The sequence below is a fragment of the Rhinichthys klamathensis genome, unplaced genomic scaffold (genome assembly GCF_029890125.1).
Source record: "Rhinichthys klamathensis goyatoka isolate OS25496 unplaced genomic scaffold, OSU_Roscu_1.1 h1tg000036l_1, whole genome shotgun sequence".
Lineage (NCBI taxonomy): Eukaryota > Metazoa > Chordata > Actinopteri > Cypriniformes > Leuciscidae > Rhinichthys > Rhinichthys klamathensis.
In genome coordinates this window covers 8,278,752-8,350,840 of record NW_026606584.1, presented here as the reverse complement: position 1 = coordinate 8,350,840, position 72,089 = coordinate 8,278,752, and the positions used below count along the sequence as shown (strand labels likewise).

The window sequence follows — 72,089 nt, the reverse complement described above, 5'->3', positions numbered from 1 at the left end:
GGTTAAGGCTTTGTACAGATTTATAAAGATGAACACTTTCTATTCAAGGTTTGAATACATTTGTGGATATTAAGATGTCAGTTGTAGAGATTTACATAACATTGGTAGATATTTACATTAACATTACAATTTTAAAAGAGAGGACCTTGAAAATTAGTTAAAAGGGCACAGACGGCCCACAGTTGGTTAACGGAGCCCACCAGTGTCATGGGTAAGACTTTATCAAAAATATGGTACTCTTTAATCCGCCTAATAGCGCGCTCTACATGAATTCGCAGTCTTGCTATCGCTTGAGTCTTTCGTACTTCGTCTGCAGTGAAGTGTCCACTTGGGCCTAAAAAAGGAGGGACTACAAGGGAGACGTGTCTTTCAGAGAGAAGGTCCTTAATGAGAAAGCCTTTATCGGCCATTACCATATCTCCTTCTTCAAGAACAGAAAGAATACCTGATTTTTTGGTAATTTCTTTGTCAGATATTGAACCTGTATATAAATCACTGACAAAAGTCACTTCACCTGAGGGGGCAATACCTATTAAGCCCTTAAATGTGGTGTTCCCTTTGTAGTGTGAATAAATCGCTGAGTTAAGGACCTTGGAACTAGGTTTCTGTACATGAATTTCTGTGCAATCCAATACAACTCTAGTAGCTGGGAACGTGCATTTAAAACAATCTGGCATAAGTTCATCCACAGTTTTCCTTGAAGGCCACATTGGAAGTGATCCCAACATAAAATACAAAAAATTGGCCCAGGTCACACAGATCCTGCTTACTGTTGACTGTGATACATGGAAACGGGTTGCAAGATCCTGTTCAGGAAATCCCTGCCTCAACCTACAAAGAAAAAGAAAAAACTGGTCCATAGTGGACAATTTAGAGGCGCTAAAGCCTTGACGAAGTACCTCCCCACTTGTATGTTTAAGTCGCTGAGCCTGACTCCATCCCACCATATTTTCTGCAGTAGGTTGCAGGGCCATAAACACAGCTTTAAATGTATCATAATCTGGGAACCCTGTATAAAATGAAATCTGTTTATCGTCACCTTGAAAATTTGAAATCAAAAACCGTTCTTGTTGAAGCTCTAAAATTAAAAGTTCTTGATCACCGATGGTCTTGCGGGCTTCCTCAAGTTGATCTTGAAGTGAGGGAGGCAGTGCAGCATACTCATGGTCTGGGTGCGGAGGGGGCGTCTCTTCACTGGAAGTATAAGATAAACATATTGATGGACACATTAGGTGTTTTACAATGATACTCATGCTCAATTCATGTAACCAATTACATCTTTTACGTACCTCAACACATTCACACCATGTCGATCATCGAGATCCGTGGAAACATTACTGGAAATCATCAACAGAGAAATACGGTCACTACACAGTTAATAAATGCATTACAAACTAGTAACTTAATTCATCTTAATACTACCTTGCAGTTCTAACAACACTCCTCCTCTCTGGTCTGACAGAACTCCATGCAAACACAGTTGGCACAGCTCCCTGTTTCAACTTGGTGATGCCAGTCTTGCTCTTCACAATGCAGTCTGGGAGGAAATGCTCCGAGCACACTTTTGTGTATGCGTTTATCTGCATCAGCAAATAAAATACGATCATATAAACATTTTTACATGTATAATTTTATTGATCAGACTCAATCTGACTCCTGTACATCCTCCTCCTAGCTAGGAAAACTGATGTGATGTGATGTGTTTCCTAGGTTAGCTTGTGACTAGAAGCTAATACAAACAAGGTCACTCAGAATATGCTTATACTAGTAAATCTGTGGTGGTAGATTTTAATAACATACTACTAATTTTGGACTAGGCTGTATATTTCAACAACCTGGCTCTCTGCCTTAATCTATCTACTAAAACGTGCTAGTTCTAGCCTAGCTAACTTAGCTGCTAGTGATACAAGCTCGTTATGGAGACGGCTCAGCCTCACAGCACCAGACATAATCAAACTTACCTTAAAATTACGACCAGGATCCCTTCTGATGTTTATTATCCATTGTCGACGTAGTCCATGATCTTTGGGGAAACGGTGAAACGTTTGTCCTCTGTTTGATTTTTTCCTGTGTGATGAAGTGCATTGGGGAACACAGCAGTGAGGCGCCATTGCACAGAGAAATCGCGTTGTGAGAACAACCGGAAGTGGTAAGTGTACCCCTCAGGCTCGATGGAACGTTCGAGGTGAATAAGGCGAATAGCAATAGTTTGCGCGAGTTGCAGTCTGTATTACTATTTAATTAATTGGTCAAATGACATGACAGTGTATGAATATGTAATAATGCAATGTAAACTGTTAGGCAAGCAGACAAAATTGGCAAGCATACAAAATTGTAAATTCACACAAAATCACATAAAGCAAAAGGTTTCTGCTGCACTGCTCTGTTGAGGGTGAAACTATTATTGTTAATGATAATACTTATATTTTAACATATACTTGAAGAACTGTTATGAAAATCAGAAAAATCATTAAATGCTAATGAATTATCATAATAATATGTTAAAAGGCAGATATTTATGTATGTTGTTGAAAACATTACGTTGTTTCAACGTACAGATCTTGTAAAAAATTAAACGTTGATTTAGAAGTGTTTTTGTTAACCTTTTTCAACCATTTAGCATTAAACGTTGTTTCAACGACTGGCATTATTTCAATCATATTTCAACGTTGAAGGTCGGTCATGTGCCGGCTGGGTATATTAATCTACCTTTAGTGAAAGCTGAATGCCGATATCGTGGAAATGTTCCATACTTTATCCAGGCTCTCTACTGCTTCGCGCGAAGTTATGACGTATCCCCCTCCCAAAGTCAAACAATATCATTGGTCGAGATTGCCTCTGGCGTATGATTCGTCCAATGATTGTACAACATTCAATTATTTGAATCTGCGCGCACTTTCTTGATATCTAAAGCACAGAGACTAGAAAAACAATTAGGATGTTTGTCTACACGTTGTGTAATGTTTCAACCATTTTAATGTCTTCAATTCCTTCACCCGCAGTTTACCAAAGCTCAAGTTTATGCTACAAGAGCCTTGGTTGAACTCGAGCCCCAGAATAAATTCCTTGTCTTTCACACATTGCTCACCTATTGTAAATTAAAAATATATAGCACCCCATTGTAAAGCTTTATTCATAGTATGGCGGTTTGTTCCCATCAACCGAGAAAATTGTGGAGTGGCCTAATGATTTCACTGCAGTGAGGGCCTTAAATTTTGTTGAATATAGATTGACTTTGTGTCTTAATGCTTCAACGTTTTTAAAGTTGATTTACAGCCTTTACTTTTAAATTGAATCACATATTTTCTTCTCAAATAAGCATATGAGATACGTGTCAATATAGTATATGGTCAGAAAATCACTGTCAGGGCAGCATTTCAAACAGACAATGTCACCCTTAAAAGCCAAGCCAAAAGAGGACATATCAGCACACAAGATTCAAGAGTCCTTTCACACCAACAGGCAGACAGGCATTAGGAGGTTAGTGTCCAGCATTCTTGAGCCTGGTTGTCTTGCGGAACAACTGTCCCAAAGCATGATGATCCGAGACTTGAGGGTGCAGCAGACAGCAGCAGGCAGCAGTGCACGGGGTGGGGTCTGAAAATGTTGCCACTCAATTTTTTCTCTGCCACTTATGAAATTGTTACAGAACACTTCAGAATTGTAAACACTGAGTCAGTGGTACCTGACAGTAGAAACACTGGATATAGGATGCATAAACAATCACTGACTATTCTTGATTTAATTTTATATTAAACTTAAGCTCAATTATTTCATGTACAATAACTGTATATTTAGTTACACTGTGCAACAATATCTCCTACTGTATTCATCCATCTTTCGAGGCAATATTTTTAGATCTGTTTCTGTAACACACAGTAATTATTATGTTCAATTTTTATTTACAGCATATGCATGAAAGGTATAGCCTACATAGCTGTTTTTTTATTTTTATTTTATGTATATATTTTTTATCTATCACTCTTGTATCTGCACTTGTTGAATCTTAAGCTGATGTGGCCAGCAAAGTTTATCTTTGCTTCTGAAAAATATCTGCATTGGTGGCAGGGGACTTGGAAGTTTTACATTTACGCTGTATTTGATAGGTGAGGTGCTAACCTAACCCTAACCCTATACATTAATGGTAAAGTAATGTAGATATATTGGATAGTTGCTTTTATTTACTATAAAACAATGTTTATATAAAGTGAACTCCTTGAATTAAAAGTATGTAGATATATTGGATAGTTGCGTTTAATTACTATAAAAGTAAGTTTATTCAAAGTAAACCTATACATTAATGTGAAAAGTACGTGTTTTACATCTAAAAATCTGTACTTTGACGGGGAGTTCTTGTGGATGTAATTGATAATGTTATGAATTTACCAAAGAATACTGTGTAAAAACAGAAGACTTCTTTAATTGTATAATTGTAAGGTATTCCTGCAATAATTTCCAGTTTATATGCAGATTTATTAATTTGTTTAATGTTCTACAGACATTTTTTTAATGAGATTTTCTTTTCATTCTACAGCAGTGGAACTGTAAAAATACAGAAAATGTTTACAGTAAATATCTGTATTTAAAAAAACAGAATTATTCCGTAGAATAACTTAAGGTTTTTTACTGTAATTTGACGGTAAGTGTTTGGCAACTTTGCTGCCAGACTTTTTACCGTTTTTTTACGATTGTTTTTTTACATGTATTTACCTTAAATTTAAGGTTTCACAGTAAAAAAACACATAGTTGTCTTAATTTTAAATAAGCGATTTTTTTGTCTTTTTACATAGAATTTAATGTAATTTAACATTCAAGCCAATTAAACAAAAGAATAATCCTGTAAAAAAACTATAATTTCTCCTTATATGAATTTACAGATTATTACTTTTATTTTATGGTTAATGTTTTTAATAAAAGTTTTTTTCTGTATTTTAATGACATTTACACGTAATGTTAAAAAAACAGAAAATATCTGTAAAATAATACAGTATATTTCTGTGAAAAAACTTTTTTTTTTTACAGTGTGGTCGTGTTAAACTTGACGCACGCATACACCTATAAATACTCGCATATACATATAAACTTCCATGCACATACACCTATAAACACTCGCACATACATATGCACTCGCTGCACGCAGACACACCTATAAACACGCATATACATATAAACTTCCATGCATAAACACTCGCACATACATATAAACCCAATGCGTCAACACAGGGGGAGATATCACGGGTGCTTCTCAATATCCCTCCTCGTCTCCTCGATCCTCCGTCCTCCATCCTATGACCCGGAAACCGATCGAGCTCAGCCATCTTGAAGGACATCTCAATTCTCTAATTGCACCGCGAGGAGGCGAGGATCGAGGAGTGAGGAGGCTTCCAGAGGAGCTATGAGCGAGGATGCACGGGTGTACCCTTTGCGGAAGAGTTTTATCGACTAAACGTGGCGCACGTATCAATTCTCCTCCCCCTTCACATCTGTCACAATCATTTTAATTTATACTTTACCTTTGTAGTTTACATAAACCATATTTCCCATCTTGTTGAATATCTTACATATTTCAACAAAGTATCTTGCTTTATTATTATTTATTATGAATTTCTTAAATAAACAAACTTTAACAACATAAGGGCAGATCCTTTGAGCGCTGCTAATGACGCTGTGAAGTGACGCTCGAGTGATCAAGTATTCCAATGTATAAAAAAGCTTTCATTCGATTCCTCCGTCCTCATTTTTTTCCCTTGCAGCCTTTCCTCGTGTCCCACAGGAGGTGGAGCTGAGACGCGAGGAAAGGAAGCGAGGAAAGGAAATGAGGATGCACAAATAAGAAATGAGAAGCACCCCTGAAATAAAGCTTGCCACAAAGAACCTTTCTTTTACTGCAAAGAACCGGCGAAAGTAATGATTATGCATGAAACATTTGAATGGTTGATAAAGTTCATAAATTGATAAAGTTGACCATGCAGACTCGCCATCTTCGCTGTAGTGAACGTGCCTAGAGAGAAATGCACACTTCATATGAAGTATATTTGCTTCTTATTTATTAATCCAGGCAAATTTGTTGATGAAACATTGATTAAAATGAACATACAATTTATAAAAAAACGAAATAAACTTTAAAGAAAGGCTGTCTACAAAAGAAAACTTTAAGTAAGTGGTCAAAATCATGTCTGACCCATTCCAAATGTTTTCCGATAGCCCATATCTTATGATCATATCTTACTCATCTCATGCGGTTCCCTTTTCATATAATCAACATAGATGAAATAAATAAAAAAAACATTATATTATTTAAACATAAATATGAAACGTATGTTTAAGTTTTTTAACTTATAAGCGTCACACCACTCCGCTTTGCTCACATGCTCTGGTGTGTAGCCTATTAGTAGCCTATACATGCATGTGTGTGTGGTGGAGGGCTGCGATTTTCAAATAATAATCAAATAATACCCATCGATCTTCGAATATTAGCTGTGCTTGAAAATTTCGTTTTGTATAAATTGTATCTTCAATTTAATCAATGTTTCATAAACAAATTTGTCTGGATTAATAAATAAGAAGCAAATATAGTGGACAGTGATCAGGACACGGAGGTGCCGGCGCGTGAACTGGAGCGCGTAAATGAACCGAAACTCAGCGTAAAAACTACTTGCATCACAGACCTGTATATCTATAGAAAGCTTGAAATGTGTACTTTTAAACAAAACAATTAAAAACTAAAAGAAATTGGCTACTCTCTGCTTATGCATGTGGCTAATTCATATGAAGTGTGCATTTCTCTCTATAGGCGCGTTCACTACAGCGAAGATGGCGAGTCTGCATCAATTTATGAACTTTATCAACCATTCAAATGTTTCATGCATAATCATTACTTTCGCCGGTTCTTTGCATAGACAGTAAAAGAAAGGTTCTTTGTAGCAAGCTTTATTTCAGGTGTTGCGTGATATCTCTCCGCCCCCTGTGTTGACGCTTCACACTCCTGTCCAGTTGGTGGCGGTAAATGCACCTTTTAGCTGGTTTGCCAACATGCCATAAAACTCCAAAAGAAGAAGAAGAATAAATGACTTCCTTTTACACTGAAATGACTTCCTTTTACACTGAAAAGTTCACGCACATCCACATATGAAATCACTCGCATGTATATATACACAACTAAAGCATGCATCCACGTTTTTTTTTGTGTATGCGCGAGTGTTTTATGGATGTGTATGCGCGCATCGGGTTTGTATGTATGTGCGAGTGTTTATAGGTGTATATGCATGGAAGTTTATATGTATGTGCGAGTGTTTATAGGTGTGTCTACATGGAAGTTTATATGTATAGCCTATGCGAGTGTGTATAGGTGTGTCTGCATGGAAGTTTATATGTATATGCGAGTGTTTATAGGTGTGTCTGCATGGAAGTTTATATGTATATGCGAGTGTGTATAGGTGTGTCTGCGTGCAGTGTGCGAGTGTTTATAGGTGTATGTGCATGGAAGTTTATATGCGCATGCGAGTATTTATAGGTGTATGCATGCGTCAAGTTTATATGTATGTAACCGCTTAGCGGTCTTAGCACAGAATTAATTTCTATATCTCGGACCAGATTCAGAAGACTACTAAGTTCGAAAGCCTGTGTTGCAGCAAGACAGAGGGAAAGAACCACATGAAACAGATGTAGTATAAAATGGTAAGTATTTTTCCTTTCTTTCGTTTTTACTTTGAAATGATTAGTTCGGAATAAAGGGAAATTTGACAAAACAACAAAGAAACAACAAAAATAAAACAATAGTTTCAAGGTAAATTACACAGGAAAACCTTCAAAATAATTCCTGGAAATCAGTTTCACTCAAAACCAAATGAATACTTAACTTAACTCTTTTGACTCTTTCAAAGAAAATTTCAAAAACAAATAGAAAAAAAAAAAAAAAAAAAACAATAGACTTCAAAGCACAATACTCAATGACACGCTGAATAATATCAGGATTGACTCAAATGAATAGATTTCAACTCAATGTTCAGTTCACTCGTTCAGTGTCCTTTATGAACTGCAAGGCAATTCAAAGTGAACAAATGAAATGGGAAACTCCTTCACTGATGCAACGATGTCCTTGAGGAAAAACAAAACACAAAGGCATATACACGTGGGGTCCTACCACCTCGATGAATATGTATGGAAATGTCCAAGTTCAGAAAAATCAGGGCTGGCTCGCCAGTATCCACCAACACCGAGCTGACCTCGTTGACGGCAGAGACAGATTTCAGCTCAAACTTCTCGTTCAATTCCACAAGTCATCACAACAGGAACTCGACATAAGGGAAAAGCAAGACAACAAACAAAACAAAACAAACAAAAAACCCAACCTTGCAACGCAAGGCAGTAAGATACAATTAGTCACAATCAATTCCCTTTTTCACACATTAACATTTCAACTTGACCAATTTCTCATTAACAAATCCTTTAAAAGGACTATATATACACATATCACTGCTTGTGGCTTCTTTACCCTTAAATAAATCCCACAAATGTGAAATAAAGTGGAGAAACGACATTTGAAAATGATGTGCACTAGGTTAGCTTATAGCTCGCACCACATGGCTAGCAAAACCTCCACGTGAGCTACATTACACTCATTACGTCAATGAAATGAAAAACCATAAATAGCCACTTTTAGCAGTAGATTAATTCTCAATAAATCACTTTAAATCACATTTCTTAAACACATTTCTCAAAACTACAACAGTATCATTTAAACCCATAAAACACAGAACAAATGTATATTATGGCTGATCAATAATTCACTCACCAAGAACGGGTATTAATCAATCGGAAACAAATCCTAGACAAGCTAGGAAACTAGGACAGATGCGATCCTCTGCTGAATCCGCAGGATTTCTTATCTAATATTGTCTTTTTATCAGAATCTACATGCATTTCACTCACGCAGCCATTTCACTCGCGGCTTTCTGCGACAACTTTCTTTCTCACTCTCCCTCGCGCTCGTCATGACGCGACAGCTGAGGGCGGGGCTAATCCGAGTTAATCGAATTAATTTATTTTTTAGTTTGTCACATTTACATGTTTTATTATTCACATTTAACCTCCTTTTCATTCAAATAAAAGTAATAATTTACTTATAAAAACCTAACTTCTGTCTTTTTCTTCCTCTTTCATAGGTTTGGTGTGCGCTCTAGTAACCTGGGTTACACCCTCCCCTCTGGAATATATGCAAGTCCCGTTGCATCTAGACGTGGATTACAGGGGCGACAACTGACTCTTCTAAGGAAGAACTAAAAGCCTCATTTAGGCCCTGCAACAAAGACTGGATTATTAGGGTGAGTGGATTCCCTAACTGGGGATATTCAAACTTTTTAGGGGGACGTCGCTCTCTCTGTGAGCGTCTGAGGGTAGATGTGTCTTCAGGTTCAGCACTCCTTTCTTCAGCTTTAGTGTCTTCAACACAACTCTCTTCATTTGAGATCAGATTTCTTCCTACACTACCTAACTCAGAACTACTTGGCATTGTCTCAACCAATTGAGTAGGGTAGTCATCCAGAGATCCAGGGGATTGTTCTGGTTCTGGTCTCTGCTCCACTGAGACATCTGATTCACTACAACTTGATTCAATCTCATCTGCACATATTCCTCCTCCAACAGGTTCATCCGATTTTTCCTCCACAGGTTTCCATTCAGGTAAGTATTGTCTTGCAGGCTCTCCAGAGTTACTCTCCACAGAATCTTGAGCCGATAAGTTCTCCCTATCCGGATCAGGGACAGGCAAGTCAGATGCAACTTCTCGAACACAAGGTAAATGTTCAATGCCCGTAATAATTTGAGTTTCAGAGCCCAATGTTCTTCCAGGTACATAACAGGGAATTCGCTCATCCTCAGACTCTGAGCATTCAGAAGCAGACTCGGACTCCTTTGTCCCTTCATCAGGACAAGCTCTGGTTCTGGGCCTTCAAACTTTCTGCTTTGGTCGTTCTTCGGAATTGCTTGGCTGCAAAAACCCACAGGGCAGCAGTAAATCTCGATGCAACGTCCGGAGAGGACCATCTTTCCTTTCTGGTTGGACAGTATATACTGGTAGATCTCGAATCTTCCTGACAACCACATGAACATCGCGTTCCCATTTGTCAGCCAGCTTATGCTTCCCTCTCAATCGCACATTCCTTACAAGAACTCTGTCACCCTCCTCCAATGTTGAAGCAACCACACGCTTATCAAATCTCCTTTTGTTACGTTCAGCTACTTTCCCTGCATTTTTGGTAGCCATCTCGTAACTCTCTCTCAACCGACTCTTGAGATCTCTCACATATTGAGAGTGAGACTTGACGGGAGTATCTGCTGGCAATCCAAAAGCCAGATCGACAGGTAAGCGGGGTTGTCGTCCGAACATGAGTTCATAAGGAGTATACCCAGTGGTGTCATTGCGGGTACAATTTATAGGCATGCACTAAAGGCTTTACGAACTCCTTCCACCGAGACTTCTTTTCATTTTCCAGTGTCCCCAGCATCTGAAGAAGGGTACGATTAAATCGTTCCACAGGATTGCCCCTCGGGTGGTATGGGGTAGTTCTCACCTTGTGAATTCCTGCAACCTTGCACAACTCCTTTATTGTGTGGGACTCAAAGTCTGCCCCTTGGTCACTATGCAGTTTCTCCGGAAACCCATAGTGTACCAAGAAATTATCCCACAAGCTTTTTGCAACGGTTTGGGCAGTTTGGTTTCGCGTTGGTATTGCAACGGCATACTTAGTGAAGTGGTCCGTGATAACTAGAATGTTTTTGGTGTTGCTCTGGTCTGGCTCCAAGGACAGAAAATCTATGCACACCAGCTCTAAGGGCCTGCTAGTTTGGATGTTCACCAAAGGAACTGCTCTTTCTGGAGGTGTTTTTCTGCGGACACAACGCTCACAAGTTTTTATCCTTTGCTCCACTGCCTGCGACATTCTCGGCCAGAAGAACCTCGACCTGACGAGATCCAGGGTCCTGTCAATACCCAGGTGACCCATGTCATCGTGGAGGCTCCGTAACACCATGTCTCTCAATGTAATGGGCAATGCCAACTGATAAGAGGCTCCACATTCCTGTCTCCTCCTATACAGCACTTCACTTCTCAGCTCGAGACGGTTCCACTCTTTTAACCACAAACTCATGGTAGGGGGGTGATCTCTCAGATTGCGAGGTTTCACTCCACTCTCCAATCCTCTAATAATAATCCTCATTTCCGGATCTTTTCTCTGTAGTTCTGCCAAGGATGTTTCTGAGAGATGAGGAAGATCTGGAAGACCATGTTCCTCTTCATACTGGAATTCGTTTGGCAGAGCGTCCTCATGTTGAGCAATGGTTTCAACCAAGGCAAGAGAAGAGTGAGAGGAACTGGGACTTTTAGATGATCCGATCACCTGATGCCTTTCACAGATAGCTTTTATTGTGTCTGCCATGAAAACAGATGACTCAACTTCTGGCTTCATGAGATGATTCAATGTGAACTGCCTTATCCTTTCTCTCTCCTTTTGAGAAATCAGGTCATCCAGAAGTTCACCATGACATCGTCGGGATAAACCATCAGCATCCTGGTTTTGATTACCTGCTCTGTACTGCAACTTAAAGCTGTAGGTTGACAAGCTGGACAGCCAGCGGTAACTGGTGGCATCAAGCTTTGCTGAGGTTAGGATATACGTCAAGGGGTTGCTATCCGTTACCACAGTGAACTCTACACCATACAGGTAGTCGCTAAATTTGGAGGTGACAGCCCATTTTAGTGCCAGAAACTCTAGCTTGTGAGCAGGATACCTGCTTTCACCCTTGGTCAACCCTCTACTGGCATAAGCTATGACCCGCATCTGCCCTTCCTGCTCCTGATATAAAGCTGCACCGAGCCCGGTGGTACTGGCATCGGTATGAAGCACGTAGGGAAGCTTGGGGTTAGCAAAGCCCAACACAGGTGCAGACGTGAGTTTGTCGATTATGGAGTCAAAAGCACTCTGACAATCTGGAGTCCATCGTTCACCGAATCCTTCCTTGGGATTGAAGTAGCTTCCCTCCTTCGGTTTCTTAATACCGCTCTTCCTGAGTGGAGGATATCCCGCTGTAAGGTCGGTGAGGGGCTTAACGATCTTGGAGTACTCTCGCACAAACCTCCGATAATATCCAGCGAAACCTAGAAAGGACCTCAACTCTTTCAGGTTCGTTGGCTTCGGCCATGTCTTCAAGGCTTCGACTTTTGCCGGATCCGTTTCTACTCCATTTCGTGAGACTATGTGACCTAGATACTTTACTGACGTCTGGAAGAATCGACACTTCTCGGGTGACAATTTCAGACCATACTCTTTCAGTCGGTTTAGAACTTGCAACAACCGGGACTCATGTTCTTCCAGAGTTTTTGAAAAGACTATGAGGTCGTCGATGAAAACCAGCACTTGCTTCCTGTTCAGGTCTCCCATGCACCGTTCCATCAACCTCTGAAACGTGCTTGGTGTGTTGGTAATTCCCTGCGGCATCCGGTTGAATTCCCAGAATCCCAGTGGGCAGACAAAGGCGGTTTTACACTTATCAGTCTCTTCCATTCCGATTTGATAGAACCCGGATTTCAAGTCGAGCACAGAGAACCAATTTGAGCCGGTAAGTGTTGAAAAGACCTCCTCTAGGTTTGGTAAGGCGTATGCATCCTTAATCGTCTGTGAGTTAAGTTTTCGAAAGTCAATACATAGCCTTACTGTACCATCCTTCTTGCGGACTACCACTATGGGTGACGCAAATGGAGACTCAGACTCGCGGATCACCCCAGCCTCTAACAGTTCTTGAAGGTGCTTTCTCACGGCGTCAACATCTTGAGGATGTATGGGTCGAGCTCTGTGCTTGAACGGGGTGTTGTCATTCAACTTTATCTGATGTTTTACTTTTTCAGTGCTGCCATAATCAAGGTCGTGCAGAGAGAAGACTTCAGGCATGGAGTTCAACAACTTCGAGATCCTCTCTTTCCAGCTCGTAGGCAAGGGAGAATCACCAAATTCAAAGGTAAGGTTAGCACAGTTGGGCGACGGTTCCTCAGCTGTGAATTCTGAACTCTGGTGCTGCTGGTCTATGATCTTCTGAACTGCATGAACCTCTGCCAGCACAACTTTAGGAGGGACTTTTATGTCGGTTCGCGTTCCATTTCTCAGCAGAACTGACAATTTGGAGAGTCGTTTTCGAGGTAAGGTATGCAAACAGTTTGCAATCTGTAGACCACTTGGTAAAGGAATAGATGGAGGCTCAAGAGTCACCCACTTCTCTGTGTGGGGACCATATAGGTGAACAAAACCATCCAAGACTACTGTGCTTCCTGCAGGCACAACTTCAGGGGAATTTCCTTTCAACTTCACATAACCCAGAGTCTTACTACTGGCTTGTCTCCATCTAGCTTCTAGAACTTTGAGTACGGCTTGGTAACCATGGAAACTTGACTGAAAGCTAGCTGCATTCTCTTTAGCACATTTGCTGTAAAGCACATCTAGGGAATTGGTTCCAACTAGAATCTGGGAAAGGCTGGTTAAATCTGGAACCACCAGAGCCAGAGTGGGAACCTCAACTTCAGTACCAGTGAGCACTTTGGGAAATTTCAGTGTTAGCTCAATGTACCCCAGATATGGCACAGACTGTCCATTAGCTCCTTCTACCTCCAGCAAGTCTTCCAACGGCTTCAGGGGGTAGTCTGGCAAATTGGCTTCATAAATCGACTGTGGAATCGTGGTCACCTGTGACCCTGTGTCCAACAGGCAATCTACTTCTCTTCCTTCAATGGTGACCTTAGCTGTGCATTTTATTCCCACTAGTCCCTTTGGCAAGCGTTTCAATGGTGGTGCTTCACGGCTGCTCGTATCTATCAATTTGTAACATTCAGGGCGACAGTCTGAACATCTGGTCTCCATATGCCCCGCTACAGAGACCTCCTTCAGTTTAAAGGCTGGGCTGGCCTCCCATGCAGAGAGTCCCATTGGCTTTGTCGCTCTCTTAATTCAAGTCGCTTCTCTTCGACTTTGGCAGGATTTGGAGCGTTTTCGCAGTTGATAGCTAGGTGCCCATCTTCTCCGCACCGGAAACAGTACCAGGGTCGTGGTCTGTTAACTCTCAGCTGGCCCATCCTGGGACCTCTATCCGTTTCCGTGTCAAGCGGTCTCCGACTGTTAGGAGTTTGAGGCATCTTACGAGTGGCACTTTGCTCTTGTAGCTCTGCGATTTGACGCTGCAGCCTCGCAACTTCTGGTTCTTCTGCATTGTTCCGTTTCAGTCCCTGAGTAACCGACACTTTTACTGCTGCTACTTGAGTACACAATTCTCCCACCATCTTCTTCAGAGCGGTCAATTCTGCATTTTCGGAGTGACTCTTGGGATTTCCCCGATCAGGAGACTGCTTTAAGGCAATGACTTGGGCTTGGATTTCTGCGACTTGCTTCTTTAGAAGACTAGTTTCCGAGCCATCAGAACTGGGCACATCACATGAACAGGCTGATACTCGGTTGGAGAGTGCTCGTGACTTTGGGTAGGCATTAGGGGGTTTTGTCATCCCAAGATGCTTCCTCATCCGTTCCTCCTTAGAGGCGTGTTTGTCTTCGTGGGTTCGAATAAGCACTGCTAGTTCGAGGAGGGTCCAGCTGCGGCTTGGGCGTTCCCCTAATGACACAAGAAAGCCCATCGGGCGTTCCTGACAGCGTTTCATCGTCCAATCACGAAGAGTTTCGCAAGGCACACTGGGTATGATGTCATTTCCCTTTCTGTATGGGCAATTTTACCTCGTGGTAATTTTCCCGGGAGAAGTAGTAGTCAAGCGGTCATTCGATGAGAGATTATGTCTGTAAGTAGGCTATTGTTTATTTCTACAACATTGACTGGGAAGTATTCTCATTTATGTCACTGATATAGCTGTCGTGTCGTCTTAATCTTATATGGTATCCGAATCCGATATTAATAATCACGGCAATGGTTCGGTAGCCGCTAATGTCATGCTATCTCGTCTTAGCCATAGCTAATTGTAATATCTTGAGGGTTCGAATAAGGCACTGAAACCGGTGGTTGAAATAACTCAATAGCTTTTACTGGAAACTGCCAGAGAATAGCCGCATACACACACACACAACTCCGCAGCTCACGCAACGTATACTGTTTGTAGCTAGAAGCTAGAGTTTGCAGCGAAGACTAAGTTAACATTAGCACAGTAACGTTACATTGTTAAGTTGGATGTTAACGTGTTAGCTAGATACTAAGCATGTCTATAGATACTAAGAGGCATGAAGTAGCGGCCACCTACGCTGCTTCGTTATGGTGACACAGATAACTTTGGTGGGCGCGTTGCCTCGTTTTGGTGGTAGGTAACGTTATCTTTGTCTAAAATAGTCTTTTACAGATATAGCATAGAAACGGTGGTCAAACTGTACACAAAAAGCCTTTAAACACACTCAATCTCACCTGGCAAAACACCATTGATGTTATACAATGGGAAGAATAAACTTAGTGGTAATAGTAATGTTGTTGAGACAACAAAGTTTTATATTTTGAGTAAAGACCTTAATAAATCAATCCCAAAATTCGAATAGTGCGTTATGTTGTTAAAATAACTGCTTTCAGTTTGTTTAACTGTAAAAGTGATGCAAAACCAATGCTTATTCAGATGCGCAAATTTGTGTAAAATTTTTTTTTTTTCTGAATATAGAGTTGCTTGGACCTAAAAGATTTCCACGCAGGTATTTTTCACATTTGTAATCCAGGATAAATGCTAATCCAATTCAACCCTGATAATAAATTCATTTAAAATTCATAGTTTTTCATCTCAACTTCAAAGGGTGTGTGTTGTTACTGGATTCTAGAATATATTTTATGTGGGTATTGGTTTTAGTAACAGAATATATTCAGATGCAAAAGCTAAGTGCTATTTAAATTTTCTAATAGAATTATAATTTTTATCAAGCTTGTATACAAGTTCAGTAATTTCACTTAAATGGCAATTAATAATTTTCATTGCCATTTAAGTGAAATTACTGTATTTTATCAAATTTATTTCAATATATGAAATGTATTATCAGGTTTGAATTTAATATTGTTAACGTGTTAGCTAAGAGGCATGATGTAGCGGCCACGCTGCTTCTTTTTGGTGACGGATAACATTGGTGGGCACGCTTTGTTTTGGGAGCATTTTGGTGATGGTAAGTAACATTATTCTACAGGTACATATTTAATAAACGCACATTGTTTACTAACTTCGTTTTCACATAGTTTTTTAACAGAGTTTTAAGTTTCTCACCTGAAGATTTCTTGGATTCAATCAGGTAGTAGCTAGTGCTAGGAGGGGGAGAAAAGTAAGTTGAGCTTGGTTAATGTTCTCCATCTATATCTCTTATCTATAGCTACATCTGTCAATTCTGCAGAGCAGTCAGAAGCCCCAGCCCACAAGGTGTTCTGAGCAAGGATGCCAATTTCTCCACTGCCCCTTTTGCCCACTTTATAAGGGTGACTACTCAAAAGTGGAAACACATTTACAGTCCCATATGAAAACAGTGGTACAGCATGGAGGTATGTTTACTGATTCATTGGCTGATTCATTGGTTTAAATTAATAACCTTTGTTTTGATATGAAGAAGGTGAGGACACTAACCGTGGTCAAGAAGGCACTTGTGTTTGGACCAGTTATTAAAGCCTGCTTTGTTTTTTACCTTTCAGAGTTTGTGATGTATACCTGCAAATGGGGCTGCAGAAAGGAGTCCCACTACCACTGCTGTGCTTGTATTCAAATTTTTCAAAGAAAAAAAAAACTGCTTAGACACCTCAGCACATGCCACCGTCAGCCAGCAGAAGGCCAACCCCACCCTCAGCCAGCAGAAAGCCAACCCCACCCTCAGCCAGCAGAAGGCCAACCCCACCCTCAGCCAGCAGAAAGCCAACCCCATCCTCAGCCAGCAGAAAGCCAACCCCACCCTCAGCCAGCAGAAGGCCAACCCCACCCTCAGCCAGCAGAAGGCCAACCCCACCCTCAGCCAGCAGAAGGCCAACCCCACCCTCAGCCAGCAGAAGGCCAACCCCATCCTCAGCCAGCAGAAGGCCAACCCCATCCTCAGCCAGCAGAAAGCCAACCCCACCTTCAGCCAGCAGAAGGCCAACCACACCCTCAGCCAGCAGAAGGCCCACTGAACTCTATGGAGGCCATGGTAGAAGCCCGGCTTCACCCTGTGGAGGCCATGGTAGACCATCAACCAAAAAAAACAGTTGGCCTACGTTCGAGGGTCAGAAAGGTTAAGTGCACAAAGTGTGAATTAGTGCTAAATAAAAAAAATTTAAAGCAGCATATGAGACGACGCCACTCAACTGTCAAGGAGGACATTACAGCCGACCGTCATCTGGCATGTCAGCCAATAGAGATTGAAAGGGGAATATTTGCTGTTGTAAAGTCCTTCAGCAGCAATAGTGCACCCATCCATGTACAGAAGCAGACGTGGGGGACAAGCCATCAAATTCGTTGTGAGCTGGATGCCTGTGTGCGCAACACTGAGGTGATGCATAGGAGTGGGTTTATATCCTTTGATTGTGCCCATCTGCAGTCCCTGCAATACTGCCCACCACCCCTCAGCCCTCAGATAGAACTAAGGGAGGATGTTCTGAGGGACATTGTCAGTAGCAGGTGGTTCAGCGAGGAGCGGAAGAGGGCATGTCTTCTGAAAAAAACGGCGGCAAACACTGAAGGGATCCCCTTCAGTGTTGATGTTGAGGTGGGAAGCTCTTCCTCAAGAAAATATGTTTCCATTTATGAGGCAAATCTGTCTTACTATAACAAGTTTGGCAGAGTGATGGTCATGTTTGACACAGCAAATAACACGTGGCATTGCCATTGTGTTAAAGCCAAACAGGCCTGTGTCCACAAGGCCATTGCGAAATGGCACTTTTTCCAGACAAGAAAGGAGCTCTTCACGGGAGATGAGAGCGAGGATACTCAAGATAGTCAGGGCTCTGAAGACGAGGTGGAAACTGTCACCTCAAGCGATTTTCAGTATCCCCCTCGAGATCAGGATTTGGGGAGAATTGTTAGGTACATTCACAACAAGAAAAGGCTTCCTGCAGACTTGCCTGCAAATGTGTATGGGTTGACAAGTGAGTCAGACGTGCCTAAACATCTGATGCCCAAAGAGTGTGTTTGTCCTGAATGTCCTGGTGATCTTCCCCTCGGTGAACCCCTGATCATCAGCAAATCAGCAAAAATCATTACTGTCAAGGGAATCATCGAGGGTCTGTGTCACATTTGAACTAAAATTGACAGTTATTCTTCCTTTTCCAAGTTGTATATACCACTAAATGCTCTAATGATCTACTTATGCATTTCAGGTGTGACAACTTATGGGAAAAAATGCAGTAGATGTGGAATGATGGTGCGATACCAGGAATGGGAGGATGGCTTACATAACTTTAATGACAAAGTCATTCTAACCCTCCATTTTTGCCTGTATCTTCGGAACTGCCTCCAGGTCAAATGTTAAATTCAATACGTGAAATTTATGTGATTTATGAATATTATGTGACCATACTGCATGTTAAATGCGTAACTCTGATATTACATATCTTTATGCACAGTAGGCCATTAATTAAGCAATTAGAACTCAGGTGCAGGATGAGGCTTCTTAGCTGACAGTCATGACATTAGGCCATTAAATACATAATTGGAACTTTCCCAGTTGCACACTTGCATGGAATTACATTTTCTAATTTATTATTGTTTTATTCCAGACTCACACAGCTCTGGGTCGAGCCATCGAGACATGGGAGCTGACGTCGGGACAGCAGTACCCAAACAAAAATAGCCTAATACATGGATACCTACATTTTGAAGCACTGACAGACCACGATTATAACTTCTCCTGTGTCCGCTGTGGACATCACCCTCCTGTGGTGGTCATGGATCTCCACAAGAGCTGTGTCTTCAGCTTGGCAGGTACAATACAGGTTTTATTTGTATGGTGAACCCCTCCAGGTGGTCTAACTACAGTATATTGATATTTTTATTTTATTTTAGTCAGTGAACTAGAGGATCCACCAGATGGATTTGATGGGGAGGTGGACATTGATGAGTTCTGGGACTCTCTATGTTTAGAGAGGATTGCACGTGGTTTTGTTCCAAGTAAGTGACTTTTTAAATATATTGTTTGTTTATAATGTTTCCCAGAGAGATATAATTCCTTTGTTACCTTTTTTCCCCTGTCTTTCTCACTCCACTTTAAGAATTACAAAGTTAATTTCTAGCCATCAATGCAGACTATTTTTCTATCAGGTGATAAACAAAATCCTTTTGCCGTTAAACCTACGTACCACCACTGGGCCCCGTGGATTGGACCTCACACCCGCAAATCCAACAAGGTGCTCAATACAGAGCATGAAAAGGTCCACACAACAAGGCACCCAAAAGAACAGACAGAGATTGACGTAACAGAGGACAGGCTATTGGATGAAGTATCCAATTTGAAGGTAAACGGGTCTTTGTGTTTTTTTTGTTTTGTTTATTCTATAGAATCAATATAGCTAGTATAATTGTGTTTACAGTGTACACCTTTATTTTGGTAATCTATTACAGGTCCATGCCATCCGAAAGCTCTGCAGGGAGTGCGGAATTGATTCCCAAGGTTCCAAAATGGAATTAGTTCTAAGGCTGAGAGAAGAAATGAAAACCCGAAGCAAATTTGATAAAATCTTTCAAAAGGTTTGGGGAGCATCTGGTAAGTAAAAAAAATGTCCCAACAATGTGGATCTTTTCTCATTGGGTTTACTGGTGGCAATTTAGTTTGACTTCCTTGAACACTTGTTCTCCTCAGGTGGCTGGGCTGTTGTTATGTGCCCCTGTGGACAGGTTGTCTCGCTGAAATTTAACATTAGGGCAGAAAGTCCTAGGGACTTTACTGATTTATTGTTATCTTGGAAACACATGCCCAACATATGCATATATGACTTTGCAAGAGGTCTGGCAGTGCATGCTAACCTTAGAGAGCCTGAGACGATACCTTTCAGCCCTCATGAGGGTAGGTTGTTGGACCCCAGCCATGAAAACTTGCAGTACGCATCCAATGGTGGTATGGTTAATTTACCATGGCTTAACACTAGGAAAAATGTGCCGGACCCGGGAGGACATCCATTGACTGGGTCAGCAGACCACTATTGTCTCTATGACACATTCCATGAGGGAAACACTAAAGACCCGAAAGATATCCTCCGGAGGATAAAGATGGTACCTGAACTGGCAGGGAGAATTAACAGCCAGGTTGCAGAACAACTCTTCTCAACCATGAAAAAAAACAACTATTACATGAACATGCTCTCGCCATCTGCTCATGTTTTCATGATGCGTAATGTTATTCACAATTACAATCAGCGGAAGAACAAGAAGATCAAGGAGGAATTAAAGAAGCTTGTGACTCCTGAAATTCAGCTGTGTCTCAATGAGCATGGTCAGGCAGAATTCTGTGCCTCTCAGCCAACAGGGCTTAGCCCCGACCCAGTTGTTGCTGCCTACTCTCAACCAGTAGAGCTTAGCCCAGATCCAGTTGTTGCCGCCTCCTCTCAGCCAGCAGAAATGGGGTTTTGCTCAGACCCAGATCTTTCACCACCCTCTAAACGTAAGGAAATCTTCTATATTGTATGCATTGTATTAGTGATTGTGTATATTTATCCAATAACACATTTCCTCTCATTTTTGTCTCATCTCTTTATTTTGATTTAGGTTCAAGGTTACAGTCGCTCTCCTCAGCTGTTGACCGTACTACTCCCAACTTTACAGTTGCTGATTGGAAACGAGAACCAAACGCAAGACTCATTGAATTAGTAAGTTTGAGATTAGTTTTTGTGAATTAGACATTTTAAATATGCATGCATTCATAATGTTCTGTATATTTCCCCATAGCTGGACTATGTACTGGATATTAAGGGTGACCCTAAGGAGGAAATTGTTCAAGCCAACAACTCGATCCTCACAAGGTCTGACTTTTGGACTCTGGGCCTAGAACGAGATGTTGAAGCAACGGTAAATCTGAACCAAGTGTTTAACTGTATTTCCTATGGTGTGAGCTTATTAATTGTCTTACTAATTAATCATAGTTTTTTTTTAGATTGCAAATTGTTGTTTCAACATTATCGTCAAGGCTGCAAATGCACATGTAAGTTACATTTATTACATTTAACATAATCTGTGTATTCATGTTTCCTGACTGTATACTTTTGTTGCCTACACAAAGTGTTATGCATCTGTTTTCAAATAAAGGGCATTGCAACCGTGGCTGTGGATGCCTATGTGGTAGTCACCTGGCTTCCTCCATATGAGGCTTCTCCAATTGCTAAAATGATTGTGAGTAGTAATGTAACAGAACTTGTACCTCAGCTTTAACCTCATGTTCAAGTTCCTCTTTGAACTCTTTTTATTTTCCTCAGTGTGACTTTGCATCCAAAGACGTGGTGCTTCTCCCTGCCTGGCAGCCTGGGCACTGGACATTGTGTGTGAGTAAACCCACTCTGACTTGGCTTTTTTTCTATCTGAAATACTGTGCTGTTATTATTGAATCCTCATTCATGCTTTGTTGGTACATTTCATGCGGTACTCATACGGAGGCCCGGTCGCGCGGGCACTCTCTCTGCGGAGCCAGGCGAAAGTATACCATCTCAAAACTAAGTGCTGTCTTGCTCTCTCTTCCTCGCACATATTAATCAAAATAAATCGACACGATGGTTAGGTCGGAAGACTAAAGTGTCATGTGGAGCATTCAGAGATTACCCGCTGGGTGTGAATTGTGCTGAAATACGTTGCCTTATTTTCTCTGAAAAGCGTTCCGCACATTCAGCTGACATAAACCACACTTTAAATAAACGGAAAAAAAACTATCCAGTGATAAAATGTTTTGTGATGACACAAATCTTGTGGGATGTCCTAACCGCCGGGATAATCACACAAACGAGCACACGTCCGATAATGACACGTCCAATTCGCAAACTAATGACTCCCGTGAACCAATTTGTTTTAATGAATGGTTAAAACAACTGATCTTTCCAACACTGAACTCACAAAACGTCTGAATCGGAGTATAACTAATCGATAACCCTTTACAATAAGGTTTCATTTATTACATAAATTACATAAAGTACAGTTTTCTTACTCAAGTGTAAGCTTTAAAAAAAATAAAACCACTTGGGTTTTTTCCCCAAAAAAGCATATGACTACTTTTTTCCACACAGTGCTATCAGGAATCAATAAGAGAATCGTTAAAGAATCGGATCGATAAGTAGAATCGTCAGTGGCATTGATATTGATAAAATCTTATCAATTCCCATCCCTACTCACAACTCACCCCTGCTCAAGTTCAAACGCACAAATTACCAACGACTTCAACTCGTGCAACCAAAATAACCCACTCTGTTGTCTATTTCATTTCTAAAGACATGCGCCCGCTCAGTGTGGTTAAAAACAAAGGTTTCCGTTATATGGTGCAAATGCAAACAATGGAAATTTGCTCACTAAGAACCTGTGAAACACAATCCCAAACTGGCAGTTTGATTTGTGTACCGAATTGTTTACTTAAAGTAAACTTGTTTGACTTTTATGCACATTTCTTTTTTTTAAATATTACTTTTTCTAAAATGATAGTCCTACTTTAAAAAAAATCCAAATATATATATATCGCCTTATGCACAGTATCGAAATATATTGCAATATATTGTATCGTAATACGTATCATATCGCCAGATTCTTGCCAATACACAGCCCTAATATTTACTATAACTGTAATTTTGTTTGAAGTAAGATTTGGGTCTTTAACCAACCCTTATCTTGCCATTCCATGAAATAAAATTCTTAACAGGTTCTCAAACCAAGACTGAGGATTATGCAATATTTTGATTCAAGACACCCCAGTGGCTTTGGAGATGGCCGCTACCTAGAAATCTTCAGGTTTTTCATAGAAAGCTGACTACTGGTTCCTTATGTTCATATCTAACTCTGGGTCTTGCAGCAGTAACTATTTTTTCTATTCAAAGCAATTTCCATGTTTACACCCTTAAAGTGGTTATTCATTGGTTCACTAGAAACCTCATCTGCATCTTTACTTTAGGATTAGTTTATTTAGACCTCCCAAATACTGCTTTGAGAACCCAAGAACTTAGATACAGTATGATCATGTTTTATGTTTTTTGGAAGTATGGTAGTTCTGTTTTGGACTATACTTCCTTTTTGTTTCGTTCTGCATTTATTGTTCCTGTTCATATGTTCCAAGTCCCCACTAGGAATTGCTGCTACTCCCAGGTCACTTTTTAGCATGGGAAGGTGTAGTTCCATTTTTAAACTATGCTCTTAGAGCTCAAGGTGGGTATTAAGTCATGGTAGAGATTCAGCAATTCCTAAACGGGGTTCAATGTTACATTTGAAAGACATGAATTGCAACTAACACGTCTTCCAAAACTTTTCAGTAACCTGGCACATGCTGTGTCCAATGGACCATGGAAGTCATTTTACTTGGCTGACGAGGTAAAATTTGTGGCTGTAGCACGATTCACTGCATTTAGTAGAGTAGCGTACATAGGCAGGCCTTTTTTTATTATTATTATTATTATTTTTAATTATGATTTGATAAAGTGAAGCAGATGGACCCTAGTTGCTGCTAAATGGTGTCACACTTTTTGTATGATTAAAGCTACAAAATGAGTGTAGATATAAGTAGGCAGCATCATATAAAAGAATCATTGATAATAAATCACACACCCCTTTTACCATCACAGGGAGCATCTCCCCAGCATCAGAGCAACAGCTGTGGGGTGTTTATGCTGATGGTGAGATGCAATATTTTCAGAAGTGATAACTGATTACTAGTTTGCAGAACAACTAACACATTTGTATGTTCATTTCAGTATGCAATGTATTCTACCCTCCAAAAGCCATATGATTTCATTGAGGTGAGTTTGTTCAAATCTCAATCAGATTTGTAGTGTGAAATATAAGGCTTTTAATAATTTAGTCCAATCTGGAGGCTACAGTTAACATGCACCAATAGGCCATACACTTAACTTTGTCTGCAGGTACTGTACTCACTGGAGGAGATGGCTACATCTGTAAAAATGTACACTGCCATAGTTCCCATCAATGAGTAAACAATACTGTAACATGGATTTGTATCAGGCTATGAAGACATTTAAAGCATAACTTTACTTTCAGGTGGACATGCTCTCTATCAGGAGGTGGTGGTGTGGGCAACTGCTGGAGACCTTTACGCTTGAAAGGTGTTACATACTGCGTCCATATTTTGCTATTTAATTATATTTGGTGCTCATGAAGATGGAAGCCTATACTGATCTCATTTCTTTCTCTAGCCCTGCAAGACTAGCTGACACTAGCTGTTCATATATTGCTATTTCCTTTTATTTGGTGCTCATTAAGATGGTAGCCAATATACTGATCTCTCATTTCTTTCTCTAGCCCTGCAGGACCAGCTGACACACCCATCTCACCAGCTGACACACCCATCTCACCCTCTACATCTCCCCATGTCAGCCACCCCTTCCAATCCCTAAGCTGTCCATCAGGCACACCCATTTCAACAGAGGACAGTCCATTCCTACCACCTGTAGTCCTTCAGCGTATTATTGAAGAGACGCTGAGTTTAGACATGGCTATGCTTGGCGTGTTCAACAGAGTTTCTAAAACTTTCCAGGAACTCGCAAAGCCATTCCACCCCTCCGTTTATATTAATGAGAGTTTGGCAGGTGACCTCAAACTTAAAGACAGTCCGATGCATATAACCGTTAGAAAAATTTATAAGACTGCAGGTCGTGGCAGTGGCCTTGCACTACGCCTCAAAGGCTTTTCCAAAAGAAGGAATTGGCCGAGCGCACGCCTGGTGCTGAGGCACATGGCTTATGGCAGGTATCTGATTGAAGATGTCTGCCTACCATAGTGTTGTTCTCTGAGTCCGTGTGGTTAGAACAACGTCATCAACACTTTTATTACTCCTTTCTTTTGTTTTATTTGTGACATGTTTTATTGTGTAATCCCTTTCATTTTTGCATGCCAATAAATCTGTTTTATACTTTACGTACTACAATGTTCAAAAGTAAATTGTTCAAGAAAAATTACTGTATTTTGTGTCTTTTTTGAAAACATCTAAAGTGCCTGTGGGATGATTAAGTGAATCCTTGAGCCTTTAAAGTGCGTCTGGTAACTGGACTGGAACTGCACAATGCCCTAAGTGTTATTTTAATCTATTCATTAGCCTATTAAATTCAGACATATTCTTAGACAACTGTATTGGTTTCGGACTGGATCTCAAAGGGTTCCTTTATTTGAAGCAACTAACTTGTATCTAAGGGAGGGCCATAGAGAGAGCTGTGTCCTCAACTCGTATAAGATAATGAACATGTACTGCACAACATTCTCATTTAGCTACCATGGAGCCTCCCTAAAATGATTGTGTTGTAATAACAGTAAATTAAACCTAATCAAGCCGCTCAAAAGCTGGTTTAGTCATCTAGTTAGATGCTAGCTGACGTCTGCCTATGCTTAAAGTTAGGACTGAGATATGAACTTGTCCTACACGTAAATGTAATTTTATTAAGATGTAATTGGACTAACGTTCTGTAGATGGCTTAGCTCGCTAACGTTAGTTTTATGCTAACCGCAACATTACAGACTACTGATCTTATTTTGAAACTTCTGTTTGAGAAAAACTAACTAGCGAATGTTGTTATATTATCCCGAATAACTGGAGAATGTTGTAATATTAACCCGGATGTTGACAGTTTGCAGTTCAGCAGAAGAGGCGAAGAAGAAGGGGTGCAGTTCAGCAGAAGAGGCGAAGAAGAAGGGGGCGTTTCAGTCTGCGAAAACGGGAACCCCCACCAGCACGAGAACACCCATTTGTGGCCGCAGTTGGATGTTATTGGCTAGTTCAGCAAAAGTGGGTGGTTGGACTTCTCTTTTGTCAAGCTGAAGGTCGGCAATGAGACGATTGTCCCAACACCCTCTGCAGAATTGTTTCAGAAGGTAACGGTCATGTTCACTTTCTGCTATGCCACCTCGCCTGATTGCAGCACTCAGAATAACTTGCAAACGATGTAGGTAGTCTGACGGTTTCTCACTCTGATTTTGTAAAGTGCCCATGAGTTTGGCCAACAACTCGTCTCCGTCCTCGACAGAACCATAAACGGACTCTAAGAGCCTAAGATACACAGCAGGTAAGGCTGGAGGGCGCACATGTTTTACAATGTCGGCAGCTGGAGGTAAGAGACTGTCGAGGATTTTTCTTGTTCTGTGCAAGTCAGAAATGGAAGGATCATTTAGCAAGAAGTCAACGCTCGCACGCCAGGTGTCGAAATCGGGTTCGTTGGGAGGGCGAGGAGACCTCCCTGAGAAGACTCTCAGACGGATCGAGGTTTGCTGTGACAGGGTAGCTTCACTTGTTTTCACTATGTGTTCAACCACCATTCTCTGAACACTGGGTGGGTCCACAATGCTGGTGGGGAACACAGGGCAGGTTGTCACGGTAATACCTTCAGTGGTAGTTTCTGGAGAAGGGGGAGGAACAAACGTTGTTCTGTTCTTGGTTGGGTTTTTAGGTTCTGAGCTTTGAGTTGGTGTCACTTTCAAATTAGTCATGGGGCTACTTATTGACGATGGGGCGGTGGCCTCTGCACTCTGTGAGTCACTGCTAGAACCATGACAGCTCGCTTGCTGAGATTCTGCTGGAGCTTCATTTTCAGAATGGGTCTCTCTGAGTTTCTCCAATTCCTCTTGAAGCACACTTTGGAAGGACATTCCACTTTCTTTAGCAATGGCCTTCAATTCCTCAAGATATCCTTCAGTGGCAGTGCAGATAGAAGGTTGAGTGTAGACAGTGGCTAAGGCACGCACTCGGAAAGTAACGCCTGGGTCAGTGAGACTCCCCAAAGTCAAGGGTAGGAAGGAGAGCAAATTTTGGATTGCTGAGTTATGACTATACTCTATGATGGCATTTTGGTGAAACTCTGAAGCTGGGTCATCAATGATAATGTTACGGCTAATTGAACCAAATCTTTCTAGGTACATTTCTAACTCATTGTCTGTTTCAGTTAACGTAAGGCCTCCGACTATGAGCGCGTTTGCTACGTTAACGTTCTCCCGCTTCACAATATCCATTGTAACAGTCGAAGTTTTCGATAAGTGGTTTCTCTTGTTCTAATAATTTCCCCCTTTCTGTCTCTTTAACAGTTACCCTTGCTGCAAGACTGACTCCTGGCTGGCTCGCCAACTTCTATGTAACACGCGCGCTTAGCGGTCTTAGCACAGAATTAATTTCTATATCTCGGACCAGATTCAGAAGACTACTAAGTTCGAAAGCCTGTGTTGCAGCAAGACAGAGGGAAAGAACCACATGAAACAGATGTAGTATAAAATGGTAAGTATTTTTCTTTCTTTCGTTTTTACTTTGAAATGATTAGTTCGGAATAAAGGGAAATTTGACAAAACAACAAAGAAACAACAAAAATAAAACAATAGTTTCAAGGTAAATTACACAGGAAAACCTTCAAAATAATTCCTGGAAATCAGTTTCACTCAAAACCAAATGAATACTTAACTCTTTTGACTCTTTCAAAGAAAATTTCAAAAACAAATAGAAAATAACAAAAAAACAAAACAATAGACTTCAAAGCACAATACTCAATGACACGCTGAATAATATCAGGATTGACTCAAATGAATAGATTTCAACTCAATGTTCAGTTCACTCGTTCAGTGTCCTTTATGAACTGCAAGGCAATTCAAAGTGAACAAATGAAATGGGGAAACTCCTTCACTGATGCAACGATGTCCTTGAGGAAAAACAAAACACGAAGGCATATACACGTGGGGTCCTACCACCTCGATGAATGTGTATGGAAATGTCCAAGTTCAGAAAAATCAGGGCTGGCTCGCCAGTATCCACCAACACCGAGCTGACCTCGTTGACGGCAGAGACAGATTTCAGCTCAAACTTCTCGTTCAATTCCACAAGTCATCACAACAGGAACTCGACATAAGGGAAAAGCAAGACAACAAACAAAACAAAACAAACAAAAAACCCAACCTTGCAACGCAAGGAAGTAAGATACAATTAGTCACAATCAATTCCCTTTTTCACACATTAACATTTCAACTTGACCAATTTCTCATTAACAAATCCTTTAAAAGGACTATATATACACATATCACTGTTTGTGGCTTCTTTACCCTTAAATAAATCCCACAAATGTGAAATAAAGTGGAGAAACGACATTTGAAAATGATGTGCACTAGGTTAGCTTATAGCTCGCACCACATGGCTAGCAAAACCTCCACGTGAGCTACATTACACTCATTACGTCAATGAAATGAAAAACCATAAATAGCCACTTTTAGCAGTAGATTAATTCTCAATAAATCACTTTAAATCACATTTCTTTAACACATTTCTCAAAACTACAACAGTATCATTTAAACCCGTAAAACACAGAACAAATGTATATTATGGCTGATCAATAATTCACTCACCAAGAACGGGTATTAATCAATCGGAAACAAATCCTAGACAAGCTAGGAAACTAGGACAGATGCGATCCTCTGCTGAATCCGCAGGATTTCTTATCTAATATTGTCTTTTTATCAGAATCTACATGCATTTCACTCACGCAGCCATTTCACTCGCGGCTTTCTGCGACAACTTTCTTTCTCACTCTCCCTCGCGCTCGTCATGACGCGACAGCTGAGGGCGGGGCTAATCCGAGTTAATCGAATTAATTTATTTTTTAGTTTGTCACATTTACATGTTTTATTATTCACATTTAACCTCCTTTTCATTCAAATAAAAGTAATAATTTACTTATAAAAACCTAACTTCTGTCTTTTTCTTCCTCTTTCATAGGTTTGGTGTGCGCTCTAGTAACCTGGGTTACATGTATATGCAAGTTATTCACAAGTTTAAATGCATTCATTACTAACATAATATGTATTGGTATGAATTTCATATTAGTGTGCACGTGTATTTCATATATGTATTTTGAACATACAATAGTATACATGTATATGCGAGTAATTTATAGGTGTAGCCTATATGCACGTGTGTTATGCATTTATTGATAAGCGAAGTTTGATTTAAATCCTACGTGGCGCCTCATATGTTCTCTGTGTACTCTTACATTGTGTTCCAAATTTTAGGTTGATATCTCAAAAAATTTGCTTTTAGGAAGATCTCAGGTTTCTACCAATATTTTATGATTTTTTTTCATATGCATTGCTATTTTAAAATAAAGTTCTGTCTTTGTTATTGAAAATCAGACTAGGGGAAAAAGATTTAAGTGCACAGTGCACTACTGATCCACTACATACTGTTAATAAAAATGTAAGGTTTAGGGTAGGTTATATTATTTGTAAGCTGTATATAAAAACCATGTAAGTCTATGGAATAGCTAAATATAAGTAAATGTGTGTATTTTTTTCACTTAGGCCTATGTCAAATGTTTAGTATAGAATACATCTTCCCATTTTTGTGCAATCTTTGTGATTTCAGTATTGGGAAGTAGAGTTTAAACCTTCCCCAGGCATGAAAATATATTTTAGAACATGTAGGTGAACGATTTGGGTCATGTCATCAAATTTAAGAAAAACCTGCTTTCAGGTGTTACATATTCCGTCAATTTACATCATAATTGCAAATCATAATATAAGCAGTAAAATTATTAATTAGTATAAAAAACGTAAAATTTAGAATTTTCAACCGTTACATTTTTTTTTTCATCCTGTAAATCCTTTATATCACCTTGGGATGATTTCATAGTGTGTTACAAGCATCCCCAGTCTCCAAATGCTCTGGCAGAAATAGTAATCATATTGTGTATGGTTTATAATCTGAAATTGTGAAATGGTGGCAGGCATAATCATAGTCAGTAATGTCCCTTCTTCTGCCTGGCCTCTTGTCTTGTGATCTCTTGTAATCTTTAGTTTGATTTGATATGGAATACCATGTCTGCACAGGCACATAAAACAGCCAGCCACACTAAAGGAACCTGCTGCCTGCCCTTGTTACCCATTCCCACTCTCTAAAGGCTGAGACACTGCCTTCATACTCTGCTCTGCCATTTTGGTTGGCCATTTAGCATTCTGCTACATCGCTGACAGAACAGACCAGTCACTTTCACTGATGTCTTTTGGTAGATCTCTCTCTCTCTCTCTCACTCTTGTGCCTCGTGCCAAACACAACATTCCAACTCCTTTAGTTCCTATAAACCACATCGAACAAACATCTGATTTTGTTGATTTGTCCCCTCATTCTGTCCAGATATCTCTTTGTCCTTTTATATTTCTTTTGTTCTGTAATGAAGACTTGCAAAGGAAGGGAAAATCTCAGTTGCACGCAGAAATCCAATCTGTTGATTAATGCTCCAGCTTTACAGCCTTACGCATCAGTGCACCGTCAGTGGGAAAGCTTTTTTCATGGTTTATTTAACAGAGAGTCATTTTGATTAGAGGGGAGGAAAGATACTTTAAGAGGTACAATGACTAGATGGGACTTGTCAGCAGGTTGGCCTTCTTAAGGGACAGTTTCAAGACACAGGGAGGGAAAGAAAGTGAAGAATTGTGGCTAAATGAAGGTGGCTGCTCCTAGAAGACTCCCTGGCACATTAACACTTCACTTTCAAAGCGATACCACATTGGCATGTGTCTCTCTTGCAATATAAAAGCATTCTGAATCTGTATTTGACAAGTTCTCACTGATTCCATTGGGTCAAAACAGATGAAAAAAAAAATTTATGTATCAAGGAATTATTTTTGATTTATCAATCCAACATTTTCAGAGCTATGATACTCTTTGATTACATATTGGGCAATGCATCAAATATATATATATATATATATATATATATATATATATATATATAGGCCTATCCCATATATATAAACAACACACTAAAGATACAATCTATATTTTTCAGAAATCAATAATACAGAAAATAAAGGCACAATTTATTTTAGTAAAAATATGTAGGAGAATGTAAAGAATGTAAAAAATAATACCAGCCACTGTGATTTTGTTGAACTAACTCAGAGCATATGACATATGGAAAGATGACCTTCAGGATGAAATATAAGTTTGATTTTGCCTATTTGTTTTAAATGTTTAAATACATTTCTGACAGCGTGGACAAACTGTAAGGAAGCAGCTATGAATTTAATAATATATATATATATATATATATATATACTGTATATATATATATATATATATATCCTTCTGTCAGAACATAGTAATAATACTTTTTTAAATTAAACATATTTACATTTCTGTTTTTTCTTAATTTGAATATATATTGTAATCTGTATGTTGCAAATTGGTTTTAGGAATAGTGCATAATAATATAATGTTGTATTGAGGAAATCAACTTAAATGGCACAATTGTAATAAAATCACTCTACTGCCCATCTCTGATTAATTTCAAAGTGAAATTGTTGCTATTTTAAAAATAATGGCAAGTAAAGTTGACGTTTTTTCCCCTTTCCAAGTGTAACAGAAGATAGCCAGACAAGATGGAGCCTCATGAAGTTCTTCAAACATTAGTTACTAGCTAGGTAGCTTTTCTCTAAAACTTTAGAAGGAAAGATTCATCATTGCACTCTTGTCGAATATATTTTTATCGCTCCTTGCATCACACTAATTACTATCATTCTGCTCATGACACTGCTCTGACAGGGGTGAACGCACCATCATCACCACCTGTCTTTGTTTTAATAGGAGCCTGTGCCATCATGGGCACATTCTCACTGGTGAAAGCGCATTAAAATTTAATGCCATTCAACCACTTTCAATGCTACTAATTGCATAAAACTACCACAGAGGAACCAAAGACATTGTGATAAGCTGGTGAAAGAAAGACCCAGACCCAGACTCACCCCTCCTCCTGTTATAATTGCTCATGGGAGCATAAATAAACACAGATTGACACCCATCTCCAATAAATGTCATCCCCTCAATCAATTAATTTCACCTTCAGAGCTGACGTTAAGCGCAGTTAGCTCAGTCAGACTCAAACAGCTGCCATCGATTCCGGCCCGAGTCCTGAAACATCAATAAGATTCTCGTATGGAGTCCACTGAAAGCTCCCTGTTCATTGATCACCTTGTTCACAAGCAGGTGGCTCTTCCTCAAAATGCCTCTGAAACATAGGTCCGTGCAGGGCCCAAAATGTTAAGACAGGCAATTCATGACCTGCTACATCACCTGTCAGACGCAGACAACACCTTACGGGAGATACATCATCGCTGACCTGCAACAACTTCAGTTACTCACCTTCTCCTCACATCCTGCCCTGGCCAGTGCTAAAATGAAAATTTCACACTTCCCCAGCCTCTCAGACTGACTTGATGGTCGCTGATCATGATTGTGGTGGAGATTGTGATGAGATTTGATAAAGTCATACTGTACTAGAATCATCCACTGGAAATCTATTTTTCTTTATTTTTGGAGACGGTTCATCTGGCAACACTGTTCTAATTTCACCCCTAAACATTAAGCTTTGTAGTCAGACTGCAGCAAATTCCCTACTGTAATAGAAAACTCATTAGGATTCAGTTTGGGTTTGGTGCAGCTTGAGGCTGGAGAAGAAATTGGAATGGCTTTTCTACATTTAGCACTTAATGAAACATTCATGTCACATGAAAACAACTGCAAACTATGTCTCATATTTGTTTTCGGAGCCGTCTGTCTTTTGAATATTTATTAGATGATGAAAGCATTGTATTGTAAGAAGGAGCGCTCCTCTAATTTAATAAGCATTTTACAGGCCGGGTACATTATTCTGGAGCAAACTCACTGAGGCATTTCTGGATCAAGTGGACACATTTATCTCTGTTTATTTTCCTGCTTATGAGTGTAAATGCTGAATGTTTAAACTTACATTGGGCAAATACCACTTAATGTAATTATTGAAGTAGAACTACATGTGAAAAATGCATCTTTAAGGTTGCTGTACTGTTCAATATGAAGAAAAGCCTTGACCCTGATGGTACATTTAGTGCCTAATAATTCCTCATTTATGTAAGCCTTTAGTGCGCTGGAGCGCTCATCTATTTAAGCCTATTCCAAATTCCATGAACTCAGCATGGTCCGGCCCTACAACAAAGAAACTGTCAGCTTGATGCTGATCAATTCAAACCCTCTCCTTCACAGGTTTTAAGAAGAGATATCAGGAATGAAATGCACACACATTCTGATGAGCAATGGCCCTGTTCTCTTCGCATTATGTTTTATTAAAGTTTGGAAGGAACACGTTCAAATGATTTAGCCAATCAGCATGAGAGTAGGCCACTATATATATATATCGGGGTAGTACTCTGGGTTCGGGCCAAAATAGTTTGAACTCGTCAGCTGTGAGGTATAGTTCACTACAGAGGGTTTAACTGCATTGGCCTTGTTGGTCGGTGATAGACACTTGTGTGATGGGGAGTAGTTGCCCTGTAGATTGCGAGTAGGGTCAGCAAGTCGAGCTAATATGATTTTATATATATATATATATATATATATATATATATATATATAATTCATGCCTTCAGACTAATTAGTTTACATTTTCCACAAAATAATAAACTTTCATGAGCTTTTATGGTTGTGTTCTTTAATGTGAAATGAAATTCAATTGCAATTCTTAGACACAGCCTTGTTTAAAAAATTTTTTTATTAAAAAACATTGAAGTTTGAACACTTCTAGGTTTCTAAGGACAGAAAGAACAAATAAATAGAACAATGTTACAACCATAAGGGGTGTATACTTATATTTAAAATAATTTGTTTGCTGCAACAAAGAGACACGGATAAATACAAAATCTATTAACAGTGTTTTTTTAGCTGATTTACAAAGTGTGGTGTTCAGGTATATATAATCTGTGATACTGTAAATATAGTATATTCATCAGATACAGTATCAGTATAGTATGTTGAAATTTATGTCACGTGACTTTCTTAAAACACAACGATAAAAAAATTAAAATACAATAACCAAATACTTTTGTACAACATGAAAAGGGGGAACAGATGTACAGAAAGAAACTAAACATATACTCAAACAAGCAACACAGACAAAAAGGTCAAAGTTAGAGAGATGGAGATTATTACAAATACTCAAGATAAATATTAGCAAAGTGAGAGGTCTTTAAACAAGAGGTCTTCATTGGGTGGTTTGCGTGCGATTTTATTGATTCTGTATAGTTAGCCGGGCAACCTGGTGATAAAAGGTTGATGTCAGCGGATGATGATGATGATGATGATTGAGAGGACAATGGACCTGTATCTGCGTCTGAGAAAGTGAAAATGAAAAATAAATAAACAAATAAATTAATAAATAGAGAGAGAAAGTACCAAAGCACTTGGACACAATGATACAAACAGATTTCGCAACACAGCTACTAGATACTGTCACTATATTACTATTCACAAGAACAACGAAGCATGAATAGTACACTACCTCATAAAGAAGAAAACACTATTTGTTTATGTCTCAGTCTTCAAAAAGAGGAGGAGAAAACAAAAGATAACTCCAACGAACAGTTTACCCTTTACTTTAAAATATCGTAATTTCCCCCCTTGCTCAGTGAGACAACTTGCAAGTACAGTGGGCAGGCGTTCTGAGATTCGTTTAGTATATTTTCAATCACAAACCTCATTAATCAGCCGGCAGATCAAAGTGTGACGCTGCAGATGAATTTTAAATATTTAAACCCTCCCCCCATTCAAATGCTATCACTGATCAAAGCATTTCACTTTAATTTCACAAGTCATTTTTACTGGTAGAGGGAGCCATAAACAAAGACACACACAAAGTCCAATTAAATGTCTGGGATTTCCTGTAAACCTCCCCTACTCCGTTTCCATTTCTGAACACTCTTCTCGCTTTGTGAAAGTGAAGCATGGGAAAAATGCAAGTAATTAATTTATTTGATTGTTTATATATGAGCTGCCAAGGAACTTTAAAGAAGCCATCAGTCAGTAATAGAAAGTAAACACTTTGCAAGGTGGCTGTGATTTGCGCTTTATAGTTGAAAGGTAATTACAGTGCCTGAGAAAACAAATATAGTTAACCTTTCATTCTTACCCAGTTTCTTCTGAAGTTCTGGCTGCATCTGCAAGCTAGGATGCCATTTTTTTGCCTTGCCATTTCTAGTGGGCTGTGGTGGGCGTTAATCTAAAAAGGAGAAATAAGGAATCAAAATGGTGGAAATGAGTGTCATGCAAAGCACCAGGCTCTTCTTCATTTCTACTGTCTTAATGTAAGGCAGACTACATTTGCTACCTGCAAATTACCTTTATGGTGATTTTCCATTAAAGCCAGCCAGGACAGAGCAGTGGTGAGCATTAGTCAAGCTTACTGTAGGTCACACCTGTTACCAGAGGCTTTACTTCTATGCAATCTAAATGTGAAGTGTCAGCTCCCCCACAGAATCCTGATTGCAGAAGGAAACGCTCCGGCACCAAATTCATTCTCCGTTCCTGTCGCGTGTGTTAACAGCCAGCCTATTTATAAGCCTGCTTAACTCACAGAGCCTGGGGCCAGGCCATCTGACTCAGTGACTGCAGTAAAACTCCTAATATACACCTTGGCAAACGTCTCCATTAGGATAAATTACTTTTTCCTTTTTCAAAAGGTGAGGCCATGGCATGCTAATTGGTCCCAATCAAGTTTGTAATCTAATCCAATTAGAGACTGACACTCTGCTCATGGAAACCTTAATTGGGATTTTGTGTCAGTGTGAAGCTGTCAGTAGGAGAGTTATAGGGGAGGAAATAATTCATGATAAATTTGAACAGAGGTGAGGTCTCTTAATAAAATGACCAGCTTCCTGATTGAGTTAACACCTGGGAGAAATCATAGTGTCAGTCAGGCACTTAATTATGCACTTTATTGCAACTATTGCATTGTGAAAGAAAAGTCACAAAATCGTTATTTCAAATATCTATGAATTTCTTTCTTCTTTTTGAAGATGATAAAGGGGTCCAAAAAAAGAGAGCCTTTTTTTCTTGTGTGTTTCATGCATACAGGTTTGGAATGACGTGTAGGTACATGAATCTTTGCTTTTGGTGAACTATTCCTTTAATCCAAGTCCTGTAATGCCTTTATACATTCCCTCTCAGGATTTTATTGAGAATATCTATAACTATCGATTAAGCAAATGGATTTCTTCCAAGGTTAGGGACCATTGAGTGTTGCGCTAGCGCATCTTCCACAGTTGATGTAATATGATGCGCTCTTCACGAAATCTGGATTCCGCACCTCCCCGGCTGTGTGAGAGGAAGCTTTTCCCTGGTGGATCCGCAGGGTTTTCATGAACAGGCAGATGGAGAAAATATTGTTGACATTAAACTGTTCCTCTTTTAAGGAATTGTTGTGACAAGGTGGAGCTCCCATCACTCGAAATAGCAGCTGTGTACTGTTTACAAAGAGGCCCAAAGCAATGTTTGTTTCCATTGAAATGGTGGCAACCATCTCTCTCTGTGTTTCCCCTCACTGCTGCTTCTTTGTAATGAAAAAGCTTCTCACATTAGAGGTTCCGCCTTATATGTTGCTGTCATTTGTTTTTATTCATCACACCCTTTCTACCGAAGTCATTTAGAATGTACTGGAATGGCATTTATTTCAAAAGCAAACATCATTATTTCTTATTTGCAACGTCAAGAAAACGGATAAACGTTGTTTCCCCCGCCGCCTCTCCACTTCTACTCATATTGTCTTCAGTATAATTGTTGAGTTCAGTTAAGCAAGTTAAAAAACGCAAACTGCGGAACCCTGAAAAAGGAAGCTAATGATTTGTCAGTGTGAAATCTCCAATGGCGAGTCAAATCAATGAGCCGTTCCAGGTTCATAATTACTGTTCTTTTTGCCAGCGTAAGGAAAAATCTATAAAGTCAAGTGCATGAAGCGCAAAGCACTCCGTTGTGTTGTAAACAGAGCAAACAGACTTCATGTGATTCACTATACATTCAGTATCTTCACAGGCCCCTAAATCAGACTATTTATTATTATTTTAGACAGAATTCAAAATGAATAAAAATGCAAAAAAACTTATCTCGGCTGCTTCTTTTACAAACGGGCAGACAGACAGTTTTTTTGGCACGCATATACACCATTTATCTGAGACTAGGCTCAAATCTACATCAGGTGTCCGAACAACCACTGTAAGAGTGAGACATGTGCACTATAAACAAGAAGGAAAAAGGCGGATTTCGTATATAATGGCAATCCAAAAAAATCACTTCAAGAGTCGCACTCTTCCCCCTCCTCGTCTTTCCAACCTTTATTCCTCTTTTTGATGCTCATTCGTTAGTAAGGTAGATTTAAAGAAAAAAAATGGTTAGAGACATCAGAAGGCTGAAACATATTTTATTCATATGTCTTGGTTAATTCGGAGTAAGCTTTCATGAAGATCCCTTTGTGCTAATTAAGGAGGTGTGGAGGAGAGAGGTGAAACAGTGAGAGGGAATATTCTTCACTCTTAAGTTGAGCACTTTATGCCATGGAAACTAATTTCAACTGCACTATTTTGGGATTTTTCATTGTGTACATGATCTCTGTGTAAATCTGTGAAACACCTTTATGACATTTGTACAGTAAAGAATAATGATATATCCCTCATAAAAACGTGTGGGTTGTGACTATTTGCAACAACACAGCAATAATACTACAGTTCTGCCGTATTGGTGTTTACAAATCACTCAGCTGGAAATGCACCCTACTTTGAGTTGAGTTATTAAATGGACCACTCATTTCCACCAAAAGATGCTTTTAAATTTTGCTAATAATACCTCCTTTCAGCCTTTTCCTAAAAGCCAAATTAAAATTTCATAAGCTGGCCTCACATTTTCATCCCCAGAATCTCTATTAAAAATGTCTGTCTGATTGCTACTATGGCTACTTTTTTCTCTCTGCACTTAAATTTAATCATGGGTTCTCCTTTCAGTCAAAAGCATACTGCACCCTGGCTAAACATAAATTTGCTGATTGATTATCTTCTCAGATCTAAGGAAAATATAGGCGGTTTTATGCTTTTCCGCACCAAAATACACTTATTTGTAAATGATGTCGTAATCATAAAATTAAAAACCAAAAGTCATGTCAAGCATAATCATAATCAACCTTTCATTATTTACATAGTTAATCACTGGTGGCACTTCTGAGTATAGGCTACTCATGCACATCCCAAGAAACAGTCATATGTATTAGGCAAAAATTCAATTCAAAATTCAGAAATTGATTTTTTCATGGTTTGTCTTAAGAACAATTTTAATAAAAAATGATTAGAAATTTTTTAAAGTCCCCCTGTGTAGTCAAGAATGTTATCCCTTAAACTAATCTTCGCTCACAAAAGTGACATATTTAAACTTTTTTTTCTCACAAAATAATTTCTTAATGCCTTAAAATAGCTTACATGTAACTCTACAACCTTGCTTTATTTAGTAGGCTTATATGCAGATCCATGAATATGCATATTAGTCTCGCATCCACTCAATCAAACCATCTCCTACTACCTGATCTACTCGCTCAACTTTACTGTAGTAAATGCTACACAATGGCAATGTGCAGTACTAGTTTAATTCAGCCATATATGTTTGAACTAGAAACTGATTCAGAAGAAGTGGAAGAGCGAATTATACAGGATTGTCTAAGTCAATGTATCAGAATGGTAATGCATTATAGCCTATGTAGCTCCAACACAATCTCCTAGTACCTAATGTACCCATTTTTTGTATCAACAAAAAATATACTGGGATAACCTGGCTTCTCTTGAGACCCCCCTGCTTCGCAGCCTAGTTAATGATATGCTAAATCCCGCCACGCACGTTGACGGGATTGGTTACAACATGTTTGTGATGTAGAGAACAAGGGCAATTTCAAACCGCGTTATTGAGACTGTCTTTGGTAAACGTCTCGGTTACGGATGTAAACCTCATTCCCTGAGTAGGAAACAGAGACGTTACGTCGAATGACGACGAAATGTGGTTCGCTTAGAAGCCTCTCATATTCGCAAGAAATAAAACGAGCCAATGGTAAGGAAATGCCATGGGTCTGCGGAATTTGCATGGCGTAACTCCACCCCACCGCGTGGGTATAAAAGGAAGGACGCCGCAATATGCAGATATGTTTCTTCGCTGAGGAGCCAAGACTGAACTCGGCTGTTCCAGCGGTACAGCGGAAGTGGCAGGGAGACGTAACGTCTCCGTTCCCTACTCAGGGAACGAGGGTTACATCCGTAACCGAGACGTTCCCTTTCGTTGTCACTTCGAGTTACATCGAATGACGACGAAAAGGGGTTCCCAGTCCAACCACGCCACCTCGGCTGTCTTCCAGTGCCCTGCGTAAATCTGAGCTCCCTGTCGTGAGACTAGCACGGACGAAGGACTCCTACTTAACACAGGAATACCAAGGTACACTGGGAAACATATCTCAGTGGAAATATGCAATCAGTGCCTGCCCGAAGGGAGGGGACTTACAGAATACATGTACGGGGATGGCACACACTGTTATTTGAGAACTCTGGGACAGAGGGGGACGAGAGTGGAGAGGCTCGTAAGCGGCGCGCACTGCCATCCATGCACTCTGGGGGCTCAAAGATGGGATGCAGTTCTCTGGAGAAGAGGTTCTCCCCCGGCCCTCCACCGGGGGAAGGAGTGGCCCTCCAACCACTTCCTGAAAGAATTGCAACCCACGTCTGAGCTGCCCGTAACGGGAGCGCCGCAGCGCCTGGCGCTCAACAGGCTGCGGTACTGGTACGGGCAGGGGCGCCTTCCTGCGACCGCCTCCACCTCCATGCCAGGTGGAGGCGCTGTGGGGACACAGACCCTCTGCGAGGGAAGAGCAGTCGTGAGACTCCCACGATCTCATGACCTCTTCTGCACGTCCGGGTAGAAAGGATTTGGGTTTGCCTCCCCCAAAAACCAATCATCAGCCTTAAGTGCTCGGGACATGGCAGATGGTTCCACACAAGCCCGATACTCGTGGCGGCCCGGGAAAGCATAGCTGTCAACTCCGGATCAGACTCGTTATGCTAGCACACCCGAGGATGGCAGCACAGACGAGACCTCATCTCCAGAGGACTCCAGCTCACCTTGTGATGCGGCGATATACATGATTTCATCAGCCGGGGAACTGAATGAGATCGTGGGCCCGTCGGCGTCCTCTGATGCGGCTCTGGTCAGCGAACTCATTCGGAACCGCACGGGTTGCAATGTGAAAGACAGGGTGTGGACCGAGGATATTTCGTCGGTTTAGTTCCAGACCTGCCGTCTTAGGTCACCCTGGCCACCGGCCGAAGTATTATCTTGCGTGGAGAAAAATATGAGGTGTGGATGAGGGGACTCTCGCTCTATTGAGCTCATCGAGTCTCGACTGTTACATTGAGATGGTCATGTTCCCGCTTGGAGAACGTGACACATCCACGAACGCTGTTTGAGCGTGATCGAAGCCCAAACACGTCAAAACAGCGCTCGCACCCATCAGCTGAACCTATCAGAATACCGCACTCAGAAATACACGGGCAGATCGTCTTTAGAAAGACGCGCCGCGTGCACGCTCTTTTTGTGAGAGAAAAGCTTGCAGCAGTGCTGAAGCGCCCAGGGAGAAGCACACACGATGTTCAGTTCAGCAGGCAGGATTGTGAAACTCGCTGGAACACGCCATCACACCAACACCGACTGGAAGCTGCTCATCTAGAAGATTCTCGAAGATAGTCAGAGAATAGGCTGCAGGAGTGAAGAGAACTTCTTGGCTCCGAAGCGAAAACATAGCTGCATATTGCGGCATCCTTCCTTTTATACCCACGCGGTGGAGCGGAGTTACACCATGCAAATTCCGCAGACCCATGGCATTTCCTTGCCATTGGCTCGTTTTATTTCTTTCGAAGATGAGAGGCTTCTAAGCGAACCCCATTTTGTCGTCATTCGACGTAACTCGAAGTGACAGTTCCGAACTCCAGTTCCCTTTCGTTCAGTCACTCCGAGTTCAGTCAGTGACTGAAAATGGGGGTTTCACTTAGAAGCCTGTCACCTTTGAGTTCTACAAAACGAGCCAATGGCAAGGAAATGCCATGGGTCTGCGGAATTTGCATAGCGCAACTTCTCCCCACCGCATGGGTATAAAAGGAGGAGCGCTGGCAATCTCACATTATGTTTTTGCTTCGGACCCGAGTGTTTCTTCACTTCTCTCCGCTGCAAGCTGTCTACGAGTTCTGAGATACGAGACGAGCGACTCTTCAGCGGTGTTGGTGTGACGGCATGTTCCAGCGAGATCTCATTCCTGCTGCTGGTCTGTGCAGTGATCTGCCAACAGTGTGTTTTCTCCCCGGGCACTTCAGCACTGCTGTTGAGTTTTATCCTCTCTAAAAGAGCTGCACGCAGCGCATCTTTTTAAAGATGTCTCACCCGTGTATTTCTGGGTGCGGTAGACAGATTAATTCTACTGTTGACCACGAACGCTGCCTGCCGTGTTTGGGCTTAAATCAGACACAGGCAGCATTCGTGGATGCGTCATGTTTTCATTGCGGGAACAGTGAAAACATGACTCAATGGCCTCCGTAGAGGTAGAGTCCCCTCTGCCACACCCCAATCTATTCCCTTCACGAGAGGGGATACATTGGCTGGTGGCCAGGGTGATTTGAGGCTGACGGTGTGGAACAACAAGGACGAATTCTCCTCGGGCCACACCCGCCTCTTGCATATTGCAACCCGTGAGGTTTCCGGATGAGGTTGCTGACCAGTCTTGTGGCAGGCCCAACTTTTCAATCGGCACCCCGGCAGATGGACGTCACGTCTATTGCCACATCACAAGGCGGGCTTGAGTCATCTGGAGATGAAGACTCGGCTGTGCTGCCTCCTTCGGGGGTGCCAGCATTGTCCGAGTCTGATCCAGAGCTGACTGCCATGCTTTCCTTTCCCTTTTTGAATATTAAATCCCTTATTTCAAAAGCACTTATTGTTAATGATATGATTACAGACTATGGCTAAAACCAAACGATTACATTACTTTAAATGAGTCCACCCCCCAATATTACTGTTATAAACATGAACCTCGTCTGAAAGGCAAAGGGGTAGGTGTTGCTGTAATTATAGTAATATTTTCAAAATGTATAAGTCTAGTTTCAAATATAATTATTTTGAAGTGTATGTGCTTAATGTAACAATATATAGTGTAAATGATGAATCACGTTTGAGATTTGTGCTGGCTACTGTATACAGGCCACCAGGGAACCATACAGACTTTATCAAAGAATTTGCTGACTTTCTATCAGAGTTAGTACTGGCTGCAGATAAAGTCCCAATTGTTGGTGATTTTAATATACATGTAGATAATGAAAAAGATGCACTGGGATTGGCATTTAAAGACATTCTTAACTCTATTGGAGTTAGACAACACGTGTCAGGACCTACTCATTGTCGTAATCATACTCTAGATCTAATTTTATCACATGTAATCAATGTTGATGCTATTGGAAGGAGAGCTCGATTGCATACAGAGATGCCTTAAAAGCTGCTAGATCTGCTTATTTTTCAACCCTATTAGAAGAAAATAAACAAAACCCTAGGTATTTATTTGAAACAGTTGCTAAACTAACAAAACATAAAGCTTCAAGCCCAGAAGTTTCCAAGCAGCACAACAGTAATGACTTTATGACCTTCTTCACTTATAATATTGATAATATCAGGGAGAAAATTATAACTATGCAACCATCTACTATAGCATTGCATCAGGGAGTGCATTGTAGTCTCCCCAAGGAAAAATTCGATTAATTCATTGCTATAGAAGAGGAAGAATTTTCTAAACTCGTTAAATCATCTAAATCGACAACATGTATGTTAGACCCTATACCGACTAAGCTATTGAAAGAGATGCTTCCAGAGGTCATAGATCCTCTTCTCAATATCATTAATTCATCTTTGTCACTAGGATACGTACCAAAAACTTTTAAGCTGGCTATGATTAAACCACTTGTTAAAAAAACGCAACTTGATCGTACTGAACTGGTCAATTACAGGCCGATCTCGAATCTACCTTTTCTGTCAAATATACTAGAAAAGGCAGTATCCTCACAATTATGTTCCTTTTTAGAAAGAAATGATATCTGCGAGTATTTTCAGTCAGGATTTAGACCGTACCATAGTACTGAGACAGCTCTCATCAGAGTCACAAATGATTTGCTCTTATTATCCGATCATGGTTGTATCTCGCTATTGGTGTTACTCAATCTTAGTGCTGCATTTGATACTATTGACCACAACATTGTTTTAAATTGACTCGAAAATAATGTTGGCATTAGTGGAATTGCATTAGCATGGTTTAAATCATACTTATCTGACCGTTATCAGTTTGTAGCAGTAAATGAAGAGATGTCTTATCGATCACAAGTTCAGTATGGTGTACCACAAGGCTCAGTACTAGGACCGTTGCTGTTCACTCTGTACATGCTACCCTTGGGAGATATCATTAGGAAGCATGGCATTAGCTTTCACTGTTTTGCTGATGATACTCAGCTCTATATTTCTTCACGCCGTGACGAAACTTACCAATTCACAAAATTAACGGAATGCATAGCTGATTTAAAAAATTAAAATTTTAATCTGGGCCTTCGGGTCAACTAGGAAAAGAGCAAACTCTCCCCCGTGCAGAGGATCTCTTTTCTCGGTATGGAAATCGACTCGGTCGCCATGTCCACGCAGCTCACGAGCGAGCGTACGCAGTCAATGCTTGCCTGAGACAGATCGAGGGCAAGAGTGCGGTTCCACTGAAGTTATTTCAGAGGCTCCTGGGGCATATGGCATCCACAGTGTCTGCCACGCCGCTCGGTCTGCTTCATATGAGACCGCTTCACCACTGGCTTTGCGATCGAGTCCCGAGATGGGCATGGCTACCAGGCAGGCTCTGAGTACCAGCTACTCGGGCCTGCCGTCATACCTTCACCCCGTGGTCGAACCTCTCCTTTCTACGGGCCGGAGTGCCCTTAGAACGAGTTTCCAGGCATGTTGTTGTGTCAACAGATGCCTCCACCATAGGCTGGGGTGCCATGTGCAATGGACATGCTGCCGCGGGCTCCTGGACAGGACCACAGCGCCTTTGGCGTGTCAATTGCCTCGAGTTGCTGGCAGTACGTTTGGCTCTGCACCGCTTTCGGGCGTTGCTCAAGGACCAACACGTACTAGTCCGTTCAGACAACATGGTGACAGTAGCGAACATCAAACGACAAGGTGGTCTACGCTCCCGCCATATGTCGCAACTCGCCCGCCATCTCCTCCAATGGAGTCAGAAGCATCTGAGGTCGCTTCGAGGCAATCACATCTCGGGAGAGCTGAATCGTTCAGCCGATGAGCTCTCACGGTTTTAGCCACTTTCTGGGGAATGGAGACTCCATCCCCAGTTGGTTCAGCTGATTTGGAAACAGTTCGACAACACACAGGTAGATCTGTTTGCCTCCCCAGACTCTTCCCACTGCCGCTTGTTTAATTCCCTGACCGAGGGGACACTCGGCACGGATGCAGTAGCGCACAGCTGGCCGCGGGGCCTCCGCAAATATGCGTTTCCCCCAGTGAGCCTTCTTACACAGGTCCTGTGCAAGATCAGGGAGGACGAGGAGCAGGTCCTTTTGGTTGCACCTCATTGGCCCACCCTCGGACTTGGTTAGGACCTGCTCGGTGTCATCGCTTGCTGCGCCATTCCACTCCACGGACTGGATAAGTGCGATAATTTCAATCAGATGAGTTCTGTAATTCTTAACTGCTATTTTCATCTTATTCTCTAAGTTAAAATTAAAGTTAAAGCATTCCCTGAATGTTTTATTATTATTATAATTATTATTATTTCGAAACCACTGACTAAGCAGACTGCATCTGAATCAAATTAGGTCTAATTTATCATTAAATTAATAATCAGTGTTTTTTATTTATTTAATTTTCACAGGGGTAATAATTCAAACAAAGAATGTATTCAGAGAAATAAGAGTGATTTGATGAGCCTGTATAAGAGACATCAAGTCCATGTATCATAGTGGTTAGACTGAGGAACTACACAACAAGCTCAGCAAAGAGGTTCAGCATAGATATTTTGAGTTTTCTGCCTTATTATGCTTCAAAGAATCTTGCTTACAAATTGTGTGGTGTGACTTGAAGCAGTCTTTACTTTTTAGCTCCTGTCATTTGAAAGTGGTAACTAGTGCTGTGGGACTGCTTGCCTGCTCACAGCTCATTTAGCTGATGTGTTTGTCCCTGGTGACTTATAAACTAAAGTGATTTATGCTTACAGTGTTTTAATTGTTAATACAACAATATTATTTTATTTGTCAAAATTATTGATCTATAAGACCTCCTCCAACCTTTTACATTTTGTCTGGAGTAGTTTTTTTCAAAGCACAGGTATCATATTATGTTAAATACTTTAGTGTGATGAATGTGTCATGGCGAATTATGCTAATTGTTGTACCATGCAAATTAATCATGCATAGATGATAAGAACATTACCATGACAAAGGTTAATATTGGCACGGAGAGTTTCTTTATCTAACCTCTTAATTAACCAAGTAGCCTGTCTGTCTAGTCACATTCTACTCATCAGTGTAAATGGTAAAAGGGTAGTGCAAGCCAGTGAGAATGAGGTTAGATCAACATTTGTACTTCATTAAACTTCATGTAGATAGATAGTAAGAGCTGTGCAGGTATACAGTGCAGAAAGATTGTCGCTGTTCAATAGGGTGGAAGTGCCACAGGGTGATGATATACTAGTTCAAACTGTACAGTGTGAATTATTTGATGATCCATTTGATCATAATTTGCAGTTGTTGATTGAATATGTTTATCATGTTATTAAATGTATGTCATATACAACTAGAACATTTTAAATAAAAAACTCTTGATTTTTTTGTTAAAAAAATCCACAGATTGTTACAAAAATGTCTCAGGTCACGTACGTAACACGGTTCCCTGAGAGGCGAGGACGCTGTAACTGAAGCATATGTCTAAACATGCCAATTTGCTTGGCCAAATGTATGGATGTCACAACAATGCAGTGCGTCACTGGGTCCATAAATAGATGCCAGAAACGTTTGTCGACAGATTCAATTGTCTGAAGAAAACGCTCAGGCGTAGCCAGGGACTGGCAACAAGATGTGGTGTCTTGTTACCCTCTCAGGGAACCGTGTAACATACGCAGCCTAAGACGTTCCCTTTCGAGTGGAACTCGACGCCGTTTCATGACTTAATTCCAACGTCTGCCCACAAGGCTGTGCATAAGCACAGACCTTGTTAACCCTGAAGGACATGGGCTCCTGATGTTGAATCTGTGTTTAAGGTGTAAAACATGATGAAAGTGTAAGGAGAGGACCAACCACAGCACAGACATATTGTTAAGGTGCACCCCTCACAAGAGCTCTAGAAGATGCTAAACTCCTAGTGGTAGAAATAAATCCCCAAAGCACGGACTGGGCATAACAAATTAAGGCTTTCTTGCTCCGGTGTTTCATTGGGGCAGAGGACAGAAAGCTTGCAACATAACAGGCTGAGGAGCCAAAGAAGGAACTTGAGATCTGGATGTCTCTTTACTCTCTGATATTAGCGTCAACAACAAAGCTACATTAACCCTTTCACACGTAAGTTTAAAATATTCTACCTGACCGCCCAGCGTGAGTTTTTCAAGGCGACCGTTATTTAGAACTTGTCACTTTAATGTTTCCATGGTGACGCGTCATTGCTTGTCACGTGACACAGCGCAACTACAACACAGCGCTGAATGAATGATGATCTGCTTTTATGTCATTTTTCCTTTTTTATTAAAAATATTCACAAATGTATTAGCTATAGCATGAAACACTGATATTCCGATTATCAAATATGTGCAAGTGGATGGGATTTGTTGTTTAAACATCTTTATAACGATCGCGTTAGTTGAGCTGTATGCACAATGGGCGGCGCCATTTTAGTTTGTTTTACAGTTCAGAGAATCGGATCTGTTGGATTTACAACACGTCAATTCCTCCACTTACATTTTACATTTAGTCATTTAGCAGACGCTTTTATCCAAAGCGACTTACAACTGAGGACTAAACCAAGCGAGTCATCGTGAAGAGGCAAAAGCAACGCAAGAAGTGCTCAAAATACAAAGTTCAGACATAGCTCGGAGTAGCATAAGCCAGGCAAGCGAGGATTTAGAGGAAAGGATTTTTTTTTTTTTTTTTTTTTTTTTATATGTTAAGTGCTCCTGGAAAAGATGAGTTTTCAGTTGTCTTTTGAATGTTGTCAGGGATTCTGCATTCCGGATGAGGGTGGGGAGATCATTCCACCAGCATGGAACCGTGAATGAGAATGTTCTGGAGAGTGATTTTGTGCCCCGCTGTGATGGTACCACGAGCCTTCGCTCATAGACCGATCGTAGGCTTCTGGTAGGGATGTAGACTTGTAGTAGTGAGTGGAAGTAGGAGGGAGCTGAACCTGTGGTCAATCTGTAAGCAAGCGTCAAAGCCTTGAACTTGATGCGAGCAGCGAGTGGTAGCCAGTGCAGAGAGATGAACAGAGGAGTGACGTGGGCCCTTTTGGGCTCGTTGAAGACCAGACGAGCTGCAGCATTCTGGATCATTTGTAGAGGTTTAGTTGCACATGATGGAAGTCCAGCCAGAAGAGCATTGCAGTAATCAAGCCTAGAAATGACCAGGGCCTGGACGAGAAGTTGTGTTGCATGCTCAGTTAGGAAAGGCCTGATCTTCCTGATGTTGTGCATAGCAAACCTGCATGATCGAGCTGTCTTTGTAATGTGGTCTGTGAAGGTCAGCTGATCATCAAAGATTACTCCAAGATTTCTGACCGACCTTGATGGGGTGATTGAGGATGAATCTAGCTGGATAGTGAGGTCGTGCTGTAGAGACGGATTGGCAGGGAGGACGAGAAGCTCAGTCTTTGCCAGGTTGAGCTGCAGGTGATGTTCCTTCATCCATGCAGAGATGTCCGCCAGACAGCTTGAGATCCGTACAGCTACTGTGGGGTCATCTGGTTGAAATGAGAGGTAGAGCTGGGTGTCATCAGCATAGCAATGGTAAGAGAAACCATGTGCCTGTATGATAGGTCCCAGTGATGTGGTGTAAATGGAGAAGAGGAGCGGTCCGAGAACTGAACCCTGAGGAACGCCTGTGGTCAGTTGATGTGCTTTGGATACCTCACCTCTCCATGTGACCTTGAAGGACCTACCTGTGAGGTAGGACTTAAACCAGTTGAGGGAGGTTCCAGTGATGCCCAGTGATGAGAGGGCGAACAAGAGGATCTGATGATTCACAGTGTCGAAGGCAGCAGACAGGTCCAGTAGAATGAGAACTGATGATTTGGAAGCAGCTTTTGCGACCCGCAGGGCTTCCGTGACTGACAGCAATGCAGTCTCAGTTGAATGTCCTTTCTTGAAGCCAGATTGGTTGACATCCAGCTGGTTGTTCAGAGACAGGAAGGATGATACTTGGTTAAAAGTAACTCGTTCAAGTGTTTTCGCAATGAATGGTAGGAGAGAGACAGGTCTGTAGTTCTCTAGAAGTGATGTGTTTAATGTTGGTTTTTTAAGCAGAGGGGTTACCCGAGCCTGCTTAAATGCTGTAGGGAAAATGCCAGTGTGGAGGGATGAGTTGATAATGTGTGTGAGAGCTGGTAGAAGTGTGGGAGAGATGGCTTGTAGAAGGTGTGAGGGGATGGGGTCTAGAGGGCAGGTGGTAGGATGACTGGAGAGGAGAAGTTTAGATACTTCTTCCTCGGTTAGTGGAGTGAAGGAGGAGAGAAGGTTATTGGCTGTGGGAGAGGTTAGTCTGGGTTCCTGTGCTGAGAACTGACTGCTGATAGTGGTAGTTTTGTTAGTGAAGAAGTTAGCAAAATCATCAGCAGTTAAAGAGGAGGTGGGTGGTGGTGGAGGTGGACAGAGGAGAGAATTGAATGTCTTGAACAGTGAACGTGTGTTAGAGGCGCTGTTGATCTTGTTGTGGAAATATGAAGATTTTGCGGCGTGAACATCAACAGAGAAGGCAGAGAGCAGAGATTGATACCTACTGAGGTCAGATGTGTCTTTTGATTTGCGCCATTTCCTCTCCGCTGCCCTGAGCTTGGTCCGGTGTTCACGAAGAACCTCAGATAACCAGGGGTTAGAGGGAGTGGTGCGTGCTGGCCTAGAGGAGAGAGGGCAGATATTGTCTAAAGAAGAGGTTAGGATGGAGCATAAAGTATCCGTTGCAGTATTCACATCCAGAGATGAGAAATGTGAGGGTGAGGGAAGAGAAGATGACACAGCAGAGGAAAGATGGGATGGAGAAAGTGAGCGCAGGTTTCGTCTGAAAGTAAATGGTGGGGAGGTTGGTGGAGCATGGGTAGTGAGTTGTAGATTGAAAGTAATGAGGAAATGATCTGAAACTTGGAGAGGTTTCACCAAAATGTTGTCTGTGATACAGTTGCGTGTGTAAACCAGGTCCAGTTGGTTGCCTGACTTGTGAGTACCGGTGGTGATGAGCCGTTTGAGATCGAAAGAGGCTAGGAGAGAGATGAAGTCTGTTGCATACGGCTTCGCTAGGTGAATGTTGAAATCGCCAAAGACTACAAGTGGGATGCCATCCTGAGGGAAGGAGGACAGCAACACATCCAGCTCTTCTACAAAGCTTCCCAGTTGACCTGGCGGGCGATAAATAACTACAATATGGATCTTCATGGGAGTTGTAAGTGTAATAGCATGATATTCAAATGAGTTGTTATTGCATAGAGAAGAGAGAGGTGAATATTTCCAATTGTTAGAAATAAGAAGACCAGTACCCCCACCCCTCCCAGACTGGCGAGGTGTGTGAGAGAAAGAGAAGTTGTTAGAGAGAGCAGCAGGGGTTGCTGAGTCTTCTGGACGGATCCAGGTCTCAGTCAAGCCCAAGATATTAAGAGTAGAATGAGATGCAAAGGCTGGAATGAAGTCAGCTTTATTGACTGCTGATTGACAATTCCATAGACCCATAGAAAGAGTGAGAGGTGAGTGTGAGGATGAGAGAAAAGGGCGCAGATAAGCAGTATTGCGCTGCCTTCTGTGCGTGGTGAGAGAGCGTTGTCGAGAGACAACAGGAATGTGTTGAAAGCACATAATGATAATGGGAAATAAGATAAAGGTAGGAAAGGGAAGGGTGTAGAAGATACTTTAAGTGCCTTGCAGGTGTCCTTGCTCGGTGGAGTCGCGCAGGTAGAGTCGCAGGTCTTTACCCGAGTCGGTCTTCACACGAGAGCTGAACACGAGAGCTGAATGCTTCCGCTGACGCTTCCGCGACAGCGCGCACACTGCATAGAAATAATGCTATCAATCGTCTGAGTGAGGACAGCTGTGGTAGTCCTTGCAATTAGCACAGCGAAAGCAAATATCCCGACAATGGCCCAAATCGAAACTAGCTGTTATGAACAGCAATACTTAAGTGCTACAATAACAAACACACTACAACCCTTAAGACGGCAGATATTCAAAATAGGAACGCGACTAATTAAAATAAAGATATTTAGTGAAGATAAAAATTACAAAGAAGCAAAGAATCGAAAATAGCCCTACTTACTTGACAAATGGTAAACAGAGCAACAGGAGAACTGGATATTAAGAAAAAACAACTTACGCGCTCTTGACGTTCTCGCCGAGTGACTGCTTGTCCTGGTTTTCACCTGAATTTACTTCTAATTTATATCTGCTTTAACAGCCCTTGCAATTAGCACAGCGAAAGCAAATATCCCGACAATGGCCCAAATCGAAACTAGCTGTTATGAACAGCAATACTTAAGTGCTACAATAACAAACACACTACAACCCTTAAGACGGCAGATATTCAAAATAGGAACGCGACTAATTAAAATAAAGATATTTAGTGAAGATAAAAATGACAAAGAAGCAAAGAATCGAAAATAGCCCTACTTACTTGACAAATGGTAAACAGAGCAACAGGAGAACTGTATATTAAGAAAAAAATATCCAGTTCTCACGAAATACACGAAAGTAAGTGGCCGGTGAACTGGGAGAAGAATAGGGTCAAATGTAAAGCTACTTACACAATGTGTATCTGATATGAATAAAACGTGTCGTCTTATTATAATGGAAAGGATTATTATTGCCGCTTCCATAGACATCAGTGTGTACTTTACAAACTCAAAATCATTGTTTTGCTAGTACTTATGTGTATTCAAATTAGGGCCGGGACTTTAACGCATTAATTAAGATTAATTAATTACAGACTTTAACGCGTTAATTAATTACACAAAAAATAACACGTTAAACACTTATTTTTGCACCGCGGAACGTTTCTCACTGGATGAGTTTCGGCGGACCGATTATACTGGAGCACCAACTAGCGTTCATGATGACTTCAGACAACAACAAACCACAGTGAACATGAACGAAGAAGCTGACGAGACCGCTTTGGTTGGCCCCGTGGATGGGACATTTTGTTATAAAAAACGAACGGATTGAAGCGTCGATAAGAGCATGGTTGTGTGCAAGCTATGCAACAAGGAATAATTCGCTATTGCTATTAGTGTAGTGTAGCAATATGCTATTGCTACACTTAATGGTAAAAATTGCACTGGTCTGCTGGACTTGGTTGAACAAAAATAAACAATATTTTGTTGCTTAAGCTTATGTATTCAGTCATTATTCAATGGTATACTAAAAATCCATGTGAAAAAAATTACTTCTCCCTGTTCTCAGGTCAAATATTTATGCAAATAAAATGCATAAGATTAATTACAAAGCCTCTAATTAATTAGATTATTTTTTTTTAATTGAGTCCCGGCCCTAATTCAAATGTCTGAAACCTAAAATAAACATTATGTGGTTGAAAACACTGAATAGTTGTGATATATGACAGCACTGAGTGCGTCCATATCTGGCTCAGCGCCAGCCAACGCGCGAAAGCACTTTTGAATTTAGCAGTTGATCACGTGATGCACTGACCGTTCTAATCACACCGGTGTGATCGTACGCTCCAGGGACCAGCCAAGACTGATCACACCGGTGTGATCGTACATGTGAAAGGGTTAAGAGTCAACGTTTTCTCTGAAACTGACCCTAAAGGCTAGAAAAATGGACTTCTATCAAGGCTCCTAGAACCAATGGGAGGTCGCAGGATAGAACTCATGATCGGCAGATAGACCTAAGCTGTCTGGCACCTAGAAGGAACCGAGGCACCAAGGGATGCCTTCCAATCAAGGTTCCATCCACAGGTAAGTGGTTAGGGGAGATATGTCATATACTGTATCATAAGGTGGAAGGAGCCAGCCCCATTGCAAGATGTTTTTGAAGGAACTCTAGTACTTGACAAACTGGGCAGTTAACTGAGTTTACATCTCAATCTCTACACCATGTTGAGAACAGTTGACATTTCAGGGCATCCAATTTTCTGTTAGAAGTAGCTCTAGCATTAAGAATTGTTTATTTGACCTCAGCCAATAAACCATAATCTATGAGTTCAGGATCCAGACCCAATGTTTCCATCACTGGCTCACTCACTTGAGAGAGAAGATCTCTCAGGATGGGGATCTCCCATAGGAGGCCGTCCAGGAGAGATACTAAGTCTGCAAACCACACTCTGGCTGACCAGAATGAAGTCACATGAAGAAGGTGAACTCTGTCCTAGGCAAACCCTTGCTAGAAATTATATTTCATTAACAAAGTTTGGGAGGAACACGTTCAAATGATCTATCGAATCATTAAGTTATTCAAATCAGCAATTAACACATTTATCCAATCAGCATGAGAGGAGGCCTATATAGTATACGCAGTCGAGTCACCTACGTTGCTCGGAAGTTTTCAGCATCCCTCACCACCCCGACTCCTCACTCTTGACTAGTTTCTACCACAGCCAGGAATACGGGGGTAGTACTCTAGGTTCGGGCCAAAATATTAAGCTCGGAGCCCTCTCCTCAGACAGCATGCCAAATACGCATACTCCTTTACTCTATCTGATGATTTGTAAGTGTGAACTTGTGGACTGCTGGGAGTAGAGCTATCAGATGAAAGGCATACAGATGCAGCCTCAGCCACTCCTGTACCATGGCGTTCAGCCTAAGAGGAGTTGGAGGTGTGAGGGTAAACCAGAGTGGACATGTGGACTCCACTACTTGTGGATTGAGTTGCCATTCCCCGGGCCTAAGCTACTGTCTTGACAGGATGTCTGTACCTCAAAATTCTGACATTTTTCCATAATTTTGGTCTGCTCAAGGTTCTGAATCAGCAAACTATCAGGGTCTACTTGAGCTAAGATGGGGCAAATGGCCTGTTGGGTGCCTCTACCTCCCGAATCACTGATGGTAGCGGGATAAAAAGCTTTTTCTTGGCTCCTCTAGTGGAGATGAAGTCCTTCAGGTCAGTCCTCCCGCTGGCAGCCTTGTCTGTGCAGGTAACATGGCCCCCCATCTTTAACATCTGGGGGCTCGAAAGGCTCTCTTTTGTCTTTCTTTGAACTACGCCCAGGTCGGGCATGGCTGGAGGAGGCTGCCGGCTCTTGAACCCACTGAGGGATTTAGTCCTTGAATGCTGCCAATTGATGTGTCACTTCCTGATACTTATCAACAACCGGAGGGCGAAATTGGGGCGTCAAGGAGAAAGGCCTTATCTCTTTCTTTAATGCCCATTAGGTTGAGCCACAGATTCCGCTCCACACCATGGTCCAGATGTTTGATCAAATCAGCCTGGTATCGACACCTTAGTGTGGAGATCAGGGAAGAATGGGAGATGGTGGTGGGAAGGTTGCACTCACAAAGACGTGAGAAAGTGATCTTCTAACTAAGAGTGAACAATCACTTGCCTCTCATCTGGCCAATCTAAATTTAATTTGGCCACCGCACGAGTAACAACCTCAAGCAGCTCCTAAAAAGCGGCAGACTGAGGAAGCTGCTCTGACGATGCTTATCTGCATTCAATTTCTCAGGATCAGAGGCAGAATGAATGAATTCGAGATCTAGAACAGGGTCCTCTTAGTCAGCAGGAAAGGGAATTATCCATCTCAAAATCTCCTACTAACTCAATTGGAGCTTGCGAACGCTGAATTTTTCACAGTACTGACAGCCCTCTCGAGGACTGACCTAGCATGCTCCTCTCCCATACACATCACGTACATCGGGTGACAGTCGTCAGATTTAATATAACAAGGTCAGGGAGTCACACACATCCTAAATCTTGACCCTTATATGATGGCAGCTAAACTCCTGACTAAGACAAAGAAGCTGTCAACGTATGCATTTCTGGCATCTATTTATGGACTTGAGAATTATACCTTGCGTTATGACATCCATATATGTGGACAACCAGATTGCTGTATTTAGACGTGCTTCAGCTTGTTTGCATACAAAAGTACAGGACACTATTATTTTATATGGGGATGTATGTACTATTCTGATGTTGTAAGTGGCATTTTTTGGTTTCAAACCCTGTTCACACCACAAGCAAATTGCAGTGACTAAGCGTCCCATTTATTTTCGATGACTTCTAGTGTCTAGTGACCATCGGTGGGAAGATGTGGCCGTGTCCAGTAGTAGTTGCACAGACTAGTCGACTTGTCGACTTTAATGCTCTGCTATGATGCTTTGCTTGATGTTGACTAGTCGCTGACCATGTGATTTTGACACTAAAAATATGGCCACCTTGCAGAGGGCCTTCAGACTGTTCTTACTTAATGTACTAATATGTACAGGTAAGTTAATCACAGTTCTAAACTAATGCACCACTACATTGCAACGTACACATACAGACAGTAGCTCACAGATTGTGCGCACACATAAACATTTAGGAGTGCCAGAAACTTACTGTCAATGCTGTTCTGTGATGTATTAATACAATAGCTTAAAACGGAAATGTTCTAGCATACAGCCTTTCTTTTTTTTTAGTAACTAAAACCCACAGCTTAACTATTAGAGATGCTGCAGGTGGTATTAATTCACACACACAATCGCTATTTCACTAATGCATTCAAATAAATTTAATCTTACTGTGCTATTTATCTTTATCTGATTTAGAACGAGCAGAAATTTGTAAGAAATATAACGACCCATAAATAAAAACTATTAAAAATAAGCTGTTTTGTAGGAGCAATTATCTAGTGAGCAGCGCTCGGACATATGCCGCAGCTCTGCACAAAGCGACCCGAGTTCTCAGCTTGAGGTTCAGGCTTCTCAAGCCAACATTAGCCCTTTAGTTGCAAAGCAAAGCATTCCCATCTCCTGTGTTTTTATTAATAGGCATAAAAACTGATTTGTTGACATGGTGTCAAAGCAACATAACTGTACTGATGTTCATAGGGCAACCTAGAGACATCTAGTAGTGACAGACAGTAATCAGTACAGTAATGTATGGTGACATGAAAATTGCTGAAGATGTAAATGAGGCTTCATATGCCAACATGTAAGTACAGTAGGTAAGTTTAATGGTTGGGTGGGTTTTTCAATTAATTGCATATAAATTGAGCCATAAAACTCCAAATGCTACCAATAAGACAAATGTTATGTGTCACTTTAAAATATTGCTATTAAGGTCATGTCACATGTGTCGCTTGAAATCTTGGGCTGACGATAAGAGTGAGGCTTGTCTGTGCAGTGAGAGAACATCTCCATTACTCCATCAGCGCAAATTAGATGCACAAATTATTCAGAACCTTTCGTCCATCATCAGCGGCTCTGAAAAGTGCTTACTGGGGTTGACATACCACAGAGAGCTTAAAGTGCACTTATTCATTTCAAAGAAAATATTTAACGCCGCCGAAGCGTCCGGCCTCAGCAGATCTCAAGTGGTCATCCACGCTAAACTGGTGGTAAGATTTACCAATGAGCCCAAGCGGGCTCTGCAAATCGACTTGCCTTCCTCAAACAAATTAAGGAAATTCAGCACTGCAGCACATTTGGAAAAATCCTCCTGACTGACATAGACTTATATGATAGACTTTGAAACAGTAATCCTGCTTAAATGACAAGTTTAAATGCAAGAAATGATAGGACATTTTGATTAATTACAGAAAAAGGGCACTTCAATTTGATACCAAAATTGTATTTGGACATAATTCATACTTAACATGCATTGTATAACAACATATACAACCAAATGTAATTTATTTTCAAGGAAGATAAAAACACTTTTCAAGCAAAACATTTTCTGTGTAGAAGTGTCCAAATATGTTTTCGGGACTCAGTTCATTTGCTTTTCGAATAAAAAATTACAGGTTGGACAGATGCCTAAGCTTGAAGTTTACATGTCGGGTCTGTGAGACACATGTATAAGTACTTTACTTGTCTCCTCCTACATTACCAAACAGTGCATGGGGCATACAAATAGAGCTAGAGTAATTTTTTCTGCGTCTTAGTCTGTCAACCTCATCTTTCTCTACCAATCTCCTGTGCTCGTTTTCTCTTTCTTTATAACACAATGCCTCTCTCAGCCCTGCTGAATGCCCATGGCATGCCCTAGCTTGCCTTCTCATTGACTTTCACCAAACAGTAGAGTCCAGGGCCAAAATAATTTGTATCTGTTCAATAAATCATTAAAGACTGTCATGCTATGTTCTACACTCTACCCCTCACCCTTCTCTCTCCCCATTCCCTTCTCTCAAAGGTCTTGTTAATGTTTCAAAACTGCACATAAGACACAGCAGCCAGACGCTTAATTTGAAAGGTGCCCATAGGGCACCTGCAGGATTTTTTTTCTTCGACTCCTCTCGCCTCTGTAGTGTTAACACCTAGTGCATTTCAGACGGAGGATGTCAGGGCTGGGGGGTGAGGGGGAAGATGGAGGGACAGAGGGAAGAATTGTACAAAGTGTGCCCTCCAGAAACAGCTTTTACCCTAAAAACCTCATCTGATGAGTGCCATATGAAGAAGCATGGGGTTAAGTGCTTTAACACATCAGTTTTTAAATGGTAAAAGGTAGATATATGGCGCTTTTCCACTGCTGGTACGGCTCGGTTCGGCTCGGTACGGTTCGACTCGGCGCGGAATGGTTCGGCTCGCTTCGCTTTTCCACTGCGTGGTACGACTCGACTCGGTACGGCACGGTTCGGTTCGCTTTAGCTCGGTTGCTTTTCCACCGCAGTTAGTACCTCTTCAAAGTGATCGTTATTTTGTCCCTACACTGTTGTAGGTCCGGTGATAGCCGTGTGCGGCTAAGAGCTGAGCTACTTCTTGGAACACTTTTTCATTCCGTTTTGCCCCATCCAGCTCTCGCTGGATCTGCTCCTCGGCAACCAACGAGAGGAACGTCTGCACCTCGTCCACTGACCACGATTCAGCCATTTCTTTTTAAAGTTTAAAAAACAGATGCTACCGCGTTGGCTGTTGTCTACTGGTTATTTAAATCTAGCGGGTTTAGTGTCCAATGACGCTGGTAGTGACGATTCTGTCTGACCAATCAGTGATCTGCAGTGTTTTTACGTCACATTTTAGTACCGGTACGGTACGCTTGGAACCTCAACAGACCAGGTACCATTTAAAGCGAGCCGAAGCGAGCCGTACCGTACCGGACCATGCAGTGGAAAAGCACCACAAGTGAGCCGTACCGAACCGAACCGTACCGTACTATGCAGTGGAAAAGCGCCAAAGCGTGCCGTACCGAACCGAACCGTACCGTACTATGCAGTGGAAAAGCGCCAATAGACAGTCAAAAGAACACAGTGAAAGCCCAGGCAATTTTAACCCTAATCCTGGCTTAGGATGTTTTAAATTAAACTTATGTTTTCCTCCATGTCAGGGTTGATTTCATGTCACTGTTTCAAAATCAAGACTGCAAACTTTCTGAGCAGTCGAGGAGCACACACAAAACATAAATAAATAAATAAAACAGGATATTATAACTGTGGCACGGTCATTAAAAAGTAATGTGGTTTCACTGTGATGTGCTTGCTGACCCATGCAAAAAGTGTCCTGACGAGTCAATTTAAGATGCACAAAACTAATGAACTGCAAAAAAATGCTTTTTTATGCATAAAATGCCTCTTGGAAACTGTCGATAACCTTAAAAAGTCTAATGATTTCTTATCAGTGCTTGAATGAACCGTAAAATCACCTTTTGAGATATTGACATTTACACAGTCAGGAGCAGCAGAACTCCAGCCTCCATATAACAGCTGACGGCTACTTATTGCGAAAGAAAAACAGCCTTAGTGCTGAGCTATGGAAACCAATTCTGTATGCATTCATTTCAGATAAATAGTTAACTCTCGGCTTCATAAATAATAGATAAATAGTCATTAATAATTTGATCAAAAATATCCCCGAGCAGTTTTTGCCTCATTGTACATCATTTTTTAAGTATGTCAGATGAACCCTCATTTATTTTCAATTCCATGCCATGTCTGTGTTTTGTAAATTTGTATATTGGTCTTTCTACTTATTTATTTTACAGATACAGTTTTAATATTTGATGTGTAGCACTAAATTACATTTGTTTCCTTATTATGATACTAGATACAAGCTAGATACAAGAGGAAGGGTGCTGAGATGCTAATAGTGAGTGTTATTAATGTCCATAGAATTCAAGAACTTCATTAATTTTTAACACGAAATACATACTGTGCATGAACTGTGGGGCTAATTTGCCTTGTGATTGCTGAATTCGAATTATTCTAGCCTTACTTGTTTACTAAAGAAGTACAACTAGAAGACCTCGTGCTTTCATTGAATTACAAGTGTGATTGAAAGGTTGCACCCCACCCCCAGCAAGCAAAGCATTTAATTATGCAAGGAATAATGGGAAAACAACCTATTTTTTTACTTACTCAAAATACTTTGTCATAAGGGAATAAAAAAAATAAGCATGAGTTTTGAATGTATGTCACTGCTGTATGAGAGCTCTTGTCAGACAGACACTCCTTGATTTGGGGCGTTGAGCAATATATTGTCAGCTTTGACTAAGGCTAAGCAAACCATGGCTATGGTTAAAAGCAAGAGTGGTGGTCAGAACTATAGATGCTCATTACTGAGAGGAGCTCAGTGCTTGTCTCAGAGCCCTGCTTCACCCCAGGGTGCTAACACTGCTCAGAACCCAGTCGGCAGCAGGTATGGGCTGAACTTTCCAATGAAATTATGCTTCTTGACATCTGCCCAAACAGTGCTTAGCCAAACACCAGGAAGGCTGTTTGTGAAAATCTATCACAGTTGAGGGCACTGTTTGTGGCAATCTCTACACATCTGTGCTGGAGATGTGAGGGGCTGGAGGTGGGGTCCATGTGGCACAGATTGAGTAATCGTTATTGAAGGACAGTGTAAGTAGTCCTTGGCCGCCTGACTAGAAATCAAATATTCCAATGTTCTCCCGTGCTCCTGAGTTGGCCGTTGGAGTAGGTCAGTGCACAGTACGAGGCCTGGCACGGCCAGGTTTGCTGATGCTCACATGACTATTTGTAGAGTGAGGAGGTGGATAAATGCCATTCCTTCCAGAAGGTTTAGCTTAGATATGTGGGCCATCAGCTCACTGCAAACCACATTATGACCATGAAAACCATAACATCTTGGTGGTTATCTAAATGAAAAAGAAAATACGACATTATTTACCTTCGTTTTAACTGCTTGCTTTGCTTTGCTACATCAAGTGTTTGCTTTTGTAATTTTGAAGAACAAAAATCAGGTGTTTTTATGAAATGCACTTTCACTTTCACACTTTAGAATGATGGTCCATCATTCCAGCTGATCATTCAGGTGCAAATAGTAATGCAGGACAAATGAGTAGTATTACATTAACACTTCAACTACTATTATTAAATAACTAATATGGAAACAAGATTAACTAATCAGTAAGTAATAGCAAATTTAGGATTGAGACAGTTCCTTCGTAGGTAACCAATAATTAGGCTAATTAAGAACTAATAACTAAGACAAATAATGTAAAATGACCAATTAATTACTAATCATCACAACATTAACATGTGTCTGAAACATGAGAAAACATCTTATTTACTCTAAACATGGTCATAAAATGCATTACTAATTACTCAAGTATAATCTAGTCTTTATGCAGGAACTACTATTGATCTGGACCATTATTTTAAATAGAATAAAAAAAAAAATTTTCACTTTAAAATAATTGTCCAGATCAATAGAGGAACCTATTTGACCGATCCAAAAGTTGTACAACCAAATAATTTTCAGTTAATTAAGCAAGTTTGAAAAAAAAAGAAAAAAGAAATAATTGATTGGTTTGACAACATTTTATGCCATAAGATTTCCATAATAACATTTGCTGGATGCTGCTGTTACTCCTTAAATGGATGAAGTTAACCCGAGTACCTCTCTGACTGATTCAGAGTTGTTAAACCAAACCAGTTCATCATGATCAGGTGAACCAGTTTGCAAAGAACTGACTAAAAATTATGTATTTGTTTACAAATCGCTCATCACTAAAATGGTCCAAGTAGAGTGATTACTAATTACGTCAACACTGCTATGTAGTCGATTTTAAATATTTAATTGGTCACATCAATCACAGCGCACATTGCCAACACAACAAGAAAACAAATACTAACCCCTAACCCTAGAAGGGGTGGTCAAAATCCCTTGCCTCTTCAACGATATATATATATATATATATATACACTACCGTTCAAAAGTTTGGGGTCAGTGAGAATTTTATTTTTATTTTTTGGAGGAAAGAAATCAATACTTTTATTTATCAAGGAATAATTAATTTGATCGAAAGTGACAGTAAAGCCATTTAGAATGTTACAAAAGTCTTTAGAACTTCATATTCATCAAAGAATCAAAAAAAAAAAAAAACTGTACAACTGACAGACCAACAACTGTTTCAACATTGATAATAATAATAAATGTTTCTTGAGCATCAAATCCTCATATTATACTGATTTGTGAAGGATCATTTGACACTGAAGACACTGACACTGGTGATGCTGAAAATTCAGCTTTGATCACAGGAATAAATTACTCTTTACTATATATTCACACAGAAAACAGCTGATTTACACTGGAATAATATTTAATACTATAACTGATTTTTGTTGTATTTTTAATAAAATAAGCGCAGCCATGGTTAGCAGAAGAGAATTCTTTTAAAAGTATTTAAAATCGTACCAACCCCAAACTTTTGAACGGTAGTGTATATAAAATCATATATACTTTTGAATGCTTATATATTTCTTTTATAAAATCAGTAATCAAGTATATTCATTATCACCTAATCATTTATGTATTACCATGCTTGTGAAAATTATATTCTTAAATGCATGCTGATGTAAGTAACCAGCTTCTTTTAGGTGCATTCCAGTCCTGTCACGAGCAGGACACATCTGACACGTAAACCTCGTACTACACAAGGCCATTTGTCTCTTTCTCTGGTATCAGAAGAAAGGTTTATGGATCCTAAAGGCGTCGTGAACAAATATGTCCAACAAATATGATCCTTCGCTGGACATATGGTCAAGCTATATTGAGCGTTACTATATCGAACTTTAATTGTTGTATTAAAATGTATTCTTTCCAGTATATTTCCTTCCTTGGGAGTAAATGCCAGTTATGTTTTTCTCCCAAACGAGTGAATGTTTTAGCATTATGTTTTGGTATACTTAACTGATAATAAGGAGCTCAGACTCTCTTCAGCCTTGATGGGAAATGTTATTTGCAAGTGTCTGTTATTTGTGTGTGTGCGTATGACATTCTATGTAGGTTCTGGACGTTCGGACCAGACACCCCGGCGCCCTTCTCTAACCTGCGAAGCCACCACAAACCTAAATCTAATGAGTGGACGACAACTATCTTGACTAATGGCGATAGGCACCCCTATCTCCTCACATGTGTTAAATTGTTTAGGCTCTCATGTTTCTTAGCCAATGAGAATCATTCAACCTGTAAGCAATGACGTAGCTTAGACCTTGGAAATGGTATAACTGCTGTGATCTTTGTAACTGTAAGGGTACAACTGTAGGTAAGCCTACGAACTCCTGTGTGAGTCTTGAAGCTGACTTCTGCTGATGAAACTGCAAACTATCTTCAGTAAAACTTTTCTTTAATTTTTTATATTTCTGACTCCGGGTCTTCATTCTTCATATCTGGTTCTGGGTCTTTGACTGTATACCCCTTACACCCTAAGCTAAATCTAAAAAAAAAAATAAAAAAAAAAAAAAAAAAATTCCTATTCCAATATTTAAAATACATTTATTTCATACGAAGTATACTACAAATCCGTTTACATATTTACTGACATATCGCTTGAGACTTACTGATATAAATATTATAATTAAAATTGAGTTGGAGTACTATATTGCACAATGCACATTTCTAAATATTAAGCCTAAAATGTGTTTTAATATCACTATTAGTAAGGATAGTATGATCTCTGTATAATATCAGTCTTTAAATGCAAGATATTTAAAGTGTACTTGCAATATAGTTCCACTTTAGCACAATCAAATATACTTAAGTATATCTTTAGTTGGATATCAGCACTACTTCTGGATAACTAAAGTGCATTAAGTACAAAATTAGTTGTTCCAATTTAGCAGACTTTAAGTATATCAATTTGGTATACCAAAAGTACAATTGCAGGGTTTTATATTAGTACATAAATATGTAAATTTATTTGTAGTATACTTAGCATTAAATAAATGCATTTCAAATATATTTTGGTATATTTATTTTCACTTGGGTTAACCTTAGCGTACATCCTGGTAGATAACATTACTGTTTGTTGTTATCAGATCCATCTGTGATATTTCTGAACTCTGAACTGAATCCATACCCTTACGAAACAAAAATATATTGCAATATACTAGAATTTATATTGCAATACATTAGAAAATATATTTCAATATATCAGAAACTGCCTCATATATTTGAAAATATATAACAATATATGGATGGACAACCTATTGCTATATATTGATTCATATATTAAAATACATTGATATACAAACAAAACTGTATTACATTATTGCATGTATGTTTATTGAAACAAAGTATTTTTTTTTTATGAGTTAAGTAAGCTCATGCATAGGTTTACAGAAAGGTTGATTAACAATAGTCCAAATCAAATTTTTGCATGACATTCATTATATTTTACATTATATAGCCATATGGATGGACCATATATGGCTATGTATTGATTCTAGGGCCGGGACTTTAACGCGTTAATTAAGATTAATTAATTACAGACTTTAACGCGTTAATTAATTACACAAATTATTTTAATCACACTTAATTTTGCACCGCGGAACGTTTCTCACTGGATGAGTTTCGGCGGACCGATTATACTGGCGGCGCACCAACTAGCGTTCATGATGAAGAAGCAAGGGGGTAATCCATCGACCGGAAGTTGAAGCCGGCCGGGTACCGCCATCTTGTAGCAGAACTTCACTTGCGTTAGCATTTCCATTGACTACCATTCATTTTGGCGTCACTTTGACAGCGAATAACTTTACATCTGAGGCGTTTAAAGACTCCATTTGTCCATTATTTATTTCTAAAGAAACACGACAATGTATAAATGGCTCCATTACCTTCTATGTTACATTATGGCCCCGTAGAAACAGTTTTAGTAAAAATAGGCTAACGATTGCGTCATAACCACTCGACTCTCTGTCGCGCTGTACAGAAATTACCGTACAGACAGGAGGAGAAGCTCGCAGGCAATCGGGGGGACGTCCCGTCAAGAGAGAAGCCCATAGATAATGAGTCCATAAAAGCAACGGAATACTTACTCCTGCTCACTCACGATAAAGGACTCTTTGCTCAAGTTCCCCGTCTCTGCAAGATTAACGTTGGCAATTTTCACGCACAGCTACTAGAAGAGTAACGTCTGTCAGACAGGTTGCTCACGTCATCAAGCTTAGTTTGAGTCGGTCTGAGTCTGCGCGTCAGGAACGGAAGTGCTAAAAAATCGCTAAAAGTGGGCTTCAACTGTCTCAACTGAGTTCCAATGAGATCGCTCTGTCCATTTCTTTTACTGTCTATGTGAAGAAGCTGACGAGATCGCTTGCTTCATAGATCGCCTAGATCGCTTTGGTTGGCCGGTGGATGGGAATTTTTGTTATAAAAAGCGAATGGATGGAAGCGTCGATAAGAGCATGGTTGTGTGCAAGCTATGCAACAAGGAATTCGCTATTGCTATTAGTGTAGTGTAGCAATATGCTACTACACTTAATGGCAAAAATTGCACTGGTCTGCTGGACTTGGTTGAACAAAAATAAACTATGTTGTTGATTAAGCTTATGTATTCAGTCATTATTCAATAGTATACTGAAAATCCATGTAAAAAAAAATACTTCTCACTGTTCTCAGGTCAAATATTTATGCAATTAAAATGCGATTAATTTCGATTAATTAATTACAAAGCCTCTAATTAATTAGATTGATTTTTTTAATCGAGGCCGGCCCTAATTGATTCATATATTGTAAAATGTAGATGAGAGTATAAATTAAATTACCATTAACAGCAACAATTACAACATTTTTTAGTCCACTTTTTATTCCCCCACATGGTAAATTATTGTATGCAATATATAATATGATAATTATATATAATATATTATGTAATATAAATCAATATATTTTTCAACATATTTAAGACATGTTTGCATATATATCTGATTATATTATCTGGTACATTGAGGTATATTAGCTCATATAATTTTACATATATATTTTCACATATATACAATGCCTCTTCCAATATATAATTTCATATAATATGGGACATATTTCAATATACCTAACAATATATTAAATAGTATAATAATATGTATTTATTCAATATATGAAAACGGCAATAATTGCAGTATTGTCCCATATATTGCAATATATTATTGCATATATATAATATATTATTATATAATATATCATATGATATATTACAATGTAAATTTCACAATATATGGAGACACATGAAATATATTGTCACATAATATATTGAGAAATATATTTTTGTTGCGTAAGGGTAAAGTCCATGAATCCATGAACTTTTCCTGACATGAAATTGGCTACGGTGCGGAGTTTGCGCTTAACTGTTTTGTTTTTTTGTCTAAGTGTAACAAGCTAGCTGTGTCTCCATAGTGTAAAAATAAAAATAACACCAGAAGAAAAAAGATTAGTGTAAGGACCGTGTTGATGTAGGACTTGTTTTGATCCACTTTACGGGAGTAGTAGCTTTAGCTTTCTGACTATTTCAACTCTTCACAAGAGGCGGAATGTCAAGTATTGGAGCTATGGGCACTCTAGAGTAGAGAAGAAAGGAAAATTAATTATCTTGCAACATACATTTTTATCACGGGTAGAAACTGACACGTATTGATTAATGAGCCAGTAAGTGTTTGCTTGCTGGAATATTAATTAATTTCCTTATAAAGGCAAGAGAAATCATTAAGACAGGTGAGAAGACCTTGACTTCACAAGCCCAACAAAGGAGCAGGGAGCCACAGAACGACGGCTAAGTATGTGGAGAGAGAAAGAGAGAGAGAGATACAGTTAGTGAGAGAATGAAGTCCTCTGCCTCTTCAGGTCATCCGCCTGCCCGGCCCCAGACGTTCTCTCACCACATCAAACCACCATACTGCGCCAATTAGCACAGCCACCGTGCTCCGTTCCCTCTTATTTATCTCTGTTACGAATCCCATCATCTCGTAATTTTCCCTCTAAAGGATCTGTAGTGAAGATCAAGTGGCGGCGTTTGAGAATCAGGGCAGAAGGAATCACAACAAGTTAACCAAGAAACTCTGCAAATAATCACATCTTCTCTGCATCCACTGTTCTTTTTTTTTTACAAGACTTTTTGTACTTATTATTATTATTTCCCCCCAGAACTGGTTCTTTGAAAACTGCTGCTTGATCACACAAATCCCAGTGCTTTGGGCACATTTACTGCCTATTGTACAATCGTAAATGTCTTGTACAATAAAGAGGAAATATAGGTTTAAAGGACCAGAGCTGGGGAAGCCTCATGGCTCCGCTCAATTATAATGGAGTGTGTGATGGAAGATGTAGGGCAGGCTTGGCCGGAGGGATCCACAGGGGAAACCTATTCAGGGTCTACAGTGAGAGTTGGATGGTAACAGACCTGTCTCCACTCATAGGCCTCTGCCTGGAGCACTCTCACCTGCCCTGGAGCCCAGAGGAGGCCACGCACCCTCCTTATCATCCCACTGTGTGCTCTGTAGGAACTCAACCCTGACCCCACTCTCAGCCGCTTTACCATGGACCAGTGTTGAGGGATGTGAAAGGCCTTTAGACTTTCAAAGACTATTTTATTTAACAGTTGCAATCTTTAAAAAAAAAAAAAAAAACAAGAGTAAAAGAGATAAAATTGTCTAAATCAATCAGTTTTTGTAAGATTTACTGTAATATAGCACTCAAAGAAACTGAGAGGTTTCTGTCCCTCTATTGAAAGTTCATTACACCAAAACGTTGATGCTCCAAAACCATGATGCTTCATATGGATTTATTTTATGATCTCTTTATGAACTTTTTGTAGCATCAAAGTTTTGAGGGGGTGGACCTTCAATAGAGTGACTGAAATCTCGGAGGTTTCATTAAAAATATCTTCATTTGAGTTTCAAGCAAATGTAAAAAATACAAAGAACAAAAGTTTTTTAATCGACATGAGGGCGAGTAAAAAATGACAGAAGTTTTATTTCTGGCCGAACTAACCATATTAGAAGAATTTTGAACACTGTGTATCTAAAACATGAGGAAAGCAACCAGTTTTAAGGTAACAGATGGCAAGATTATGACTTAAATTTGTGTCTGTTCTTCACACAAACCTATGGACTTAAGGTCTCAATATACTCATGGTGAAGTTCGTTTTCATTCTTCACTTAGGATTAAAAATAAGTTCGAAATACCTTTTTAGTGGTATAGAGTGGTACTGTATAGTGAACATCCTAACACTGCTGAGTGAGGCAGGCCACGTCATATTTATTTATGTAGCACTTTATACAATAGATTGCTGTTAAATTATTTAACATGAAAACAGTGTTAGTGTTGCTTTCAATTAGAATTAGAGCTTCAATTTCAGCCCAGGCTCAATAAGAAAAACTTCCCTGTGGCAACATTTTAGCAAAACGCAAAATATGTTGCGTCGTGCACGTTTCACAACAGTTTCAAAGTGAAATGTCCAGTGAGTGGCACCAAAAGCGCATTAAAACTTTTCCGGATTTATTACGTTGGAGTATGTACGTATCACCGCAGTTTTGAATTGAAATGTCCGGTGATTGGCGCTAAAAGCTTAATGCTCCATTTTAAAATAACGCATGCCTTCACTAAACCCTAAACTTACCCAAAAGTGTTAACAAAAGCAAATGTGACATAAAATCACAATCGTAACCATGGCATTTTAGCTTGTTTTTGAGCTCTTTTATCGTTACTCGTCTTTGGCGAAATTCCTCCCCGAGCTCTCTGCATCACATGTACAATTCTGTACCAACTGAGCTACTGAGCAAGCTTAGTAAAATCAAACATTTGAAGCTGGTTAGGTGATGCAAACTCCAAAATAGATTCGTTTACAAATCATGCACTATGGTAAAAAGTGTTTTGAGGTCATAAAATAATTGTGCAAGGAGCCGTGTGAAAACATCTCTTTAATAATCCATAATCTGCCCCTGTAATCATAATTGTGTGCAAAAACGATTACAAGTGCTTACTGTTTTACTGCCATAGTGTTCATTTCTGTTTGAAACTGCAGTGATATATACGTATTGGTATGTATTTCCAATGAGCCTGTGTTGTTCATTTTCTATAAAGCAGCTCGCCAGTGTGTTCATATGTTTATTTGCATCTGACCTTGATGGACTGAACAGAAGAAATGAATCAGAGAAGATTTCCACATCAAAGAGGGTGGAGCCCCAGAGCACCAACCTATTTTGTAATCGGCACAGGCAATTGGTAGTTCGAAGGTGTTTACCGGCCAGAGCGAACTTTTCCAGCAAGTTTGCTTTGGCAAGGTTTTGAACTCCAAACTAACTTCGTTTTGGCTAGATAAAAAAAATAAAATAAAATGTATTAGGTCACAGACCACCAGTCACACCAATTCTTTGATTTGGCTTGAAGTATATTGGGGCCTTTAGAATAGCACACCAGTCAAAAAGATTTTTCAGTTTCTGTCAATGGCTCTATAATGATAAACACAACACATGCATGCATTCCTCGTCTATCGCTACCCCATTTCTCTCCTGACTGCCGCTGAAAAACAAGCAGGTACAACCCAGCCGCCATATTGATTAAGGCTAAATAAGCCCCAGCAGCACTTGTAGCGAGTGCTTGTTTGTGTCTGTTCATGTCAGGGGCCATTTCCACGGCAGTAGACCCCTGAGGAGTGCAAGCTGCACACTGCAGAGCCACCTGAAATGAGGCGCTTCCTGAGCCAGGCCCTCTGCTCTGCGCGCCATCATTATTTTGAAGGAGAAAAACCCGGTTTGACAGATGAACTGGGGCCAGAGGAAAAAAACACATCACTGATACGGCACATAACAAGCTCTCAGAAGAGAGCAACACTGATTCATTTCTATGGTAACCTGTATCAAAACAGACTTCCAGGAAGGATCTCTTTGTTTTGGTGCAGGGGGGGGGGGGGGGGGGGGGGGGGGGGGGGTTGATCATTCTATTTGGTGGGAGGAGGAATTCAGGTGTGAGATTGATGCAGGTTCAGGGGTATTAGCACTCAGTGTGGTGATGAGTTAAATAGCGAGAGGTGAGTCGGCAGCGCTCCCAGAGCTGGACTACGGAGGGATCAGTGTTAGAGTTGCTGTAATTTAATGGGTGAGTTATATTTAGGTCTAGTAGACCTGCAGGGCAGGGGCCGCTGGGTGAGAATGTGAGAGGGAGCAAAACTTCAAACCGCCAGTGAGGTTACGGGATTTACTTCCGAATGTGGGCTGGTAATGCTCATATCGCTTTGACTCTCCACTTCTCCTGATCAAGCGCACCTGTTTGCTCATGACTTTTACATAGGCCACCTTGTACAACAACAAAGTTAAATCTGCAAAAAATATCTGCCTGCTGGATTTCGAAGAGGTCTGAGAAACATAATACAATTATCTGAAGGGAAAATAGGTTTGTCTCAAAATTACAATTATTCATTTTACACATACAGCACTGAGGTCTCCAGGGCCCCACCTATATAGTAAAGCTAATCTTAACAATACCCAACATGAAGGCAATTATAAATAAATTTTTATAAAATTAAAAACACATAATCAGTTGATTTCTCTTGAATATTAAAATATAATTTAATATACATGATTGAGCCAGGGTGGGAACAGGATGATTTTAACAAATGGGGCACAAGCAGTCACAGAGCTGCCCTGTTCCCATGATTGTAAAACAATGGCAGGTTTGTGGTAATTATGGGATGTGAAGCCCACTGGCCTAAATGTGGGTCAGCACTGATGAATATCCTGTCTGCATGGGGCATCCCTTACCCTGTCCCACCCCTCTCTCTCTTTTCCCCTGCTGCTCATCTGAGATGAGTGGTCATGCATATGCCAGGATAGTCAATAATGGTTTTACGCTATTTTTACTCTCCTTTTAGCCCCACACTTTTTTCTTCATTATCTTCCTCAACCTACAGGAACACACTCATGTATCACTAAGAATGAATTGTGTCCATTGATTTGCACACACATTTTGCATTGGTTTATAACCCAATTCAATAAAAAAAACAAAAGTCCCAATAATAAAATTAGTCCGGAATTTACATGGCACAGTTCGCTATCCTTCAGGCTAGTTCTGAGTACTACAATCTGACATATTTTACAGCACCCAGTGTTACCCAGTTATAATGCTCTTATGCATCATTGTATCATCATTTTAGGAATCTACACTTCCGTTCCATCTAGACTTTTTCTGCCATCTTCATGCAGCAATGTAATGGGTGAATTTCTGTCATCTACTGGACTGGAGTGTGAAGTACTGGATGGTCCACAGAAGTGCAATGGCGGCCATTATGAGTTTACTGTACAATTGCTCTTTGTTTTTCCACCAAAAATAATCAGAGGACTTGAAAAATGATCAGTGAGCCTCATGCACGTTTTGCTGATGCTCTTGGACACTTTGTTAAGGGTCAAATTCAGTTGTGATATACAGTACTGCGATTGTGTTAAATTCATCAAACTGGATATTCATAAAAGTGACTTACTTTTGTGCTCTGAATAAGAAGTCATGCAGCTTATGAACAACATGAGGGTGAGTAAATGATGACAACATTTACATTTTGGGGTAATTTCTATAATTTTTACACTGCACTCCATACACTCCAAATTTGTTTATTAAATAGTTTGGCTAAATTCATCATGTATTCAGCTAACAACAAGAATCTAGCTCAGTTTAACACATTTTTAATATTGTAGATAGAAATTCTGTGTGGGCCTATAGTCTAAAATACAATGCACTAAAATACACTGTCCGGCCAAAAAAAAAAAAAAAAAAAAAAAAAAAGTCACTTTACAGAGTGCTTGACTCTTGCGTTGTCACTACAAGATCTTGCATACATTTTTGGTCAAGATCTTGTATTGACAATGCAAGAGGCAAGCACTCTGTAAAGGCTACTCCAGCACATTCCAAAGACTTTCAAATCGTTTAAGGTCTGGACTTACCAATTCTTCATGCTCCCTCCCAACCATTCTTTCACATTTTGAGCCTGATGAATCTTGACATTGTTATACTGGGATATGGCCATTATGTGTCTTCCTATGTGGTTGTTTAATTTAGGGTTATAAGAACTGTTGCCAAACATAAATGCTAGAAACATAATAATCACTGCAATTATGATCCAATCATAGACTCTTAAGCATTTGCACTTACAAACAGTGTAGATTGTAAGACATTGCTGCAAGAAGCTTGCACTTATCAGATGCCTTGCCCTATATTATCTTAAAGGAAACAAGCAATCTTAGTCAGGATGAAAAGTTTTTTTTCCAGAAAGATACAACCATGGATACAATTTCTCTCTTTGCCTTTCAACATCTTTTTAAGACACCTCCAATCATTGACATTGAAGGTGTGCTGGTAATGAAATCAACTTCTGAAGGCTTTGATTTTCAGTCTTAATGAAGGCGAAAGAAGGGAAAAGCAGCAGTATCAATCAGTCTGTTTGGTTTCTTTCATTTGTAGAACAAGCGGGGAATAATTTGGCACCTGATGCAGAGATGAGCTGGGCTAAATCAAAGCGTATAAATAATGAACTCTAATTAGCAGCGTGTGGGAGAGGTGTGATGTCTGTCTGGATGGCGGAACCTCTGCCTGTTCTCGTGATCAGTCACTGCGAGAGCCTCACTAACGCAAGAGGAAGTCAGAACTTCTCTGTTAAGGGAGGGAGGGGGGACAGGAAAGTGGGAATTGGGGGACCCACATGCTTCTACAAACACTAATTGAAATCTTGGTGTGCACATACACACACACACACACACATACACGGTGGCACAAGCTGCACTGTGGTTAATTAAGAATTAACCTGTCCCGTTGTGAGAGGTATTGTACCTATTTTCAGTATTTTTGTAATAGTCGCTTGACTAATTGAGGGTGTTGGGTAGTTTTACACAGAACAAATAGTGGCCCAATTAGAAACACAGCAGGTTTGTGATATCCTAGCAATAATACTGACACTTTACAACAAACACTCTCAGGCGCACAAGGCTCTGTCTCAGTGGCTCCCTGAGTTGGGAGAGGTGCTGGGTTTCACCGTGTTGCATCATGGAATATTATCTAACAAGCAAAAATGTCACTGTGCCAACAAACATCACTTGGACCTGGTGGGTAAATAAGTCCCTTGGTTTACACCAAAATGTGTAAAAAAAAATATAGAGAAAAAACTCACTGTGGTGCTGTGCTGTGGTAGGGCCTACCATTGCACTTATTTAATAAGACGTATATGTTTATTATACAATCTCCAAACCATTTTTTTGATTTGTTTCATCGATTTTCCTGCCATATTTATTTTACAGTAGTAAAGTGAAGAATCTGATTAGACTCATTGGCTGACCCCTCTCCCTCTGTGATGAATTATAAGAGTCAAGGATGCAGAATTTGATTTATCTCCCTGACCTTTTCTATGCAAAGGATACACAGTCTGTACAACCATAATGTGACACGTCAGAAAAAGAGGTCATGTCTGTTAGA

At 40.4% G+C, this 72,089-nt stretch overlaps 2 protein-coding genes across 2 annotated transcripts; one reads left to right on the top strand and one right to left on the bottom strand.

Moving 5' to 3' along the window:
- Window positions 1–29: 29 nt before the first annotated feature.
- On the bottom strand, window positions 30–2,133 carry LOC130081141 (uncharacterized). The gene is made up of 4 exons (XM_056246103.1): window positions 1,962–2,133; window positions 1,423–1,580; window positions 1,290–1,337; window positions 30–1,194 (listed from the first exon to the last, which is right to left on the bottom strand). The coding sequence occupies exons 1-4, from the start codon at window positions 2,109–2,111 to the stop codon at window positions 132–134; spliced, it is 1,419 nt and encodes a 472-aa protein (XP_056102078.1). The 5' UTR covers window positions 2,112–2,133; the 3' UTR covers window positions 30–131.
- A 15,176-nt stretch (window positions 2,134–17,309) lies between these two features.
- Window positions 17,310–24,359, top strand: LOC130081123 (uncharacterized). Its single transcript, XM_056246094.1, has 16 exons — window positions 17,310–18,243; window positions 18,340–18,479; window positions 18,739–18,943; window positions 19,025–19,129; window positions 19,280–19,473; window positions 19,580–19,721; window positions 19,818–20,615; window positions 20,720–20,820; window positions 20,900–21,019; window positions 21,105–21,152; window positions 21,257–21,340; window positions 21,424–21,489; window positions 23,449–23,506; window positions 23,758–23,808; window positions 23,887–23,931; window positions 24,191–24,359. Exons 1-13 carry the CDS (start codon window positions 17,310–17,312, stop codon window positions 23,449–23,451), a joined length of 2,940 nt encoding a protein of 979 aa, XP_056102069.1. The 3' UTR covers window positions 23,452–23,506; window positions 23,758–23,808; window positions 23,887–23,931; window positions 24,191–24,359.
- Window positions 24,360–72,089: the final 47,730 nt, after the last annotated feature.

Bases quoted from the DNA above. Each gene is read 5' to 3' on its own strand.
- LOC130081141 (XM_056246103.1), bottom strand. From the start codon at position 2,111: ATGGCGCCTCACTGCTGTGTTCCCCAATGCACTTCATCACACAGGAAA. The intron at 1,581-1,961 runs GTAAGTTTGATT...TTGCTGATGCAG, and splicing joins ATCCTGGTCGTAATTTTAAG to ATAAACGCATACACAAAAGT. The intron at 1,338-1,422 runs GTAGTATTAAGA...GATGATTTCCAG, and splicing joins AGTGTTGTTAGAACTGCAAG to TAATGTTTCCACGGATCTCG.
- LOC130081123 (XM_056246094.1), top strand. From the start codon at position 17,310: ATGAGACGACGCCACTCAACTGTCAAGGAGGACATTACAGCCGACCGT. The intron at 18,944-19,024 runs GTACAATACAGG...ATTTTATTTTAG, and splicing joins CTGTGTCTTCAGCTTGGCAG to TCAGTGAACTAGAGGATCCA. The intron at 21,020-21,104 runs GTAAATCTGAAC...GTTTTTTTTTAG, and splicing joins AACGAGATGTTGAAGCAACG to ATTGCAAATTGTTGTTTCAA.